Source organism: Pseudorca crassidens, chromosome 14, assembly GCF_039906515.1.
Source record: "Pseudorca crassidens isolate mPseCra1 chromosome 14, mPseCra1.hap1, whole genome shotgun sequence".
In the NCBI taxonomy this organism is placed as follows: Eukaryota; Metazoa; Chordata; class Mammalia; order Artiodactyla; family Delphinidae; genus Pseudorca; species Pseudorca crassidens.
Window position 1 is genome coordinate 33,316,892 of NC_090309.1, and position 60,688 is coordinate 33,377,579.

General features: G+C 42.1%; 1 protein-coding gene across 4 annotated transcripts; it reads right to left on the minus strand.

The window, feature by feature from the left end:
- Nucleotides 1-19,828: 19,828 nt before the first annotated feature.
- PROKR1 (prokineticin receptor 1) lies at nt 19,829-60,449 on the minus strand. 4 transcript variants are annotated; one of them, XM_067704851.1, is made up of 6 exons: nt 59,841-60,449; nt 59,289-59,491; nt 52,381-54,310; nt 43,186-45,696; nt 30,691-31,335; nt 19,829-22,384 (listed from the first exon to the last, which is right to left on the minus strand). In XM_067704851.1, the coding sequence occupies exons 5-6, from the start codon at nt 31,173-31,175 to the stop codon at nt 21,688-21,690; spliced, it is 1,182 nt and encodes a 393-aa protein (XP_067560952.1). In that variant the 5' UTR covers nt 31,176-31,335; nt 43,186-45,696; nt 52,381-54,310; nt 59,289-59,491; nt 59,841-60,449; the 3' UTR covers nt 19,829-21,687. The 4 variants fall into 4 exon arrangements, with proteins under 4 accessions (XP_067560952.1, XP_067560954.1, XP_067560955.1 ...); XM_067704853.1 differs by lacking the exons at nt 52,381-54,310; nt 59,289-59,491; nt 59,841-60,449 and adding an exon at nt 51,888-52,162; XM_067704854.1 differs by lacking the exons at nt 43,186-45,696; nt 52,381-54,310; nt 59,289-59,491; nt 59,841-60,449 and adding an exon at nt 37,104-38,365.
- Between the last annotated feature and the right edge of the window lie 239 nt (nt 60,450-60,688).

Sequence of the window (60,688 nt, forward strand, 5' to 3'; positions counted from 1 at the left end):
CATGTGGGCATCTACGCTAAGGGCAGATTTAAGTAATAGCAATTATGTCTTCCAGATCCCTGTCACCTCTGAGAAGTACATCTTTTTACTGGTTCAAACTCTTCATGCTTTGCCCCTTCTTCCCTGAGCAGCATAGCACAGCAAGCCTCTTTCAGATCACTGCACAAATTCACCAGACATACCCACTTATGTCTAAACCCCAACAATATATGTGGTTTGAATCCCACACACAAACACACACCAATCAGACTCCTTAGGCCCAAATGCAAGTAGCCATCTGTCATGTCTGCTCAGCAATTAACCAAATAGGTCTGAACTCTTCACAGCAGGCTGTGTCTCCAGTTGTAATTTCCATAATGAAAATATGTTTTTCATTAGTAAAGGTGCCTTTCCCCAAAGGAATCTAGAAAAATGCAAATCATCTTCAAATTTTCATAATACAATCAGAATTGTTGCATTTTAATGCTACCTTTTGACATTTATAGATTTTATCCTAGGGAGTGGTGAGATGGCGAAATAACATATGTGTACAGTGTCAAATTCAGAATTAAGTCAAATAATCTTAACCAAGAAATCATTTCTTAGAAGTGATTTAGTGAAACTAAGGACAGCAAAAAACATTTTATAACAAAAATATGTTCTTTTTATGTATATAATATTTTAAATGAAGGATAAAGACACACAAAGAGCATAAACTTCAGAATGTATAAACTACAAAATCTCAAGTTCTCACACTTGATGTTTTTAGGTCATTTAAAAAAGATGTAGGAGAATATATATTATTTTATATCACTGAGATTTAGGAATAGCATTTGACACCTTTTCAATTTTTTTTCATTTAATTTATACATTAATACAGAAAAATTAATTCTTGTTATCCATTTGATGCTTACTCCTTCCTCCCACATATGTTGCAAATTTTAATTAGCCCAGGCACAGATAAGCTTTCCTTCTCTCTACCTTCCTTTCCCGACCAGTATCATCTCTTCTCTTTCCCTCTTTTTCTACTTCAGTTTCCTACTACCCTTCCATATGTACTTTTGAGTAAGTCTTTTGAATAAGACATTAGTTCTTTATACCTCAGTGTGCATTTATGTCAGGGATACTTGTATTCTAAATCTTTATCTTCACTGTATACTAACGAACCTTTTAAATGAAAATCCAGTATCAGCCGTCCAAGAGATCCAGGCAAACTTAATTGAAAATCCCCAATTCCACAGCCATTTTTTATGATTTTTGTGAATTCCCAAGAGTTATTTATTCTCTTGGTGTTCTCTGTCAATGGATCCTGAGTTCATGTGTCCTGTCTCTGTCATGCATCAACTTGGACTCAAGAAGTCAGCGCATTTTTTGAGTTCAGATGGATTTGCTAAAGATTTGGAGCTACAATGGACAGCACACGTCCCTCTACCATCTCAGAAGCTCCATCCTTCCTCTTTCCTTGTTTCCTCTGAGCACACCCTGTGACCCTCAAATTCTTCCCTTCCTATCATGCAGAGCATTTCTTCTCTCCTACAGAGTCTGCTCTGAAACTTAGAGGTGGAAATTCATCAAGATAATCAACATAACTTAGAGCCTTCCATTCATCAGGAGCAACCTTCCTTAGAAGATAGTGGGGATTATAAAGAACAGGTTTTCTCCTTTTGCCTCCATATAAGGAAGTTCTGACAGTAGTTGGGAAGGCTGCTGGAAGACAATCAACTTCGGCAATTTTGGTTGAGTGAAGACTTTATTTCAAGACAACTTTGGAATGCCATCGAGAGAGGTTGTGTGAGGAGGGTCACAAGTGGTGACAGCATGGATTTGGTTCTTGGCAAGGGCTGTACCACTGCACACTCAGCAAAGTGTTGTCAGCAGCAATTAAGCATAGTGTTACTGCAGCAGTGAGAGCAACTCAAGTAGGCGATTTACCCACCTCCCAAAGAAGAGAGGCTTTGCGGCAATGAGGTGAGGTCAGCACACACTGGCACTGGCTGCACTTCTGGTTGTTAATTGGAAAAAGTGCTTCTTCTCTCTTAAAGCAGGGTTTCTGCATTTAGAGCAAAGATAGGTTCACTATGTTTTTCTTTTTTGAAGAATATGAATATAATTGTCCCCATCCCCATGGCCCAAACTTTAAACAATGCCTCCCAACTCAAAGAAAAACAGCCAGACAACTAAATAGTTATTAAAAACAATACAAAGTAATTCAAATATTTTTCCATTTCTTGAGGAACCAACTTCTTAACCCACAATCAAACATCTTAAGCATCCTGTCTCTTCAGCTCTTCCATTCTCAATAACTTCCATGTAGATAGAAGTTACTTCCTGGGAGCATTTTATCTGTCATCCTCAAGTCCCAACTTAAAATTCCACGAAAACTATCTTACTAGATATATCTAGTATTCTATCCCATTTTTAGATTTATTGGGGTTTTTTTCATTTTCAGTGTAAATTTTCTGTCTTACACTTCTCCTGTTCACTAATAAACTAGATCCTCATAATAGAAATGTCTGTTGGGGAGGTGGGTAGGCTGGGGGAAGAGAACATGGTCAAAGGCTAAGTACTAAGGCAAGAATCCTAGAATTTCCAGAATTTTCCTTATGGATAACAGGAGGGTCAGAGGTTATAAGTGTTTATGCATTATTTGCTTTCACCTGTATTGTACAAGGAAGATAGGATCTCTGGGAAAGGATCAAGGTTTTTCTTTTGTTTGATAGAGAGGAAACATCCCTCCACTACTTTTGTATCTGATAAGGGGATTTACTGAAAAAAATAAACACAAGAGTGGGATTTTCTGAGGCTAGCACTAACAGATCTACTTGGCCCCTCTTCACTACAGCCATGAGCACACCCTTTCTACCAGAAGTGGCCACAGTGATGAAAGCCTTAACCTAGACCATGAGAATCCTTGGAAATGTGAGGACTAATGTGAAATCACTGAGCAAGTGGCCCCAAAGGCCTTGAGTGGCTCAACTCTCATCCATACCAATGACCTGGGGAAGGTCTGGCCTCCCCTGTCCTTTACGGTTTGCCCCTCAGATTTCAGTAGGATGTTTATGCAAACATGATCGTCCAAAATGATCATCCCTACCAGGACAAGAATTTTCCAGGCCAGGTCCCTCTGAGAGACAAGAATGAGACTTTCCTGCTCCGGCTATTGACAGAGGCTGGCTCATTAATTTACTCCTGCTGGTTAAAGCCTAAGGGCTCACAGGCCAGGGGCAGAAAAATCATCCCAGTCAGCAGCACCTTTCTGGAAAGCTTTGTTCTCAGCTGAGCACCTAGAGACCCTCCCCAAACCCAGTGACACTGCAGACTTGCTTCACTCCCCAAATGCTCTACCCCTGGGCTCGCGGCAGTGTCTCAGTACAGTAAACAGCAGAGCCTGCTGTTTCCTGAACAGCAGAGCCCAGGCCAGGCGTGCTGGGAAACACATAGGCCCCTGCCAAACACTATCTGAGGGTGAGAGGCATGTCTTATTGACCATCTTATAATCGCCATGTGTTGGGAAGCACAACCTAAGGGCCTTTCATATAAGACGTGCTGATGTCAATTCCAGACAGACTCTGCTCCGATAACACTCCTGCAAATGAGCAAACATATGTTTGGAATTAACATGCAATATTCAGATTGTAAAACAAAAATACAAATTAAAACGTTAACTCAGATTGGTTAATAGTTGTATGGCCTTATGTCACCTTTGAAACGAATGATACGCTGTAGTGTGCTTCATAATTCTACTGCCACAATACCAGGAGCTAACAAACGTTGAATACATACAGTGTGTCAGGCACATATCATGTGATTTCATCTAATGCATGGCCTGCTGCTGCCAGTCACTTCCTTCTGCTCCCACTATGACTCTCCACTCAGAATGCGTTCAGGCCCCCAGGGAATGGACACAGCGCAGAAGGCACAAAGTAACCACAGGCTTTGTTCCAGGCCAGGTGGGAATACGCTTCTTCATTACGAGAGTGAATGCAAATGAGCACAATTTAAATGAAGCCTGGCTCAATTACTCGATAGGAAGGCAAAGCAAGAAAAATTCAAAAGCAGCCTTGCAGAGAGAAGCAGGAGAGCCACGGGGGGTAACTGGCCATCTCATTTCCGGCCAGAACTTTCGCATCACAGTGCACCACTTCTGTTTTTCTGCTTTGTCTATCAGTAAAATGAGAGCCTCATGACGATAAAGCCCCTGGCCCAGTTGGTGATTAAATGCAATATTCAAAATCAGCTTCCACAGAAATAAGCTGTCACACAGAGGCAGATGAGGAAGGTGGCCTAACGGCTCTGGTTTCAGTTCTCCTCCTGTGAAATGAGTTGCTGAACTTCATTTTCCCCTAGATCCCTTAGTATCCAGCTCCATTCCCACCTGCTTGACCTAAACCTGCGCAGGAAACTGTGATCTGTGGCAGGGGGACAGGAGATGCATAGTTTGGCTTCTGAGGAATACGGCTTCTGGAAAGCTCTGTGATTAACCTACCCTCCCCAAAGCAGACACTCTGTCCTTCCACCCCACTCCAGCCCCTGACGAAAAGCCATTCCCAGGGTTTCTCTTCTCACCTACTTGCAGTAGGGGAAAGAACAATGAACAATGAACCAAGGAAAGAACAATGAACCAAGAACAATGAACCAACAATGAACAATCTGGTTACAAAACCGGATTCTTATCCCAAATCTCAGCTAGCTGTGTGATCTTTGCCTAAGTGATTAACCTCCTGGGAGTGTTTCCTCGGCTGAAAAATGAGGGGATCGGGCCAGGTGGTCTCTAAAGATCCCTTCCAACTTTGAAACTTGAAGAAATAACACAAGCCACGTGGAATAAAGGAATTTTTATGACAAAGTTCTCAAGCTTTAGATTCAGCAGTGATGCAGAATGCAAACCAAATGGCCAGTTGGAAGGAAGCAGCTTCCAAGAAGTGGTATTGATAAGCACTTAATTTTCATACCAGACTTAGATTTCATATAAGTATTATCAAGTCCCTTACTTAGAGAGTGATGCCAATTTTAGCTACAGTTACAAGATTGATTTCAGTATAAAATTTCACATAAAATCTATTTCTTCTAATTACTGATATCTGCTCCGCCCAGTAGTTAAGAGACAATGGATATATGGTCTTTTCTCCAACAGTCCGAGGTTTATTTAAAATTAATAAACAGAAAATAATAGCTCAACAATTATCTTTGAATAAAGGAATAATATGAACAAGTGACATTTTCTAACCAACCTATTTCCTGTCATTTGTGTGGGCTCCAAATGAAAGTGGTCAAACTCATAGTTATTATGACTCCTTATAGCGTGGGAACTATATATACTAGGTTCTGAAGATTCAGAAATGAAGAGATCACAATCTAGTTTGAAAAGGGAGAAAATAGAGTAAATGGTGAAAAACAATGCAGTCATAGTCAGCTTTCCTTTAAACTGCTTCCACACCACCATCAAAAAGTCTACAAATAAATGCTGGCGAGGGTGTGGAGAAAAAGGAACCCTCCTACACTGTTGGTAGGAATGCACGTTGGTACAGCCACTATGGAGAACAGTATGGATAAAGCAGAAACTAACACACCATTGTAAAGCAATTATACTTCAATAAAAATGTTAAAACAAAACAAAACAAAACAAAAAACCAGTATGGAGGTTCCTTAGAAAGCTAAAAATAAAGTTATCATATGATCCAGCAATCCCACTCCTGGGCATATATCCAGAGAAAACTCTAATTCAGAAAGATACATGCACCCCAATGTTCATAGCAGCACTATTTACAATAGCCAAGATATGGAAGCAACTTAAATATCCATTGACAGATGGCTGGATAAAGAAGATGTGGTATACACACACACACACACACACATACACACACACACACGCACACTAGAATATTACTCGGTCATAAAAATGAATGCAATCATACCATTTGCAGCAACATGGATGGACCTAGAGATTATCATACTAAGTGAGGTAAGTCAGACAGAGAAAGACAAATATCCTATGATATCATTATATGTGGAATCAAAAAAAAATGTTATGAATGAACTTATTTATAGAACAGAAGTAGACTCAGACATAGAAAACAAACTCATGTTTACTGAAGGGGAAAGGAAGAGAGGAATAAATTAGGAGTTTGGAATTAGCAGATACAAACTACTCTATATAAAATAGATAAACAACAAGGTCTTACTCTATAGCACAGGTAACTATTTTCAATATCCTGTAATAAACTACAAAGAAAAAGAATAGAAAAGTACTCCTTAGTGCTGAGGTCCCCACTCTTACCTTCTGTAGGGTCAGGAACAAGGCAGGAGGAGCCTATGGGTGTTGAGGGATACTGTTTGTTGCTCCCTCTCAGAGGAGAGGGGGAAGGTAGGATAGTATGGGTATTCTTATTACCTGTACTGCTTTCATGGGCAATTTCTCCAGTATCACACAGCTCCCTATCAGTTTGAAAATGAATTCAACATTTTTCCACACAAAAAAAAAATTGCTGCCATAAATTTGGTTATGTTTCCCATTTTTCTAGCAAATACAAAGTAACTAAAACATTCTTTCTGGTGTGTGTGGTAGGGGTAGGAGCAGGACACCATGCACAGTTATGTGCCTAGACATGCTTGATGGCCCAGAATGGGACATTGGTTGTATTTAGGGGGGTCATTTCTATGGGAAACTGTAGAGAAGGACCAGAGAAGTCAGCATTTTGTGGGAGGGGCTGTATCATTTTACACTCCTACTAGCAATGTATGAGAGTTGCAAGGATATACAATGGAGAAAAGAAAGTCTCTTCAATAAGTGGTGCTGGGAAAACTGGACAGCTACATGTAAAAGAGTGAAATTAGAACACTCTCTAACACCATACACAAAAATAAACTCAAAATGGATTAAAGACCTAAATTTAAGACCGGCCACTATAAAACTCTTAGAGGAAAACATAGGAAGAACACTCTTTGACATAAATCACAGCAAGATCTTTTTTGATCCACCTCCTAGAGTAATGGAAATAAAAACAAAAATAAACAAATGGGACCTAATGAAACTTAAAAGCTTTTGCACAGCAAAAGAAACCATAAACAAGACGAAAAGACAACCCTCAGAATGGGAGAAAATATTTGCAAACGAATTAATGGACAAAGGATTAATCTCCAAAATATATAAACAGCTCATCGGCTCAATATTAAAGAAACAAACAACCAAATCCAAAAATGGGCAGAAGACCTAAATAGACATTTCTCCAAAGAAGACATACAGATGGCCAAGAAGCACATGAAAAGCTGCTCAACATCACTAATTATTAGAGAAATGCAAACCAAAACTACAATGAGGTATCACCTCACACTGGTCAGAATGGCCATCATCAAAAATCTACAAACAACAAATGCTGGAGAGGGTGTGGAGAAAAGGGAACCCTCTTGCATGGTTGGTGGGAATGTAAATTGATTCAGCCACTATGGAGAACAGTATGGAGGTTCCTCCAAAAACTAAAAATAGAATTACCATATGATCCAGCAATCCCACTACTGGGCACATACCCAGAGAAAACCATAATTCCAAAAGACACATGCACCCCAATATTCATTGCAGCACTATTTACTATAGCCAGGTCATGGAAGCAACGTAAATGCCCATTGACAGATGAATGGATAAAGAAGTTGTGGTACATATATACAATGGAATATTACTCAGCCATAAAAAGGAACGAAATTGAGTCATTTGTTGAGACGTGGATGGATCTAGAGACTGTCATACAGAGTGAAGTAAATCAGAAAGAGAAAAACAAATATCATATATTAACACATGTATGTGGAACCTAGAAAAATGGTGCAGATGAACCGGTTTGCAGGGCAGAAGTTGAGACACAGATGTAGAGAACAAACGTATGGACACCAAGGTGAGAAAGCTGCAGGGGGATGGGGGTGGGATGCTGAACTGGGTGATTAGGATTGACATGTATACACTGATGTGTATAAAATTGATGACTAATAAGAACCTGCTGTATAAAAAAACAAATAAAATAAAATTCAAAAATTCCAAAAAAAAGAATCCCCACACAATTGAGGAAATCATCTAATATAACAATTAGACCAAAGAAAATAGAAAAAAATAAGAGTTGAGCCTTACTGAGCACATATATGAGCTAAGCACTATTCTAGGCACTTTATATGTATTTACTCATTGAACCCTTCTAACCAGCATTTGAGTTAATACTATTGTTATCTCCATTGAAATAAAAAAAAAAAAAACATTAAGTAACTTCCCCAAGGTCACACAGGTAGTAAGTGGGGAAGCTGTTATTTCAACCAGGCAATCTGGCTTAAATCTATGCTGTTAAATCACAAAGCCAATAATAATAATAAATAAAATAAAACACACTTGTTAGTAATAAAGACAATTCAGAGAAAACAGAATTTCAAAAAGTAATAAGAATATCCTCTATAATACAAGAGAAGAAATTTTATCTAAGAAAACAAGAAAATAATGCTGTTAAATGGAATATTAAGAGAACAAAAAGAATCTTCTTAGAAATTAAAACTATGGAAACATACTCCTTAAATGGAAGTCTTCCAGAAACTAGAGCAAGTCATAGCTTTGTAGCTGGTCTCTCAGCTTCCAAACATGGCCCACTCTCTCTAGATTATTCTCAATGCAATGGGCAGAGTGCTTAATTTTAAACCCTAATTTAAAGCCACATTAATTCCTTGCTTAAAACTTACCAGCAAACTTCCATCACAGTTAGGATAAAATTCACAATTACTGTGGCCTGTGAAGTCCTGCATGATCTGGTGTATGGCCTCCTCGCCAATATCAACTCTGGCCATTTCCTCCTTACTCATTCCAGCCACACTAGCCTCTTGCTGTTCATCTCACCAAGCTTGCTCCTACCTCAGGGACTTTGCACTTGCTTGTTCCTCTGCTTGTAAAGCTCTTCTCCCAGATCTTGACAGAACTGGTTTCTTCATTTCAAGTCTCCGAGAAGCCAAGCTTTCCCTGACCTCCCAACCTAAACCACCTCCAAATCCCTTCTGCCTTATTCCCTGAATTGTCACTTGCTGTCCCTTTACCCTGCTCTACTTTCTTTTTAAATAACATTTGCTACTATCAGAAATTATATGTTTATGCATGTGCTCTTATTAGTTTGTTTGTTTGATTGGTTGATCTAGACTATAAGCTCCATGAGGGCTAGAACTTTGCCTTCTTCACTGTTGAATCTCCCACCCCTACATGGTCCTGGTACAGAGTAAGCATTAAATAGAGATTTGTTAAATAATGAATAAATGTTAGATGGTAAAAACAATGATTGCAACTGCAGTGACTGTTTTTATAGAATCCCTGGATTTTCAATCTGCAAAATAATAAAGTAAAAGTTTGTGCAAAACAAAGGAAATTGGTTTCATTTTTTTTATGCCCACAAGCCCTGGAGGAGGTAGCTGCAGACATCATATTTAGGCTGAACAGTGTGCTCTGACATTTATTCTGTCAGCCCCAGAGGTATCTCCCTTCTGGCAGAGCCTCAGTCACAAAAGGGGAGCAACCCAGCACTTCTGTTAGCTAAGTATGTAAACAAGCCAGCTGCGCCCTCTGCTTGTTACCTGCAAATAAATAAAATGCTTCCACTGGGACACACAGAGGGAGAAGCATTCTCAGTTCCAAATGAGCTAAATTCTCCAGAAAAGTGACTTTTTTTTTTAAATTGAGGTATAGTTGATGTACAATATTATACAAGTTTCAAGTGTACAACAGTGATTCACAATTTTTAAAGTTATACTCTATTTATAGTTATTATAAAATATTGGCTATATTCCCCATGTTGTAGTATATGTCCTTGTAGCTTATTTATTTTATATACAGTAGTTTGTACCTCTTAATCCCCTACCCCTATCTTGCCCCTCCCCGTTCCCTCTCCCCACTGGTAACCATTAGTTTGTCCTCTATATCTGTGAGTCTGCTTCTTTTTTGTTGTATTCACTAGTTTGTTTTATTTTTTAGATTCTACATATAAGTGATATCATACAGTATTTGTCTTTCTCTGTCTGAATTATTTTACTTAAGCATAATACCCCCTAAGTCCATCCATGTTGTTGCAAACGGCAAAATTTCATTCTTTTTATGGCTGAGTAGTATTCCATATTATATATATACCACATTTTCTTTATCCATTCATCTGTTGATAGACACTTAAGTTGCTTCCATATCTTGGCTACTGTAAATAAGGCAACTATGAACATTGGGATGGATGGATGTTTTCAAATTAGTTTTTTCACTTTTTTCGAACCCAGGAGTGGAATTGCTGGATCACATGGTAGCTCTATTTTTAGTTTTTTGAGAAACCTCCATACTGTTTTCCATAGTGGCTGTATCAATGGACATTCCCACCCACAGTGGACAAGAGTTCCCCTTTCCAGGTTCTTAACTGGCAGCTCAAGGAAAATACTTTGGAGGAAGAAGAGACCAGTTGATCTGCCTTTTCACAGCTGGGCAGGTTTCTCTCAGCTCCAAATCACAAGGAGGAGGACAGATTTTCTTTAAACCATGAAGGAGGCTTTTCTGAGAAGAGCACTTATTTAGACTGTCAACTCCTATGGAATATCTCCATTGTCATAAGGGGTAGAGAGAGGACAAGAAAGAAATTCAGTGCTAATCAGAATATCTCATTAACCACAGTAATAATCTCACTCCCCAAAAATGTCCCCCAAGGAAGGCCTCGGCAACCATCTTCAGCCTGACATGCAGGGTTGACAACTGGAGCCTACAATTCCCCAGCAGCAAAGGGAATCCAGAGTTGAGGACCTGGCATTGAGAAAGCAGCAAGACCCACACTGGAGTTCCCACAAGCTGATTCTAGAAGCAGATCTGTGGTTGTAGGCAGGGGGGAACGTGGGTAGAAAAGTGAAGTCTCCGGGCAGCAATCTTAAGGAGAGTTTTGGTATCATCTAACAGTTCTGGAGGTCAGAAATCCAAAACTCAGCTTCACTGGGCTAAAGTCATGGTGTCAGCAGGGCTGACTCTAGAGGAGAATCTATTTCCTCGAATTTTTCAGCTTCTGGTGGCCTTGGCTTGTGACCCCCTACACCAGCTCCAAAGCACGTGACTCCAATCTCAGCTTCCATGGTCACAGCACCACCTTTTCTCCCTCTGCTTCCCACTTATAAGGACACTTGTGGTTACACTTGTGGACACTTGTGGTTACACTTGTGGACACTTGTGGTTACATTAGGGCCCACCTGAATAATCCAGGATTACCGCCTTATCTCACAATCCTTGACTAAGTCACTTCTGCAAGGTCCCTTCTGCTATATAAAGTATTCACAGGCTCCAGGTACTCAGACCTGGATATCTTTGAGGCCATTATTCAGCCTATCACAATATATAAAGTAAATTAGATATACTTATTAGAGGATGGAAGGAATGAAAAGTGCCCATCAAACTGAGAAGGCAAATTGAGAGCAAAGAACGAGGAAGGCACCTCCACGTAATCAATGGATTCATTTCTTATAGAGTAACTTACACATAGGGTGGGGTTGGAATCCAGCGGACAACAGTCTGGAAGCATTTGCAGCTGCACTCTGCAACACTAAGGGGCCGTGGGGACAATATTATAGTTAACCCAGGAGATGGGGGTAGGTGCTTGGAAATAGGAAGTGTATTCCTAAATAAAAATTAGCGAATGGGTAGCTAACCTCGTGGGTGCTGGGAATATGTCAGTGAAGGTTTTCATCATTGTTTGGGCATGAACAGGGCAGAGAGGCCACCTGATCTAATGATTAAAAATATCATTCAACTACAAAGCCCTCGACCACAGGGCTGTGACTTACTGCACAGTACAGTGCTGGGTAAGAGAGCAGAAGGACAGGAGAATCTGTAAGGGCCCAAGATGGTATCAGTTCTGCTGACGGCCATGCAGCACTATATATGTATAGTATATAAAACAGCCACTCCTTGTTCATTATTCATGGAGAAGACACCATTACCTGATTGTTGATGCTTCAGACTGAGATAAATTTGGTTTTCATAATGTAATTCGATATATCATTGGTAAGACTGTGTCCTTACGACCAAAAGTGATCCTCTCCCGCAACAACAGACACACCCCAAGTGTGGACTGTGAACAATCCCTAAAACTAGGTGTTCATTTTTAGTAGAGGTGTGTGTATATTTTCCCCAAGGGTTTACTAACTGAAAATCACATTTTCAAGACCACATATAAGGGCCAACTGCTCCTTACCTCCCTCTGGATGAAAGGAATTAGGCTTCCTGGCACAAGTCACAAGGTGGACTACCGGTAACTCCCAAGCATTAAAGACTGAAAAACTCAGATTTTGAGAAATATTAATAAACTACTGGGTGAGAGATGAGAAAATTCTGCCAAAGGAAATGCATGTAGCCTTGCGTGGAGGAAATGCATGGAGGAGTGAGGACGTTCCTCTCTCTCTGATGTTGAAAGACTTCGGGAGAGGCAGACAAGCCACTGCAACATACAGGCCATCTGGAGCCCCCTTGTGCACGGGCACAGCCTACAGACTTGAGCAACTGTTGATGCAGACTGTGGACGTGAGATGCCTGGCTGAAGTGATGAGCAACAATCAAGAAGAAATTTGTGGGCTTCCCTGGTGGCGCAGTGGTTGGGAGTCCGCCTGCCGATGTAGGGGGCGCGGGTTCGTGCCCCAGTCCGGGAGGATTCCACATGCCGCGGAGCGGCTGGGCCCGTGAGCCATGGCCGCTGGGCCTGTGCGTCCGGAGCCTGTGCTCCGCAACGGGAGGGGCCGCAGCAGTGAGAGGCCCGCGTACCGCAAAAAAAAAAAAAAAAAAAGAAAGAAGAAGAAATTTGTGAGACCTAGACCTTCCTTGGGGAGCCTCAGTAATACTTAGAAAGGGAGTCACACATCAGGACTTCCCGCTGTTATGGACAGGTGACAATGTAATGACAATTACATTAAGCAAATGTGATGTCACAGCACTCTAACAACTGGGGGAGGGGTGTACCTATTTGGTTTGGCGATAGGTTGCCATGCATATACTGACTGACTCTTGAGGACATTTTATCTGAAAACCTGACTTCCCCCTTGGGGTCCAAAAGTTCTTTTACATGTCCGGAGGTACACCTAGAACGAGGTATGGCTTGCTTTACAAACTGCCATTTTAAGAGTCTGTAGACATTTTTTTCTTGGGGGAATCCAAAAATAATCACACTGAAATTAAAATACCTATTCTAATTCAAGGATTCTATAAATTTCTGTGTATGTTCAGATGAAGATGACCTTCTTTGTCCCATATTTTTTCAATGCTATTAGAAAAAAAAATGTACTCATTAGGCTGTATATTATTTATTGATGCTCAAACTGCTCTTCCTTGAAGTTCACAGAAGATTTTGGTCGGCCCACTTCCTAAATAAAAAGGTCAGAGCTAGAGGCATACATTTTATTTTTTGTTTGTTTGTTTGTTTAATTTTATTTCTTTATTTTTGGCTGCACTGGGTCTTTGTTGCTGCTCATGGGCTTTCTCTAGTTATGGTGAGTGGGGGCTACTCTTCGTTGCGGTGCGCAGGCTTCAGTAGTTGTGGCACACGGGCTCAGTAGTTGTGGCTCGTGAGCTCTAGAGCACAGTCTCAGTAGTTGTGGCACATAGGCCTAGTTGCTCTGCAGCATGTGGGATCTTCCTGGACCAGGACTCAAACCCGTGTCCCCTGCATTGGCAGGCAGATTCTTGACCACTGCATCACCAGGGAAGTCCTAGAGACATACATTTTAATGCCTCATGCTGAGAACTGTTCTAAACCTGGGTTTCTGCAAGTTTAATTTCCAATAAAAACAAATAGCTCTTAATTTTAGCTTTCTGGTATAAATAATTCAGAGAGCCCAAGTTTGAAACAGAATCATGGGTGCTCAATTCTTTTCTATCCACAGCCTCAGAGATCCCATCTTGGTGGCCAGTTTGAGATCTTTTCTAATGAGCAGTGTAGAGAAGCTGACAGCTCCATCGGACATTGGATCCACCTGCCCTGTCTGTTGTCTTTTGGCTTTAGAGTCGAGGACAAAAACTCAAAAACTTTGTGCGTTTAGATAGAATTCTCATTACAATGCAGCTAAAAGGTGGAGTCCTTGTCCTCAGACACTCCTCCATACAAAGGTAGACATAGAGGGGAAAAAAGGGAAGACCAGATAGGGTAGTGTCATCTCAATATTATTCAGAGGTATCCCTTCCAATCCTTGGCCTTGTAGTTTTAAATACAAAGGTGGAAGAGACCTTACAAGTTTACAAGATAATGCATCCTAGTGACTTCATATGCTGAAACCAAACCAGCTTGGTTTTGAACCGTAGTCTGACCACAGGACAAATGACCCTCAGCTACAATATTACCACCCATCTCATTGGGTTATGTGGGTTAAATAAAATCATGCTTGTAAAGTGCTTAATAGAGTCACAGAGACATTGATTGGCTAGAACTAATAGTATAGTATATTATTATTACTACTACTACTACTATATTCCATATCACAGTAGCCAAAAAGAACATTTAAGCAATTCTTACTCTTAAAAAGAAAAGCTTGCCTATGGTAAAGAGGATGCACCTTGAGGTCAGGTGAAAATTTTTCCTCATATGTGTGGTTCAGATTACATTAGAATTGTTCAGATTCTGTTTTTATTAAGGTACTAATACGCTGGAGAATGTTGAAATCCAGTTCATGTAGTTTGACAATGTAACCTCCATTGAGAAGACGGGCATTGGAAGACAAAATGTAATCAGAGCTAGCTGATACTGAGCCCGTCTGGAGGCAAAGTTAAGTAGGAATAGACCTCCTTAAACAGTGACTTAAATCAGAGGGCAGTTTACGTTTACCTCACTTAGGAGAAGTGTAGAGATAGTCCAGTGTCGGAATGGACACCACAGAGTTACTATGGGCCCATTACCTTTTCAGCTCTCTGGTCCACCATGCCTATAGTGCAAGCCTTACTTTCACTGCCCAAGATGGCTGCTGGAGCCATCACATCTCATTCTAAACAGTAGAATTTTGAAAGGGAAAGAGAAAGACATTTTCCCCCTTTGTAGGGAAATAAGTTCTATACTTTCATATCTTTCCTTCTAGGTTTTACTGGTCACCCACTCATCCTTAACAGTGAGGGAGTCTGGGAAATAGAGTCTTTACTCTGAAACAAAAATTTGGTTCCCTTACTAAGGAAAAAGAAGATATTGGTGAGTTGAAGGAAGCTAAAATTTCCAGTCACACTAAATTCATTCTTCTTCTCTGAATATTCTCTATCTCTCTCCCATTTCATTCCTGGTTTTTTCCTTTTTTTTTATTTCTCAACATTCATTCTACTTTTCTCTCTGTATTCTGTACTTTCAACTTCATCCATTTCAAAGACTTCAACTGCAAGTTTGTGTGAGGCTAGGAAGGTGTTAAGCCAGCTGGTCTGTGGTCCATTTCTCTCCCTGTTATCAGAAGGATGCTCCCAAGGTGCAAAGGCAGGTGGCCCAGTCTAATCTCCTTGTAAACCTGTTGATCACTGGATCTTCTGGAATCAATTAGTGATTTTATGTGAAAAGAGTCCTTATCAGTAAAATTCTCTTAGCAGGTTATCGCTGTTTCAGGATTACTTATGTTAAATAAAACTAGAGTCTGTGTATTTATGAGTCATGACCTCTAAAAAAGTCAGAAAATCCCTGTGATGATCTGTGTTAAAAAAAAAAAAAAAGAGTTATTTCAGAATTTAAATATCCCCCACCCAGTGAGGTGACCCACAAATCTCATTTAGAGACCTCATATTTTATTTGGGGGCAAAGACTAGGTCTGATATGGGAAGAAAGGACCTAGGTAGCCACCAGATTGTCCTAGAAAATCCCTCCTTTACCTAAGCCTCTGGATTTCTTGAGACTTGAGATTGTTAGTAAACCTTGATACTGAAAAAGAGCTCTAATTTGTGAGTCTAATTTGATAAACCGATCTTTTGTAATAGTTCAGTGTGAATGGTAGCCACATCTATCTAACTTCCGATTATCTCCTAAATTCCTCCCCAATATTCCTAACAGCTTGCTGGATATAGCTAAATATTTTATCAGTACCTCAAAATCAATATATCTAATTCTTGCTGGATATAGCTAAATATTTTATCAGTACCTCAGAATCAATATATCTAACTTCTTATCTGCCCCCTTAAATCAGTTCCTGCTCCTGAATTTCCAGGCACCCAACCTCAAAACATCAGTATCATCCCTTCTGGCTCCTCCTTCCTTGTCTCCAGTAACACTTTAAAACCTTCACTCCATCCATCTCTTCTTTTGTATTTTTACTCCCTTCTAATGATCTATCTTGTTCTAGTTCTTCTGAAAAAAATCCTTCCAACATATTAATCTTTCTATAGTACTCTTTGACACATAAAAGGACTTTTAGGGAAACATGGTAAAGGAGACATAGGATCATAAACCTAATGATATATATCACAACCTCATACATATATATGTATGTATATATATATGTGTGTATATACATATATATATATATATATATAGTGTATCCTTTAAAAGTGGTACCATGAACAAGGTGAGTAGATGAAATTTTGAAGAATCATACAAATATGCCCCACTGTGAAGGAAGCACATACTGGGTGTGGGAGGTAGACATCTTAGAGAAACAAACTAAAAATTCCTTTATGGGTTAAAAGCCTTTTCCCACTACTATGTATGATGACATAGCAGAAATGAGGAAAACTGCCAGGATTCACCATTTTGTTTTTCACCAACTGGGAAGAAGTCAGGAGAGGATTGAAGAATGATCACCCCAGGTTAATATATCCAAGAACAAAAAGTGACTTAGCAAAATGGAAAGAGAAAATTAAGAGTCAGACAAGAACTTGTTTTTGCCTCTTACGGGGTAGGTGATCCGTAGGAGATATGCACGATCCCCTTCTTCTACTAGAATTCATAGTGCTGTGGTTGATACTCTATCAGCTAGGGAATTATCAGGAAGAAGGGGGTTGGGGAGGGGGGCTTGTCCCTAATAAAGCACAGGCTTGTAATGGTACAGACAGGGCTAAGAAGAACCAACCAGGGGTAGTGAGCTCCCTAAGGCCAGCAGCAAAGGCAGCCAGGGTCTCCCCTAGGCCTAAAGGAAAAGGGGAGGAGCAGTACCCAAGGGGACCAACAGCTATCAAGGTGGTCCCTGACATCTGGAAAGTTGGGAGTCAACTGAATAAATCCCCATCTTCACTCTGTTTTATCCTCTGACCGTCTGTTTGTGCCTGCCATTGACAATCCAACAAGAAGCTAGGGAAAACACAGTATATGGTTTATCGATGGTATAAATCAGAGGGCAGTTTACATTCATTACTACTTCAAATTTATGGTAGTTATTAGCCTTGATCTTAATCTTATAATTTAAGGCCTGAAATAAAGGTTTTACATAAAGAAATTGAATATAAATATTCATACAATCGTACTATAAACTTTTAAAATATTTTGATAAGTGTGTGTCCATGTAATTGATTTCTTTGGCATCCCTATGTATTTTATTTAATACATTTGAAAACATTGTTTTTCATGAACATGAATTTCACTAGATGCCCATGACACTCAAAGGTTAAGGACTCTGCATCAGGGTCAACTGCTGAGGGTGAATAAAACTTCTCAGAGAAGGAAAAATAAAAGCGGGACTTGCGCCATTCTCAGGTTTTGAGAAAAATCTAATTAACTCAAGAGACGATTTATCACTTAATGACTGGACTGAAGGAGGTAGGCATTTATTTGGTTTACTAGCAAGCACGTGGAAGACCTAGGAAAATCATTGAAAGGCTGCAGCGCAGAATGATCCCAAGCTTGAGCCCTAGAGTGGAACTTCTTCAGTTCAAATCTCAGCACACTGTTCATTCCTTGCATGACTTTGAGCAGCACTCTGAGCTGAGACTCGGTTTCCTCATCTGTAAAATGAGTCGTACGAGCCCCCACCCCTCCCCCTGCCTTGGAGGGCTTTTGTAAGGACTGTGCAAGACAACCCCTGTAACCTGATCAGCTCAGCCCACTACATACTGTGGAGGCCCCTCGCTGTTGGTATTAAAGTCAGCCAAATGTGTTTTCAACAACTTCCTCCTCCGCATCTTTTTTTAAATATTTTCCCCTAATGATGAGATGCGTTCCTCACCCCATCATACAGACCAGCTTCCCAAGCCTACTTTCTGTCTCTCCTTCTCCTCCTTCCATCAGAACTCACTCTCAGATAAGGCTGCAATATTACTTGCATCTCTGAGTGTTATTCAGTGTTTGGTTACCTCTTCCAGGGATGACAATCGTATCATTGGGTGAGAAGCCTTTTCCCCCCGGCAAAAATCCATTTTGGTTTCCCGAAGCAGATAAAGGTAATATTTCTCTTCCCATGTGGAGTGCTTGCCCTCTGCTTCTCTAACCCCACTTGTCCTGTTCAAGTCTGACCTTGTTCACAAAGCTCCTCACCTCTCACCTTCACTTCTGATGCCACTGAACTCTGAACACATACGCCTGCCCTCCATCTGGACACCCAGCCAAGTCTATTTTCTTTATCTCTCTCCTCTGCTTTTCTAGGGCAGGGCATCTGTCCTCAGGGACAGGGGCCTGCTATCTTTTCTTTTATATTCCTAGGGACCCCCAACTAAGCATTTAAAGAAAGAGCAGCTGTAAACATTTTTTAGGAGTTCTTCCCTAAAACCTCCAGATCTCCATGTCTGTGCTACGAGTTCCCAGTGGTAGGATGAGTGAAACTTATCTTGCAAAGGAACCAGGACTGTTTCTGAAACTCTTTAAGGGTCTCCAGAGAAGGGTCAGACTGGAGATGAACAGTCATCTCAAGGATTCTTGGAAAGGATCCTTCTCTTTCCAAGATTAATGCTCCTGCACCCATGTATGCTGTGGTAGAAAAACTCTGGACTGAGCTTTGGGGTATAACCCTGGCTCTTACAGTGACCAGATATGTGACCTTGAACTTCTCTTCCCCTCTCTGGGCTTCAGTTTCATTACCTGTAATATGAATGATTGGAATTTGATATTCTCACACTCTAGGAAGGAGAGCTGGACTCATTCTTTCGTGGACACATTCCAACATTTATCATAGTTTTCAAGAAACAGGACGCGTGTTCATAATTTTCTGTCAGTCTCACAAATCCTTCAGCGTTCTTTTCCACAATGAGCATGGAACTTGTTTCACACTTGAGGGCTTGCTGTGGTGATTGCCATTCCCAAAATGTCTTTGATTTAAGAAATTATTTTTTAAACGTATGCTCACTCATTAGGCAAAACCTCCCAAAGCTTTATTCAAAACCTGCCCTTCTCTTTTACTTTAGTTCAGGAGATGGTTTGATTTTATAAAATAATGTTTTTATTCTTCTGTACTGGACAATGTGCATATCCCTTTGCATGCATTAGAGAACAGAAAAGAAATACATAAGCACAAGTGCCACCTTGTTGGGTTTTCCACCACTTTGGGGGGGAAGCCATTGGCTGGCCAGTCCACCGCTCAATTCAATGAATCAGCCACTAATCTGAAAGAGGCGTGGTACCCTAGGTTCATCTCCTGGCTCACTTTCCACGTGCAGACATTGAGCCTGCTCAAAGGTTTAGCTTTAGTTAATGTAACAGGCATAAAGTGGTCCTCAGATTTCCAGTCTTGGCACTCAAATGCTATGGTTTTACCAAAGCAGACTTATAGGAAGAAAATATAAATCACTTAAATCTCTTTAGGATGGAGAGAAGTTTGTAGGCAAAAAGAACATGAAATATTATTCTCAGAATTCGTATGATCATGGAATCAGCGTCTATTCAGTGCTCACTCAGAAAACCATCACACTGTAACTTGGAAAAGGATGCGGGAGAGCAGATATTACAGGAACACTATGGTCAATGATTATATAGAGAGATTGTTTTATTTCACTTGATAACAACACTTTCATTCACTGTACAATCACGAACAGACACAATATCTAGAAATATTATAGACAGGCAAACAAGTGAAAATTTGATATTTTAGGCTGAAAATCAGAAAGAGGTTTTGTTGTCACATGTAAAAAATTCCTATTTAATACAGTCAACTCATGTTTAGTATTCCTAATGGAAAAGATGAACATGACCACAAATTATATCATTTTATTATTGTTCAGTCCAAAAACTAACTTTCCTAATTTTAGAATGCAATCTGCGATTTTATTAAAAAAAAAATAAGAAGAATTACCTTCCAAAGCACGTTGGCTTTAGGCTAATATTTTAATTAGTTTTTATCCTCTGAGAGTATTCCGGTTAAACCATAGGGTAAGTCTGCTGGATGATGAATAAGAATAAATAAATAGGTTTTTGAAATGTGTCTTCCAGGGAAATACAGTAACTATTAGAAAAATAAACTTTGTTGTCAATAAAGAGTTGACTATGTTTGGAGGGGGAAACACCATACACATGTCACTTAAATAGCATTATAGATGTACTGCTCTAGAATTATTTAAGAAGTAAAGGACGAGTCTGTGCTATAGCTATACACACTCATGAAAATAAAACCAGACTATGAAACAAGTATCACATAGCCCAGATTCACACTGGCTAGGAACAGGCATGGTTGACACTTCCATGATCACAAAGATGCTCTGATTCTGAAGTTTCTAAAACCCTGAGCTCATCTCCTGCCTGGAGACCAAGCTACCATCTCCTTTTATAATTCTGCCACCAAATTTCACTACCTTGTTGTACCATCATGCTATTAGGCACATAATGCATACACAGCACTGCTGAGAGGAGCAAGGGAATATTCACACAAAGAATGATGAAAGGGGGAGATGGTGAGGTTTCTAGATACATAAGCTAAGGTGACAAGTCTTTCCTTCTCCTGGGCTCTACACACAGCTGTTAGTCCATTCTTTTGATTGATTGCATGGTTGAAAGAGTTTTCCCATATATTATCTCATTGGCTCTTCACAATCACCCCATTGGTAGCTATCACAGGTATCATCTTTGTCCCCACCAAGAGGCTTTACCCAGGCCCACACAGGTGATGGAGCCAAGGCTGGATCAGATATTCTGATCCCAAGTTTCCAAATTCAAAATTCAAAACACCAAACAAAGGAGGTGGATTAGAAAGAGGGACGAGCCCTCAGTAAGCCTGTAGAGTCACTGAATCTCATTGTTGGGTCCCCCCCACCAACCATTTGTATGTTCTTTTCTTTCCTGGGTGCCCAGGGTGAGAATCAGGACCAAGGATGAGAAGAGAAAGTTGCAGGAAGAGCCAGAAGCCTGCTTTGTATTCTTGCCCCAGCCCTGCAAATGTCAGGAGTGAACTCAAGCCTAGGAACAATCCCAGAGATGGGCTACATCAGTGTCTGATGAGTAACTTAGATGGTCCAGAGAGACCCTCACCCTACAGACACATGTACCACAGTCTTAGATGCCTACTTAGGCTCCCTTCTGGAAACCCCATTATTCCAGGCTATCTCCCAACATTTTTCTTGGTTTTATCGTTACTTCTTTTTGCCTATTAAATATCGTCAACATATATAGGTTTCACCAGTGCCTACTCTTTGCACAAACTAGATGTTCAATGAATGTCAGCCACTGGTGATGGTGTCTAATCACACCCGTTTTAGAGATTCTGAGCTCCCTGAACACAACGTTGACATATTTGTCCATTTGCTTTGCTCTATGCAACACACCAAGTGTTCTTGGTTGATAGCGTGTACCTAAGCACACTGCTCAGGGTCCCAAAGGTCCTGTCCTGGGGTTATTTCAGTATGATGCAGTCCACCTCTTCAGTGGCAGGCATCCCCGTGGTTTTGAGGTCAAGGTCCCCACTGGACTTACTCCCGCTGTAAGAAGCCTTCCAGTGGAGCAGCATGATCTTCTTTAAGTACTTGATGGTGTTGTTCTTGACGGTCACGAAGCACACGGTGTTGACCATGCTGTTGCTCATGGCGATGCACTCAACCACATAGAAGGCCGTGAGGTAGTGCTTCTCCTTCACAAACACGGTGGGGAAGAAGTCACGCACAATGGTAAAGCCGTAGAAGGGCGCCCAGCACAGCACGTAGGCGGTGAGGATGCACATGAGCACCAGGACCGTCTTCCGGCGGCAGCGCAGCCGCTTCCGGATCTGCTCAGTCTGGAAACCAGGGACAGCCTTGAACCAGAGTTCCCGGGAGATCCTGGCATAGCACAGGGTCATGGTGACCACCGGGCCCACGAACTCAATGCTGAAGATGAACAGGAAGTATGACTTGTAGTAGATCTGCTGGTCCACTGGCCAGATCTGGCCGCAGAAGATCTTCTCCTGGCTCTTGACAACGAGGAGGACCGTTTCAGTGGTGAAGTAGGCTGACGGTATGGCAATGAGGATGGACACCATCCACACCAAGGCAATCAAGCCAGTGGCTGTTTGATACTTCATGCGGGGTCTCAGCGGGTGGACAATGGCCAGATATCTAGGACAAGGACACAAATGGGATCAACCACTGTGGTAAGGAAGTGCTGGAGGATGATGTTATTTTGGCAACATTGAGTCACAAATGGTAGGTGTGGAGGGAAAGAGCAGTGTTATGTGGGCTTCCAGGAAAGGCAGACTTGAATGCCAGCTCCAGCTACACCTCTTATTAGCTGTGCAACCTCAGGCAAGTTTTTATTTATTTTTTAATTGAAGTATAGTTGATTTACAATGTTGTATTAATTTCTGCTGTACAGCAAAGTGATTCAGTTTTATATATATATGTATATATATATATTCTTTTTCATATTCTTTACATTATGGTTTATTCCAGGATATTGAATATAGCTCCCTATGGTATACAGTAGGACCTTGTTGTTTATCCATTCTATATGTAAAAGCTTCCATCTGCTAACCCCAAACTCCCAATCCATCCTTTCCACACCCCGCCACCCACCCCTTGGCAAACACAAGTCTGTTGTCTATATCAGTGAGTCTCTTCTGTTTCTGTTTCATAGATAAGCTCATTTGTGTCATATTTTAGATTCTACATATAAGTGATATCATATGGTATTTGTCTTTCTCTTACATAGTCACTTACTATGATAATCTCTAGGTCCATCCATGTTGCTGCAAATGGCATTATTTCATTTTTTTATGGCTGAGTAATATTCCATTGTGTATATATACCACATCTTCTTTATCCATTCATCTGTCAATGGACATTTAGGTTGTTTCCATGTCTTGGCTATTGTGAATAGTGCTGCTGTGAACATAGGGGTGCATGTATCTTTTTGAATTAGAGTTTTGTCTGGATATATGCCCAGAACAGGCAAGTTATGTTTAATCTCTCTGAATCTCAATTTCCTTATCTGCAAAAGTTATTGTGTTTGTTTGTTTTTAAAGATTAAATGTGCCAATATAGACACAATTTCTGGCACAGTTTAAAACATGGTATATACTCAATAAATGGTAACTATTATTATTAAATGTAGTAATAACATCTCCTATCGGTTTCTAGCCTGGCACTGTTCCCAGGTCCTTCCTGTTTTCAGGGCCATTCATCCTAATTACCCCACAGCTTAGAGCTAAAAGGACCTGATAATTCCAGAGTTGTTGGGAGGATTTGCCCTCTCTGATAGAAAAGCTTTGCCTTCATTCCACATTTTTAAAAACATTGCTCTGCATGCAAAGTTGGAGGAAAAGCATGTGACCATTTATCTTATTTTTCAGGTTGAAAAATGGAGCTTAGTGAGAGATGAGTGACTTTCTCAAGGTCAAATACCACAGGACTCTCGATAGAAAACATTTAACCCTATCTCACATGGTTGATGTGAAAATCAATTGAGAATACACACGAACTTGTTTTTTGAACCACAAAGCAACAGACAGTAAAAGATATTGCATTTGTTCTTTCCCTTAAAACCACACTGCTGTTACCACAGTTGTCCAGAAAACAAGAAAGAGCATTTTCCGGGGGATGTGAGTCATTCGTGCAGTATGAAAGCCTCCTTCCCAGAGAGAGTGCACATACTTAGACAGAGAGCTCTGGTTTCCTGGAAGACGTTCTGTGTGTGGCAGGGGGTGGAAGCAGGAGAAGGAGAAAGATGGCAAGTGAAGTGGGAGGGAATGACTAATCAATGCTGGAAATAAACACATCCTCACGTGTCCACAGCTCATCCCTGGGAAAGCCAAGGGCAACCGTGACGGAGGCCTGAAGGAAAGCCAAACAATTCTGTTCCCTTTGCAGCCGATCCCTTTGAGGTCATCTTACTTGGGATTTTGACTGGAAGAGGAGGGTCATTCTTTTTTTTTTTTTTTTTTTGTCATATTCCTGCTGTTTCTGTCCTTCCCACAACACAGACAGCCAACCCCATTGAGTGTCATATGGAGAGTTCAGTGGCACAAGACTTCTGCTGTCTTGTGGCTACCAGCTGTTAGATGAAGTTGGATGGGTTGGGTCCACCCTCTGGTCGCCCATCTGGCTGCTTTTCATGCTCCACCACCAGCAACAATCCCTGGCACTCGCCAGTCTCCCAGGGTGGATGCTGAGGGTGAAATGGGAATGTCTGCAGGGTGTTGGCAATGCTTTTGTCCGTGCACATGAAGACCACGCCACTCTTGCTGTATGGAGGGCACCAAAGCTGCTCTGAACCATAACGAAAACTAAGAGTTTAGAGCTTTTGTTCTCACCAGCTCTCTCCCTCTCTATCTACCCCACCGTGTTCTGTTAATTACTCTCTCAAAGAATATTTCTGTATTCATAACTGCTTGCTATATGAACGTTCACTCTATGATTCTGTTCCTTCTTTTCCCACTAGTAATTTCCCAAGTCTTTATGATATTTTCAAACTCAGAGTGTTTTTCCAATGAACACGTAGGGGAGAATGCTGATCTAGAAGACCAAGAATCTACTCCCAGCTTTGCCACAAACTTGCTATGCGAATTTTTCATTTCTTAGCCCTGAGGACTCAATTTCCTCATCTGTGACATGGGAATATCAAGTGCCTTACCAGGCTCACAGAGATACTGTGAAGCTCCACTGAGACACTGCACATAAACAATAGGTTATTAATGTACAAGAAGAAACTCTTAGTATCCTAAAATGTATTTTTAGAGCTATTCTGTATAGCAAGCAATTTTCTTTCACCTATTACTGGCAAATCCTGCATTTGCAAGTTCTATGCTACTTTCTATTTTATTGGACCTATTTTATTGGATTTACTAATCTTCAAATCAAAATTAATCTGTGATTGCCCATCAGATAGTTAGCTCATCCTGACATCACCCCACCTCCATCCCCAAAGTTAGCACCAGATGCTGTGCAAGAGGTCTTCCAAATACATTAACCAATAGGCAAATTGCAGAAAACGGTTTCAAGGATTGCCACCAGCCTTGGGTATGCTAGGCTCAGAACTCCATTATTAGTAATAGTTGCTTGACTTTGTAAAGCAACTTAGAATTTACAGAGCGTTTTCAAATCCACATTCTCATTAGATAACCCCAACTCATTTGAATAGGTAAGGGAGCAAAGATGCCCACCTTACAGAAGAGCAAACTGAGGTCTGAAGAAGTTAAATAACGTGTCAAAAGCCACGCAGCTAGTAATCGACAGAACCATGACGCAGACCCATCCGGATCTTGCTCCAAATCCAGTGGGCTTGCCAATACGCCAATTGTTCCTTCCTTTTCAAACCAGAGCAAGCAATATCCCTTCCTCCTGCCCTTCTGGCATCCTGGCAGCCCCTCCGTTCTTTTCATCATAGTCAGTTTCAACCTATTGACGTTCCAAAAAGGAGTCAGGCGATTGGCAACTACTTTCCTTAGGAGTATGCGCTTGGCATTGTAGCGTGTCTACCACTACAGAGGTTCAGGTCCAGATCCACTTTAAGAGTCAGCATTTCCCAGAGAACAAAGAATGAAGGCTGCTGGACAAAGAAATGTCCAGCCACTGTGTGATGTCAGTGGGCTGGGTGATTAAGCAAAGAGCATTTGAGCCCCCTCTCTGCCCCAGGACTCAGCCCCAGTTCTAATCACGGAAGTGGCGGTCACAGTAGCTACTAGGCGGCTCATGGGATGGGTAGCAAATGTACAAGCTGCTTTTTGGGCCAACCAGCCCCAACCAGTAAGCTCACCAGGAAGCATGTGGGCTTCCTAAGGCTGAGTGCTGTCCTTCATGCCTTAGCTGCCTCGTCCAGACAGTACAAGAGAGCTGGCAACAGGTAGGCAGACTGGCCAGCTTCCCCTGGATTCCTCATAAAAAAAAGGAGGGACCCCAGTGCCCCACGTGCCTGAGATCCAAAAGATATACCCCGAGGGCAGTGCAGGTGTCTCCACATCAAAGAAGAAACCCAGACCTGAGGGGACAGAGTCCTCTGAGGATCTTTTGCAGTTCCCTGCTACCCTCAGGTCTGACTCCCTGTGCCTAGATTTTGTGATGTTCTAGAACAGGACCCTATTCTTTCTGATTTCTACTCTTTTACATTCCTTGCCCTGTCCCCCGTCCCCGACCCCGCTCCCCGGACCTCACTCTCACCTCAAGCACTCTCACCTCTCGGCTTTTGCAAACACAGTTCTACCTACCCTCTTGGCAATCCTTTCTTCTCCTTGCTGATCGTCATTTGTTGAAAGCCAGTGAAAAGTCTGTCTCCTGCATGAAGCCTCCTCTGATTATTCTGTTACGCCACAATCTCCCCCTTCTCTAAATTTCATTTCAAACTGACCCTTTACTTATCCCCTAACTTTCCTGTGTTAGTTCTCACCCCTCCCCCCGCACTCTGGATGGTAAGCTTCCCAAGAGCAGGGATCATGCCTTACTTCTTTTTTTTTTTTTTTTTTTTTTGCGGTACGTGGGCCTCTCACTGCTGTGGCCTCTCCCGTTGCGGAGCACAGGCTCCGGACGCGCAGGCTCAGCAGCCATGGTTCACGGGCCCAGCCGCTCCGCAGCATGTGGGATCCTCCCAGACCGGGGCACGAACCCATGTCGCTTGCATCGGCAGGCGGACTCTCAACCACTGTGCCACCAGGGAAGCCCCATGCCTTACTTCTTTTATAACCTTTTGCTGTCTGTGAATTCTGGGCACCTAGGATCTTAGTAAAACTTCACCTTCGGCAAGTACCTAGCACTGGATGAACAGAAATGTCATAAGCCATGGTGACAGTTCTCAAAAAGATTGCAACCGTTTTTGGAACACAGGACATCAATGTGTTTACCCAGCATGAGATGGGCAGGCAGTCTGGAGCTCGATAATAAAATGGTGGAAAAGCAGATGAAAAGATTCCAGCCATATTTTGTATACAGTGGCGTCATTAGAGGTCTTTGGAGCAGGAGAGGGGGGTGTGTATGAGGCAGAAGATTAATTTGGCTGCAGTCTTGCTTTCTTCCCCTGGGCCATGGGACCCTTCTTGCTATTCCTAGAACCCTCAGGTTTGCTCCAGTCTCGAAGCCTTTGCACTTAGAATTCTCTTTGTCTGGAATGCTCTTTCCCAGTCTTTACAAGGCCAGTTTTTTTCCCCCATCATTCAGAGGTCTGTTCAAATATCTTCTCAGAGACACTTTTCCTGATTCCCACTTAGAGCGTCTCCCACCCTTGGTCACGCTCCGTGTTTGCTTGCGTGTGTGTTTGTTTTATTGAAGAAGAGTTAATTTACAATGCTGTGTTAGTTTCAGGTGTACAGCAAAGTGATTCAGTTATACATATATGTATTTGTTTTTCGGATCCTTTTCCATTATAGGTTATGTTTATTTGTTTTTGCTCAGAGTATTTCTCATGCTCTGAAATTACCTTCCTTGGTTGCTTGCCTGACTGTTCTCTCTCCATCAAGCTCCATCAGCACAAGGAGCTTTTTTGCTTATTCACCATCGTATCACCAGTGCTTGAAATAGTATTTGTAACTTTGTAGTCGCTCTATAAAAATGTATTGTGTGTTGGGGCTTCCCTGGTGGCGCAGTGGTTGAGAGTCCACCTGCCGACACAGGGGATGTGGGTTCGTGCCCTGGTCCGGGAAAATCCCACATGCCGCGGAGCGGCTGGGTCTGTGAGCCATGGCCGCTGAGCCTGCGCGTCCGGAGCCTGTGCTCCACAATGGGAGAGGCCACAGCAGTGAGAGGCCCGCGTACAGAAAAAAAAAAAAAAAAAAAAAATGCATTGTGTGAATGAATGAATGCTTAGGATGGATTGTGAGGGAGTAGGGTTGGCAGAGGGGCGGAGCTGAGAGACACTGGCCGCAAAAAGACCAAGAGGAGACTGATAATTCAGCTCTGGGTGAGCAGTGGGGAGGTTGGGCCGGGTGTGGGAGGGGATTGTCAGGGCCTGGGAATTAAGTGAATGCTGGAGAAAGGGAGAGAGCAGCCAGGACAGAGGGAACTTTTGAGCTTAGATGCCTGGGAGAACCATAGAACCAATAGTAGAAACAGAGAACGGGTGGGAAATAAATAGTTCTGTTCTACTATATCTTGAGAGCTGTGTTTCTTAGAAACTTTGTATCATTATTTCTTTAATCACATCACAAAAACAATCACTGTCATGAAAGCAAAGAGGTTAGCCAATCGGAAATAGTCATTAGTTTATCTGGTTTTGTTGTTGTTGTTCCTTTAAGGGTTAATTTAAAAGCATAACATCTGCCGTTTATTAAGTGCTTACTCTGTTTTAAGCATTGTTCTAAACAATTCCATGTATTATTTCATTTCATCCTCAAAGCAACCCAATACATTAGGTTTTCTAATTATTCCCATTTTATACATGAGAAAATTGAGGCAGAGAAGGGTCAACTAACACACACAAGGCCCTGCAGCTAATAAGTGGGGAAGTAGGAATTTAAACCCAGGCAGACTAACTGCTCACACTTTTCCTACAGAAATTTCATTAAACAAAAATAAAGATTTTTTATAACTGTGGCCATATTTTTTATATCAAGACAAAAATTAGTTGCCTAAAACTAACAAAGTCAAACCCAGTGTCTGGGGTCAAGTTTCCAATCACAGCCCCACCCTAACCATAGCCGATGCAAAGCACGTTCCTGATTAACATACCCACCGTAAGAGAAATGCCTGCAATATTTCAGACAAGCTGAGTTTCATATGAAAGGCGAATATGAGTTTGCAAGAGTTCAGTGGATGGAGGTGGATTGATTGACATAGATATTACCTCTTACATGTTCAGAATAGCCCAATGCCCTGATTTTGTCCTGGCTCCCATTCCCCTTGAAGCCATTTCTTCCTGCAGTGTTACCTCTTTCTACGAGTAGCCCCCCTCCATGGTAAAATGGGTCTCACCCAGGGAGCAGGGGCCCACCCCACAGCAGGCACCTACCTACCCCACTTTCAGTGGCTGAGAGCACCTTCTGTGAAAAACTGTCTTGCCAGAGTGAAACTTCAGGAAATAACCCCATATGTTTTGTCCTGTTCATGTGCTAAGAGGGATGGTGGCACTTTCAGAAAAGTTTAGAGACAAGGTCCTCGGAGATCTTCCTCGACAGCTGTGAAGGGAACTTGGGGGGCAGATACTCTGCTTGCCTGTCCCTCCTGTTCCTTCTACAGATTCACCCAGGGTCCGCTGCTGGGTGGACAGAACACCATGGGGGCTTCGTGACTCATGTGGAAGAGCTTGGCCAAGCCTTGCGCAGGGATGACACCTCTGGACACCTTCTATGGGTGACAAACGGAGGGCTATTTCATGTGCTAATTCCAATATCCTCCTAGGTTTCAAGGCCAGGCTCCTTTTCAACCCTCTGCCCTTGGGAGTGGTCTATGTCTAGGTATTCTACCCCTGGTCATCCCACTGATGGCTTCAGAAATCGGGCTCTATTTGCTGTGTTCCTCCCGGGAACACTGTCCTGGGGTGTCCTGATTGAGGGGGGAGGGAGCTGAACGCCACCAGAGCCCTGAGGCCATGGGACACGGAGACCATCTGTGCTTCAGGTTCTCTGGGTTAAGAGAGAGAGACGGGCTGTGCAGATCCAAGTACACAGAGGCCCGATTAGACCCTCAGGGTAACTGTCTCTGGACTGCAACAAGGTGTTTTGTAACAAGAGTCCAACTTTGGGCACAGAAGCCTGCAAAATTGTTCCAAGGGAACAAAAACTACTCTGGCCCATTAGCACAGGAGATTATACTAAATGAAAAGCCTAAAGATAACATAGGAAAGATTTGCATGGGCTGCTCTTACTGATTTTATTTTTCATCACTAGAAACAGCTCTTCTGTACTGTTGTACACTAATGTATGAAAAGCAGCCGGCTGATTACTGGAACAACCAAAACAGAGTAAGTAAGCATAGGTCTCCTTTTTGTTTTGTTTTGTTTTGTTTGTTTTTTAGAACAAATCCCTCAACGTTATTTAAAATCAACCGGTGTTAACATTGTTAATCAACTATACCCAATATAAAATAAAATTTTAAAAAATCATCATAACAATAAAAAAATCAACCGGTGTTTGTAGGGGCATCAGTAGAGGATGTCTTGATGAGATAGAAACCTCCCTCAAGATTTCCAAGTTGACTCAAGAGGTAACTGCCTGAAACTTAAACTTGTCCCTCCACACCTCCTGGGAGCCGCCTACCTCTAGACCTCTGACAGATACAACATCTAGGAGCATGTCCATAACAGAGGGATCAAAAGCCTTCCTGCTGCCCAGCTCTAGGGGGCTCCACTACCTCCTGCCTGCTTACCACTGGAAAACTAGAACTCTTTTCACTGTTCAATAAATGGGTCACCTTTGGGCCCCCATGCATCCACAGCTCTGGGGAATACAGATACCTCTCATCAATCACAACTGCCCCTTCCTTCATTGTCCCCACCCCTCACTCACCTGTCGATGGCGATGGCCAGCAGGGCGTTGGTGGAGACGTAGAGAGAGACAGTGCGCAGGTAGTTGACAGAGGCGCACAGCACGTGGCCGTGCTCCCAGGAGAGCTGGCGTACCACATAGTAGTCCATCTCGAAGGGGCAGCAGACGACGGCCACCAAGAAATCAGAGATGGCCAGGTTGGCGATGAGCAGATTGGTGAGGTTGCGCAGCTTCTTGTAGCGGGCCAGGGCCGCGATGAAGATGAAGTTGCCAATACCACAAACCAGCATGATGCCCACCAGCGCCATGCCAATGACAATTTTGGCAGCAAAGAAGGTCCGGGAATTGGTCACATCCTCATCTTCGTCCAAGGGCATATCATAGTCGCCATAGCTGAAGTTGAATGGGAAGAAAGCAGCTTGGGTTCCGTGGGGGTCAAGCAGAGAAAAATAGTTGGTTGAGGTGTTTGTGGCATTCTCATCCATGACCCCCATGTCGACCTCCATCTGGCCAGGTGAAGCCTTGAGCAACACTCCTGGGAATTCCTCTGGGGAGATGTCGTTAGGCTGAGGTCTCCCCTTTCTGCTGGTACTCAGCTTTCCCTTAATGAGTCAGATTGTCCCTGCAGGCGTCCTTGGGGTCCAGTATCCAAGCTCCATCCTAAGCCTTGGAAAGACATACAAACAATTGGCTACATATGTAAGTGAACCTGGCTAAATTTAAAACCATTCTATAAACTAAGCTGACCCATTAGCCACCTGTCCAGAGTGAACAGGTGATGGAGTGGAAATAAAGGAACCAGGGAAAGAAAACAAAGGAATCAAAACCACATACCCACTCATTCAGGGAAGGTTAGATTGCTACAGAGACAAACAAGCGCTAACTCAGTTTATTTCCGTTTCACTGAAGATTCTGAATGTTGCACTTTTTCTCAGGGACCAAAGTTAGGAGTGTGGGAGGCTCAAGAGAACCAAAGTGACCTGCTCCAAACCCCATTCCTTGTCCTGACAGCCTGAACTTTGTCCTTGTGGAATTGTCCCATTCTGTAGCTTAAAAAATTATTCTGGGGCTTCCCTGGTGGCGCAGTGGTTGAGAGTCCACCTGCCGATGCAGGGGACACGGGTTCGTGCCCCGGTCTGGGAGGATCCCACATGCCGCAGAGCGGCTGGGCCGGTGAGCCATGGCCGCAGAGCCTGCGCGTCCGGAGCCTGTGCTCCACAACGGGAGAGGCCACAACAGTGAGGGGCCCACGTACCGAAAAAAAAAAAAAAATTCTGAATTCCACTGAAGAGGCAAGACTTTGAGACAGGCCTGACTGCTCTCCAAGCCTCTTTCCTTCTGGCAAAACACTGCTTTAAAATCAGAGCCTATGTAGCAGCCACCTTCCCCTCTCCTCACTAGGTTTCCTGTTCCTACTTCCAAGTCTGATGTGAGCCTAGAAGCCAGGCACAGCATTTACCAAGGCCTGTCCCCACACAGAGGCTGCAAGAGTGAAGTCCCAGCCTAATCACTGAGTGGCTTAGAAAGGGGACTCTGGAACAAAATCCTTCCTTGGCTGGTTGTGTGTCCTGAGATAAATAGCTTGAGCTCTCAGAGTTTCAACATCCTCCAGGCAAGAGATCAGTGATGTCTGTAAAGCATGGAGGTCCCTGGAGAGGGAGGGTGTTACATCCTAGGACTGCAAGGAATTACTAGTGAGGACCCAGGCCTGCTCGGTCAGCTTCGAGGAAGAGGAGGGCACTCGTGACCCAGATGATGGGGCTGGGGTACCAGGAGGGGGTTGTCAGCTGCACCGGTGGGGATGCAGAACCAAGAGGGAGCCAGAATCCCCATGTCCCCGTCCCTCTCCCTGCAGATCCAGTCCCTCCCAGAGCCTGCAAACATCAGGCCAGGTTGCTGGGATGTAAGAAGAGGGCTGGGGTCTGGAGAGCTCCACAGAGGGCAGGAAATTCAGAGAGGCAGGGGAAGTGTGGAAGCCTGAGGTTCCTGGGAAAGGGGGACACAAGAAAGACTCCTAGGACCCTCAGGAGAGCATGCTGCCCACATCCCTTAAAGGTGACATGTCTGGAGCCTGCCTTTGGGGGTAGAACTAAAGTCCCTCTGTACAGGGAGGCCCAGCCCCAGTCCCCCATCTTTCCCCCAACACTTCCCCTCCATTTTTCGCAGATTTTTTTCCTCCTCTGAGCATCGGTCCTGCCCCTCTCAGGCCCTGCCCTTTGCTGCTATCGTGTGTGAAGCAGAACCCAAATCGGAAAGGTCAGAGAGGGCCAGGCTTGCCATCCAGGCAGGAAGGATGCAGTCCGCCGCGTGGGACAGTCCTCACCCCTCGCAGGCCCTGTGGGTCTCCGAGGCGCGCCACCTCTGGAGAGGGACCCTGCAAGCTCGCTACCTGGAAGACTCAAAGTCATGTTTTAAAAACAAAGAGCATAAAAACTTCTTGGGGAGAACGGGTGTTAGGAGATTTGGGATTTGGGGAGAAATTGTCCAGCGATCTCTTTTTCTCCTTCATTCTCACCTCCCCAGAAGGAACCCCATTGTCACCCGGTGTCCTCTGGAGCCCCTGCGTTTAGGGATTGCCCCCTGGCCAGACCTTCCCATCTCTGGAAGCATCTCTTTGCAGCCTCTGCTGATAAGCCTGCTCCCAACTTTGTCCTCGGAGCCTCAGAGGCTACGCCTAAGGACAGAAGGAGGGGACAGACCGGGTCCCCTGCAGAAATGAGCACGAGTGCGAGTCTCTTGAAAAGCCCCCTCTCCACTCAAAAGCCCCCGCGCCCTGGCGGCCGCTGCCGCGTGGAGTCCTAGGAGCATCGCCCCGGAGGGCGCGCTCCGTACCTGCGGCATCCCGGCGCCGGGCGGACAAGGTCCTGAGCTCTTCATTCCGGGTCCGGGGACACGAGCCGCTTCTCCCAGAGGCCCATAGGAAGAGCACGGGTCCCCTCTTTCCCTCCTCTGCTCGGGGATCTTTCCCGGCTGGACTCTGCGGGAGTTGCGCTCTCGCCGCCGCAGATCAGAGGACCGCGGCTCCTCGGCGTGGCCACCAACGCCCCCCCGCCCCCCTCGCTGTCCCCGCCCGGGTGACCGTGGGGCGCCCAGGGCCGGGGTGCCCGGCTCGGGGAGGCGTGCTCCGCCGGGTCCGGGAGACACGAGAGGGAGGGGCTCCGGGCTCCAGGCAGGGGCACGTCGGGTCGCCCAGGCACGCGCGCGGCTGGGGACCCCGGGAGTCCCCCCGGGGCCGGAGTGTCGGGGACGCAGAAGCGGCAGCTCGAGGCGAGGACACGCCGGAGGGAGCGCGCGTTCCCTGGGCTCAGGCTCCGGAACGACCGCCTGGGGCGGGAACGAGGGCGGTGGAGCTCGGAGCCCGGCTCAGCGCGGACTCGGCGCTCGAGGCTCCCATCCCGCAGGGCTGCGCCCACCCCGGGGCTCGGGACCGCTCGGCCGCTCACCTGGCCAGCCCCGGAGCCACCGCCAGACTGGGCGGTCGGGCCCGATGAGCTGGCGAGATTTCAGGGAACCGGGAGGAGCCTCCCCTCCTGCCCAAACCGCCCTCGCAGGAGACGCTGGGAGCGACCCAAAGGTAGTTCCCTCAGACAAGCCCAACTGGACGCCGGGGTCAGCTTCATTTCAGCCGCCTGACCTCTGTGTTAGAGGCTCTGAGAACCGCTTTCCGGAAAGCAAGGAAGCGGGGGGAGGGCAGCGGTGTGGATGCGGGAGAGAGAGGTGGCCTCCCACCCACCCAGGGATATCTGTTCAAAAGGCTAGGATGACCAGAGCTAACTTACAGAGCACAGATCTCCAAAAGTCTACAGATTTCTCAAGAACTTAAATATCAAATTAGCTTTTGATCCAGCAATTCCACTTCCCAAAAAACCCTGAAAGCCGGGACTCAGATGCTTGTACATCAATGTTCATAGCAGCATTGTTCACAACAGCCCAAAGGGGGGAAACAACCCAAATGTTCATCGACTGATAAATGGAGTTTTTAAAATGTGGTGTACGCATACATTAGAATATTTCTTATCCTTGAAAAAAGGAATGAAGTATAAAAGTGTTGACGAGGATGTGGAGAAATTGGGACCCTTCTGTGCTGTTGGTGGGAATGTAAAGTGATGCGGTCACAGCGGAAAACAATATGGCAGGTCCTCAAAAGTTAAAAAAAAAAAAAAAAGAATTACCATATGATCCAGTTATCTCACCTCTGGGTACATCCCCAAAATTATTGAAAGCAGTGTCTGAAAGAGATATTTGTACACCCATATTCATAGCAGCATTATTCACAACAGCCAAAAGGTAGAACCAACCCAAACGTCTATCAACAAATGAATGGATCAATAAAATGTAGTAGGTACATACAACGGAGTATTTTCCAGCCTTTAAAAGGATGGAAATTCTGACACATGGTGGGATACGGATGAACCTTAAGGACATTATACTAAGTGAAACAAGCCAGTCGCAAAAAGATAAATACTGCCTAATTCCACTGATATGAGGTACCTAGATGCATCAAAATCATAGAGACCAAAAGTAGAAGAGCATTTGCCAAGGGCTGAGGGGATAAGGGAAGGGGAGCTCCTATTTAATGGGTACAGAGTTTTAATTTTGCAAGATGAAAAGAGTTAGGGTGATGGAGCGTGGTGATGGTTGCACGGCAATGTGAATGGACTTAATTCACTTAACTGTACACTTAAAAATGGTTAAGATGGTAAATAGTATATGTATTTTACCACAATAGAAAAAATAGGGGGAAAAAGAAATGAAGTCTTGATACATGCTACAATACGGGTGAACCTTGAAAACATCATATTAAGTGAAAAAATTCAGACACAACAGGATAAACATACGTATGACTCCACATATATGAGGTACCTAGATCAGGCAGACTCATAGAGTCAGAAAATAGAATGAAGAAGAGGAATGGTGAGTTATTGTTTAATGGACACAGAATTTGTTTGGGTTGATGACAAAGTTCTGGAAACGGATAGTGGTAATGGTTGCACAACATTGTGAAAACACTGAATGTCACTGAAGTGTACACTTAAAATTGTTTAAAAACAAAACAAAACAAACAGAAAACATAAGCCATGGGCTTCCCTGGTGGCGCAGTGGTTAAGAATCCACCTGCCAATGCAGGGGACACGGGTTCGAGCCCTGGTCTGGGAAGATCCCACATGCTGCAGAGCAACGATGCCTGTGCGCCACAACTACTGAGCCTGTACTCTAGAGCCCGTGAGCCACAACTGCTGAAGCCTGCGTGCCTAGAGCCTGTGCTCCGCAACAAGAGAAGCCACCACAATGAGAAGCCTGCACACTACAACGCGCAGCAACGAAGACCCAATGTAGCCAAAATTAAATTAATTTATTAAAAAAAAAAAAAGCCATGATAGAGCTCAGATCTCCTTAGTAAGGCATCAAAGTTTGGCCTCCAGTTGTCCACAATGGAAATGGGGCTGCCAGGGGTCTGGACTTTTACTCCTCTTTGCCACTATCAAACTTCAGGCAAGTCACAGAACTTTTCTGAGACTCCCTTTCCTCATTCACTAAATGAATGAGTTGAGCTTGCACTAGGAAACCACTGCCATGTTCCAGCTCTTCATACAGTATCCTCCCCTGGCCCATATCCCTACGTGGACACCTTCTTCTGTTATTTCCACAAAACTCCTGTCTTTTGCAAAAATGTCCCAGCCTTTCACATTTCTGAGTCTCATGTCCCCTAGGACATGGAACACGATAGCAGTTAAAAGCATGGCAGATAGAGTCAGCTATCTCCTTTCTACCTAGTACTGCACACAGGAGCTGTGTGACCTTGGACAGTGTGCTAACCAAAGCCTAGCTTTCCCACTTGTAAAATGGGTGACAGTAGCTCCTACTGCACAGGACTGTTGTGAGGACTGGATAAGATGAGGCAGGTAAAGTGCTTGGTGCAATGCAGGCCCCTGATAAATGCCACCAGTTACTCTCACTCTGTGATTCTTTCCATATATCGCTCCCTGAGGTCCTAACCAACCCTTGAGATCTTACTCATATGTCATTTCTTCCAGGAAGCATTCCTTGATTCCCCCAAGGCTATTCAAACCTTTCCTTGACACTTGGTGCCTCTCTTTAAATGTATTTCTGTGTACCAATTTGCTTTCCATCTTGCACAGTTTCCTGAAGAAGAGGTATGTCTCATTCACTTTTGAATCCTGTTCTGTATTGTTTCTCAAACTTTCCTGATGATAAGAATCATCTGGGGTGCTAGTTAAACATATGGATTCCTTGATCCTGCCCCAAACTCAGGGAACATATAAGATAGACACATGTTGACCTGTCATTCCATATAGCATGTCTTCCTATTTACTCAGAAAACCAAAAACAAAGCACAGAGTGCATTAGTTATCTATTTCTGCATTCCAAATTACCCCAAAACTTCAGAGCTGAAAGCAACAAACATGTATTACCTCACTGAGTTTCTGAGGGTCAGGAATCTGAGAGTGGCATAGCTGGGTGGTTCCAGGTTCAAGGTCTGTCGTGAGATTGATGTCAAATTGTCATCCAGGGCTGTACTCTCATCTGAAGTCTCAGCTGGGGTGGGGTGGGGATCCACCTCCAAGTTCACTCACAAGGTTGTTGTCTAGTTTTCACTGGCTGTTGCTGGAGACTTCAGTTCCTTCTCATCATGTGGGGTTCTCTCTAGGCTGCCCGAGTGACCTCACTACGTGGCAGCTGACCTCCCCTCTTCTGCAATATGCTATTTTTCACACACTCACGCACACCCTGCCAGAGTGTGGGAGGGGACCACACAAGTGTGCGAATACCAAGAGGTGGATCATTGGGGACTGATTTGGAGGCCATCTTGGAGGCTGGGTACAATGCAAAACTTAGAATTTTCCTATTTCCCCTTCAAAAACCCAGCAATGAATGGTTCTTGAAGCTAACAATAATGCTAGCCTCAATGAAGACATTTTTGACCTTCAGAGGAGTGAGGTACTGGGTGACTTGTGGAGTTGGAGTCATGAGGGCATAATTGGAAGAATTTATTGGCCAGGACCCCCATGGGGGAAATGGAAATATTAGAAGCAGATATAGTCTGGCAGGTTCTATGCACTGCAGCTCTTGGTGGGGACTCCTTTGAAGGGCTTAGTCCCTACATGTCAGTTTCTGCCAAAGGCTTCAGGGGAGCCTCCTCCATCTGTGAAGCAGACATCTATCTGGGGCCCAATTTTAATAATTCATCTCTGTGACAGAGTTAAACCTAGGCTTATGGCAAAATCTGTAAATAAAAATTTTTTTAAAAAAAATAAGGAAAGAAGAAGGAAAGGAAATGAGTTTAAAATAATCTGGAACTCCAATGATGTAATTTCTTTTTCAAATGTGTAGCCCCAAAGACACAAATGGCCTGGAAAAGTTTTTCTGTGGTTAGAGTCTCCTGCTGCAAGGGGCACATTCCTTGCTTCATCCCACCTACAAAGCAAGTCACAGTATCGGAGAGAATTTCACCTCAGGGAGCCGTCACCCAACAAAACCAAAAGAAAGAACTCATTTGAAAAGCACTTTTTTTTAGTGCTTTTAGGTATCCCTCACCCCTAAATAACGTTCTTGAGCTAACTTGGATTTTTTTCCTTTCTTATTCCACTGGCAGGAATCATCCCAAAGGTGCTTTGAAATTTCATTTCTTCATCACATCATTCTATAATTATGTCCTTTGGTTTAGACATGAAAGTTTAACATCTTGGGGCTTTTTTCAGCCATGCAACTCCTGTGTTGCTCTAGTAAATACCACTTAGAAACCCAGCTCAAGGAGAGCCTTAGAGGTCCTTCAGTGAGCACTCTTATAGCGAGAAAAGAGCAAACAGATGCTCAAGGGGAAAGGCCTTTAGCCCAAAGGAACAGAGCAGCATGACTTCAGAGCTCAGACTGGAATCCAAGTCTCCTGAAATTTAGCTCAGCCCCGCCTCTCTGCTCAGCCACACCCACAGTGCACATTGCTACCTGTTTTCAATTTACCCTTCTTTCCAAGATCCTTGGCTCCAGGGTTCAGCCACAATTCCTCCTGTCTGACAAATTTTACTAAATCAGCTTATTTTCTGCTTTCATCAGATTTGTTCCCTGGGCACATTCTCTCATCCAGTGCCATGAAAAAAATCAAGAATTCCTGGAAGACACCCAGAGCTGGCTCAGAACTCATCCTGCCTCCTTTTTCAATGACCTCCCCTGTACTCGAGCCAGCAATGCTCGATCGGCTTCCCAAAGCCCACTCAGCAGGTTGTTTGGACTGCTCTCTGCCATTCCTCTCCAGCTCCCCAAATCCCTCTGGAGGAGATGTGAAAGGAGATTCAGCGAGGCACAGAGACATGCTGTCATTCCTGATGGAAACCCAAACATGCCAAAGATGTCAGCTCTCTTGTTAATTTCATTGGTTTGATGCCATCCTTGACAACTTCTTAATGGTCGACAATACTATTCATATATTTATCTGGAGAAATAAACAGGTCATGGCTTATAAGAATGTTTTTTTTTTGGAAAAAGAAGAGAAGAGGATATTTTACCTATGAATATCAAAATATCATGAAGGCTCAAGAAGACAGCAGGTAATGAGTTTGAGCAGAAAGTGTGCTCACTGTTAAGATCTGGATACATCCCGGCATGAAGTCTAACTGTGGAATCATCAATCTGGAATATTTTACATGGGCACTGTAACGCAGCTGACACATGGTGTCTGCCTCAGATTCCAATCTTCCTAGCTAAGTCCCAGGTGAAAGGGCTACAGGCAGCAGGACTCTGGGAGACAAGACAAAACAGGGAGGGCTGTTTGGGGGCTCCTGGTACAGAGTGGCTAAGAAAGGCCTTTTCTCCTCGTTTAAGAAACATTGCCTGGGGCTTCCCTGGTGGCACAGTGGTTGAGAGTCCGCCTGCCGATGCAGGGGACACGGGTTCGTGCCCCGGTCCGGGAAGATCCCACATGCTGCGGAGCGGCTGGGCCCGTGAGCCATGGCCGCTGAGCCTGCGCATCCTGAGCCTGTGCTCTGCAACGGGAGAGGTCACAACAGGGAGAGGCCTGTGTACCGCAGAAAAATAAAAAAAGAAAGAAACATTGCCTGGTTCTAATGCAATGAGGACCACATGGAATGCCACAGTGCCCTGGCACCTTGCAGCTCAGCTTCTGAAGATGAGATGGGTCCTTCCACTGACTTAATGAACTCTCAGAGGGAGTAGCACAGTCAGGCCCCCAAAAGTCTTTATGGAGGATGTGTTGGGACGTTGAGAGGAAGGTGCAAGGATTGTTCAAGAACTGGAATGATAACCACCACTGCCTCATGCCCCACCCCAGAGACTCCTAGAGATAAGGGGCTGGAATGTTCTGATTATGGAGGTGGTGGCAGAAGTGAGTTATATCTTTATGTGGGCCCACTGTACCCACAGGCTAGGGAATCCTGGTGAGACTGGAGTTACAGAGGAATTCATTACAAAGGAAGGAGCCCACATCACCTCTATCACCAAGTATAACACTTAGAGATAGAGTTGGTGAATCATAGCCATTGTCTTACTAAGTACTTTGTACGCACATTGTCTACTAGTATTCTTTGATTCAGATCATTCTTATAGTTTCTTTTAAGGAAAAAAATAAATATTCATAACACTATAAAATAATAAAATGTAAGAAAAACCCCAAAGTCATCAAAACTGGGTAATCAGTTTCCTAGGGCTGCCATGACAGAGTACCACAGACTAGGTGGCTTAAAGCAACAGGTATTTCTTCTCTCATAGTTCTGGAAGTTAAGTCTGAAATCAAGGTGTTGGCAGGGCCATGGTCCCTCTGAGTCTCTAAGTAGAGTCCTTCCTTGCCTCTTCCTAGCTTCTGGTGGTGGCTGTCAATCCTTGGTGCTCCTTTGCTTACAGCAGCATCACTCCCATCTCCGCCTCCATGGTCACATAGCCTTCTTCTCTGTGTGTCTCTGTCTTTATATGGCATTTTCCTCTTATACAGACACTAGTCATATTGGATTAGGACTCACCCTGATGACTTCATCTTAACTTGATTATATCTGCAAAGACCCTATTTCCAAATAAGGTTACATTCGCAGGTACTGGAAGTTAGGATTTCAACATATCTTTGGGGAGGACACAATTTAACCCATAGCAAGTATACTGTGATACATTTATGTGTGATGGAATACAATGTAGCTATCAAAAATAGGACTATGAAATCAATCTATGCTGTTAGAAGTCAGGACAGAAGGACAATGGTTACCCTTGGGGAAGAGAGATCACAGGCAAGAACCATTGGGAGGGTTTTGGGGGTGTTAGTAATATTCTTCTTCTTGATCTAGCAGCTGGTTACATGGATGTGTTCAGTTGGTAAAAATTCATCCAGCTGTACACTTATGAAATGTACACGTTTCTAAATGTACAATATATTTCAGTGAAAAGTTAATTAGGACGTAGTGCTGTAAAAGTATATTGACTGACATGGAAAGATAGTCATGATACATTACTGAATGGAAAAACATCAGGTTACAAAACCATATTGCAATATGATTCCATTTGGAGGGGAAATGTACGCATCATCTAGAAAAGAAAATGTCTGGAAGGGCAGAGGAAATTGCTAACACTCAACTCAGAGTGGAAAGAAAATACAAGTGTTTTCCCCCTCATTTCCACTATTTGTATTTTCTGATTTTTTTTATTGCAGCTATATTATTTGTATAATCCTTTAAATTTCATAAATGAGAAAAGGGTGAATTGATTACAACAAATAGGAGATTCACCTATTAGGGGAAATCATTAATTTAGATCTTTATTTTACACTATATTCCAAAATGCAATAAGGAAGGATTAAAGAGCTGAATTCAAAGAATTAAAAACTGAATGAAAACACTGATAAAAATTTATGAGATTCATGAGATCTCAGAGTGGTAAAGCCTTTACTAAGCAAAAAACAAAAAGGTAATAGATGAACCCCGAAGGCAATGGATAGATTTTTCTACATTAAAACATTTGAAAGTCAGAAAAACCATAAACAAAACTAAAAGATAAATGTCAAACTAGGAAAAATATTTATGGCAAATATTGCAGACAAAAGGTCAAGATCCTTCGTATATGAAGTACTGTTACTTTGTAATAAGGAAAAAGCTGGTACCTCGAAAGAATAATGAGCAAAATATACAAATAGGCAATTCACAGAAAGAAATGCAAATAATAATAAAATGTATTTTAAAGTGCTTACTCTCACCAGTAATCAAAGAAATTTCATCTAAATACAATGGCATAAAATTTTGCCTATCAAATTAGCCAAGATCACAAAATGCAAAAATGGAAATTGGATCAGTAGCTTAATTTAAGAATTCAAATCAACACTCTCCCTTCGGGAATGTCTTAAGCTTTCTCTGATTCTTCAGCCTTTATGCATTCTGCCCAGAGTTGCTTTGTAATAAATGTGAGTTGATTCAGTTGATTTCACACAACCATATTTCCCCCTTCTGATTTTGACCTGCCTGACATTTGCTTGAGTTTCAGCCAGGAGAACAGCCACAGGCACACGGCCAAGAAGATGATGTCATTCTACAGAAAGTCAAGTGTCAGAGTTCTGAGCTCCTTGTATGTGTAGAGAAAGGCACAGGAGAAGGTTGAACTCAAATTACATGTATAAATGTGTAATTAATCTTTTGCATGGTTTATTGAATAAGTTACAAAACTGTCTTAACATTCAGACCATTTTCAAGTTGTGTGTGTGTGTGGTGTGTGTGTGTGTAGACGGTTGTGCAGGGGCGTGGTGGGAGGTGGAAGACAAGTGATATGCACGGCAAACCCCTGGAAGCACTTTTATCACTGCCAAAAGCCAGACTATAGTGATATAACTCATCTAATGAAACTGCTCTCAATGTTAATTGACCAAAAGGCGGGGGAGGGCTGAATGGAGTGAATATTGAGACAAAGGACCAGGACTTCCTGTAATTTAGGTAAAGTAGAGCAGAAGCCATCACTTGGAAGGAAGGGTCTGAGAAGAGTTCAAGCTGCCCAGACAGAAATGCCACTTTGTATGGCAGCACTTCACCTCCTCATCAGCTTTTTACCTGTTGATGATGTCACCTCATCCATGTTCAGGTGTCTCCAGACTCCACGCTCACCTGCACCCGCTCGTGCTCTCTCTCTCCCCACATCAAATACTATTCTCAGGAATAAAGAATACATATGTGTGTGTGTGTGTGTGTGTGTGTGTGTGTAGTGTTTAATTAGGCATAGTATGTGAAGTATATATTTTCCATGTTTTTAAGTTTTGTCTGTGATCACAAAAGTAACATGTGTTGTTGTCAATAAAAACCACCTCAAACCATACTAAGTATAGAAAATGAAAATTCTCACACTTACCTTTATCCCTAATCCCATTATTAGCAGTTTGGTGTGGGTATTTTCCTAAAAACAGAGTATCTTAAAACAACCTTATATAAAATTTATTAATGTGATACTAGCATATGTCAATGTATACTTTAAATATACAAAGAGACAATCGACTATAAAGTCACAAATGTTCAAAATACCCACCTCAGGGGCTTCCCTGGTGGCGCAGTGCTTGAGAGTCTGCCTGCCGATGCAGGGGACACGGGTTCATGCCCCGGTCCGGGAAGATCCCACATGCCGCAGAGCGGCTGGGCCCGTGAGCCATGGCCGCTGAGCCTGCGCGTCCGGAGCCTGTGCAAAAAAAAAAAATCCCCACCTGAGGACCAGAGCCTGTTACTGGTGTAACAGTCTACTGGTGGATGCGGTTCTTTAGAAGACTCTCTGTGTATGTATTAAAGACACCAGGCAGAATAGTCTGTGCTTTGGTAGAATTCCAAGCTCAGACTATTTTCCGTGGGGAGATTGTCTCCTGGAACCCATGAGGAGAAGACAATAATGCAGCTACTCTGCATCTGAGTGATGCTCAGGCAGGAAATAGGTGAGCCTTGCCCTGCAAGAGGATGGAACTCCTTGGAGTAGGTGGCAGGAGGTGCGGAGAGGCCGTATGGAAGGCCCAGTGGTAGAAGCGAACTGCCCTGGTCTTAGAGAGACAAGATGGTTGTGCGGCCAGACCCTGCTTCTACTTTTCTGATTGACAATGGGGACAGCTGGGAGCAAAGGCTTGGCAGTGTGTTGCAGCCCCAGGTCCTAGGCAGCAGGCCTCAGTGCCACCTCTAGCCAGGAAAGCAACTAGAACTGGCCCTAAGCACCCAATAGAGGGGAGAGATGCATTCTGGTATCGGAGGCAACAGCGGGGAAGAGAGGCTTCTGGTTACAGTCTCTCAGTTTTGTGGTTTAAGCCGTGACAGTCACAGAACTCAGCTACACACCCTGGTGGAACCAGGTCAGGTAACGGTGTGAAGTCCTCCAGCCTCAAGGGGGCACACCTGAGTTCTGACCCCATTAGCTGGACAAGAGCACACAGAACTGGGCTATGGATACCAAAGAGTATCCAAAGCTCCCTGACTCCCTGCACTATCCTCCTACATCAAGGGCTTCCTTGTAACTTGTCCCTAATTCGCCAGGCTGCTGGACGAGTCTGTCCAGGGTGTATCCTACACAAACTACCCAGACAAGAAGGCATGCAGAGGCCGAAGCCCTGCCCACACACCTCATGCCAAGCTGATGGCCTTCCTGTGGCCTGAGTCTACCCAGAGGAAGGGGTGCCTTTAGACGAATGAAACGCTAGCAGTGGCCCAGAGTCTGTCTACTGGTCAACAATCAACACTTGGTCCTCAAAAGTCTTCACTTTATCAATTCAGCATGCCAGTTGATCGTTTGCATCCAACTTTGTATTCCTCCATTCTACATTCTGTTGGGTAAAGAGGCTCCAGGACTAGGCTGGAAGGCCAACATGCTGGGCTCAAATTTCTACCCTGCTCTTGTCTGTGTGCTGGTGTACAGCTTGCCTACCTTCTCTGGGATTCGGCTTTGCCATAATCTCTAAGAACCTCTAAGATCCCTTCAAGCTCTAAAATTACAAGATTCCTTTGGGCATCAAGTTTGAGAGATGCCCACACTGTCAAATTTGCTCCAACTAGTCAAATGATCTCCTCGGGCTTTGAGATCACGGCCCCCACCCCTGAGTGGCTGCTGGGAGAAGCTGGAAAGCTTCTTGACCTTTGTTAAGCTGACCACACTCTCACTGAAGCCAGCCACCTTCACTTCCACACCCTTCAGACCCTGGTGCATGTCCCTGAAGATGTCCTGTGGTTGCCATGAGATCCCATCCCACTCCATCTCCCAAAACTTCCAGTGGTAGCACTTAAGCTTCTTTTGTAGCTGGAAGAAGATTTGAGTAGATTTCTGGTTCTTCAAAGACCTGCTTGATGTGGGTGGCCTGCTGCTTGTCTGCACTGCTGGCAAGTTTCAACTAGTCATCAGCGTTGTCCTCTGGGATGTTTGTACAACCTCGATCTGTTATGTAAACTTCAGGGTCTTCTGGTGCAGGTGAGCGATAGCAGCCTTTGTGCGCTGAGCATCTCGTATTCCATCCATGGAATCCATTGGATGCTGCCATCAATGCGAGTGGAAGTCTGGGCAAGGCTACTTACTTCCAACTACTCCATTTATTCTTGGTTGAAATGCAGCAGCAACACAAGCTATTTCCGTCACAGTTAAGCTGCTAGAAGCATCAGTCATAGCTAGAGACTTGGGCTGGCCTGACTATAACAACTGCCATCTTCTGGCCAGATCTCCTATTCCTATTGATTTGGTGACTTCCCCTTGTGGTCTCTGGCTTGCCCCACCTACTATGAAAATTCATCTCTTCCTTTATCTTGGATGGCAGTTGGATCTGCTGTAGGACTCATTCAGAGCTGTGGGGTGGGTGGAGACACCATCAATCTTAGCACATGCGTTCTTGCTTTCCAGATCCATTTCAGGCTCGGGTCTACCTGAATTCGCCGCACATCGTGTGGAGACACAGATGACCTCCTGTGCTGGTGTTGAAAGAGATGCTTCAAGCCTTGGCCAGTCACATTATTGTTCTCCAAAGCATTATGGGTCATTTTAACAATGTGTGTTCTGATTCTGTCTGCTTTCTGGCCTCTGCATCTGCAAAGTAGTAAATGTGGCATTTTTACTTTGACAATTTCTTGATGCTATTTTTCCTTTCTCTCTCTTCCTTCACTAAGGAAGGTTTGCAGCTAAGTCACCCTTCCCTGACCTGGGACACTGTACCAATGGTCCAGCCCCTCCACCCTGCCTCCCAAAACATACCTTTTGGTTCTTTACAACACATTGTATCTTTGATGCTGACTGTCACCATGAAAGCTTTCACCTGACTCAATGAAACGACAAGTACTCTTTTGCTAATGACTTAGCTGCGTGATTGGGTGACTAGACTATACTTGGAGGCAGTAGCAGGAAATGACAAGCTACGCTAATTGCAAAATTCTTTGGATCTGTTTTTGATTCCGTGCAAGGGATGTGGTAAAGTAGCAGAAACTGAACTAAATATAGGTCCAGCTCTGGTTCTGCCACTAACAAGCTGTGTGGCCTTGAAAATGCTACTTTACCTTTCAGGTCTCAATTTCCTCACTTATTCAAAAATATCATTTGAGTATTCTTATGTGCCAGGTGCTGTGTTTATCACAGGTAAAGAGAACATGGTCCAGATCCCTTTGTTGGTGGGTAACACAAAGAAAGAAAGAAAGAAAAGTAAGAAAGATAAGAAAAGGAAGGAATGAAGAAAGAGAGGAAAAGATGGAAGAGAGGATGGGGTGCAGGGTGGAGAGATAAATTAGGAGTTTGGGACTAACATATACACACTACTATATATAAAATAGATAAACATCAAGGACCTACTGTATATCACAAGATATCCTGTACTATATATCTTGTGATAACCTATAATGGTAAAGAATCTGAAAAAGAATATATATTGTATATATTATTGTTGTGTACCTGAAACTAACACAACATTGTAAATTAACTAAACTTCAGCTTTTTTTAAAGGTCAAAAAAGGGAGCAAGTAAATAATCACAAATTATAATATAAAACTGAGTATTTTTCAGTTTTTTCTTTATCCATAGAACTATTTACTCAAAGAAAATCTACCAAGGCAGCCCATGAGCTGACCTGGTTGATCTCCACCTCTCTCACACATGGCACTCAGCCCTTGCTCAGCCCATGCCTGCCTTCTCATTCCTTCTGGATCAGGCTGAACTCTCTCCCACCTCAGGGTCTTGGCATTTGCTGCTCCTCTGCTTATAACACTGCCCCTACATTCTCAGATGGCCTGATCCTTCGTTTCCTTCATATCTTTGCCTAAATATCATGTCTGAGAAAAGACATCTCTGTTAAAACTATCTAAAATAATTCTGTGTCTTCCAGTGCCCTTCCTACCTTACCCTGCCTTGTTTTGCTTTTCTTTGTTTTTCTGGGGTTTTTTTACATTTAATTCTAGAAATTATATACTCATTCTTTGTCTCACAAATGTGAATTTCATGACAAGGAGTTTGTCTTATTAATTTCTAAGTTCTTAGCTACTAGTGCAAGGCCTGGGGCAGAGTAGGAGCTCAATTAATATTTGTTAAAAGAACATGGGGAGAAAAAATTAATGTGGAGTTGGTTTTGTTGAAACATTAGGGAAGACACTAAGTCCTACACCATCGTTTCCCTCCCGATATAGCCCATGAGGACACTTTCAGGTCTAACACTGTAGGATTTCATGAATCCATTCATCAGGAAAGAGGTCTCATGTGTTAAACTTTATTCATTATTCTTTTTTTTTAATTCCAAAATTTGTACTTTGTTCTAAGAATTATGCTAATAGTACAAATAGCATTATCTATTCTGTCTTGCAGTTCATGGTCTACCTATGAAAACAGATTAATCACAATTATGACAGATGAGCTGGGAAGACAGAGTAGCTTCATGCAGGACACCTCAAATTCCTCATCTATAAAAGGCATATTTACTTCTTGACTTCAAATTCTGTTATAAGAATGAAATGAGAAAATGGATATGAAATTGCTTGAAATACTGCATAACATCTTCAAATGTCCAGTATTGGTATGGTTAGGACTTCAGCAAAATGGTAGAGTAAGGAACTCCAAAAAGTATGTCCCTCCATGAAAGCAATGAAAAAAATGTCAAAAACTGTAAGAATCAGTTTTGACAGGAATCTGGAAATTAACCAAAGGCTTGCAATAACACAGGGAACACTTACTCAAGAAAAACAGCTAAATCTATGTTAGAATGGTTAGCTTAGTGGTGTTTTAACTTACCCTAGTCCAACCACCCACACCCCAGCTCAGTAACAGCCTTGAAAATAATGGTCCACATTCTCAATACCAGAGAGAACAGAACAAACCCCATTCACAAAGAATTGTCATTATTTGACCTACTAGTGACTCTTTGGAAGACTGCTTGAAAGGCTATCTTCATCTCACTTGACTCAAAACTCAACTAGTACTAAAGCCACTACCCAGGAACATTTGTCAAAAACAATTACAAGGACATATTTTAGCCACGGCTGCCTGAGGCAATGGATAACAGCTGGGCAAACAATAGACTAACCTGGAAGCTTGAAAAGAAAGAGTAAGGAATGAAGAACTTTGAAGAGCTCCTAAATATTTCCTGGAGTATAGAAGGCTATTTACATGCCCAGAGCTGTGTACCTGCTCGAGAAAGACCCAAGAAGCCCTACACTCTCATTACTGGCAGACCTTGAGACTCTGCATAAGGATAACATGAAGCTTAGGACAGAGCTGTAAACTTCCAGACTAGATGCTAAATGTATGCCTCAACACTCACAGAGAGACTGTTGGCAAAAGCTCTAAGAATTTTTGGTTCCAGGTGTTTAAGGAAATCTCTGTCCAAATCATTAGGTAACCAATAAATGAACGGACCAGAAACATCAGTAGCCATACATGGCAAAGAATACAAACTTTACAGAATTAGTTCAGGAAAGCCACTAAAAAACAAAGACCAAAAGTACAACAAGCAGCAACAACAACAAATCCTAGGGAGGGAGGAGAATCTGATTTCCAGAGTTGCCCACATAATATTCAAAAAGTGCAGTTTTCAACAAAATATTACAAAGGATATGAAGAAACAATACAAAGTGAAATATAAAAGCAATCAATAGAAACTATACCTGAGGAAGTCCAGATGTTGGACTTAACTAGACAAAGATTTTAAATCAGCTGTTTAAAAATATGTTCAAAGGAAACCATAGAGAAAGAACTAAAGAAACTAAGAGAGGGTCTCATCAAATAGAGAATAGTCCAGATTTGAAAAGTACAATAACTGAAATGAAAAATTCAATAGAGTAGCTCAGCAGCAGATTCAAACAGGCATGAAAAGAATCATCAGACTTGAAGAAAGTTGATTGAAGTTATCCAGTTTGAGAAAAAAAGAGGAAAAAAATGAACAGAGCCTAAGAGACCTGTGAAACACCATTAAGTATATCAACATATGTACAAATGGGACTCCCAGAGGACAGGAGTGAGAGAAAGGGAATGGAAGAACATTTAAAGAAATAATGGTAAAAATCTTCCTGAATTTGATTTTTCAAAATTAAAAAAAAATTAATCTACACATTCAAGAAGCTCAAGAAACTCCAAGTGGAATCAATTCAAAGAGATTCACACAGAGTTGCATTACAATCAAACAGTTGAAAGTCAAAGAGACAATCTTGAAAACCGCAACAGAGAAGTGACCCATGTACAAGGAATAATCAATAATATTAACAGCTGATTTACCACCAGAAAATATGTAGGGATATCACATCCAAAGTGCTGAAAGAAAAAAATGAACAAACATTAATACAACATATCCAGACTTATGGGATGCAGTAAAAGTACTGTAGAGAGGGAAATTTATAGCTATAAATACCTACTTCAAAAGTAATAAAATCAATATCCTAATTTTTCAAGTTAAGAGACTTGGAAAAAAAGAGCAAACTAACTCACAGCAACAAAAAGGAAAATATATTATAATAGAAATACACAAAATAGAGAATAGAAAAATACAGAGAATCAATGAAATGAAAAGTTGGTTATTTCAAAAGATCAGCAAAATTGAGAAAATTTTAGCTACACTAACCAAGAAAAAGAGAGAAAAGTACTAAAATCATGAATGAAATGACTAAAATTAGTAAAAGCAGGAATGTAAAGTACTAAAAACCACAATTACCAAAACTGACACAAGAAGAAATAGAAAATCTGAATAGACCTAAAAGAAGTATAGAGATTGATTTAGTCATCAATAAGTTACAACAATGAAAAGCCCAGAACCAGATGGCTTCACCTGTGAATTCTATCAGATGTTTAAAGAAGAATGAACACAAATGCTTCTCAAACTCTTATAAAAAACAGAAGAGTAGTGAAAACTTCCTAACTCATTCTATAAGAACAGTATTACTCTGATATAAAAACCAAAGGTATCTTAAGAAAGGAAAATCATAGATCAATATCCCTTATGAATATAGACATGAAAATCCTCAACAAAATACACGCAAACCAAATCCAGCAACATATAAAAAGGATTATACACCATGACCCAGTGGAATTTATCCCTGGAATACTGACACAGTATATGAAAATCAACAAATAAAATAGACCATACTAATAGAATAAAAGGCAAAAACCACATGATAATCTCAACTGATACAGAAAAAAATCTGACAAAATCCAATGCTCTTTCAACATAAAAATGTTCAACAAACTAGGAATAGAGGCAACTTCCTCCACCTTATAAAGGACATCTATGAAAAACTAACATCACACTTAATGGTAAAAGACTAAAGCTTTCACTGTAAGATAAGGAACAAGACAGAGATGTCTATTCTCACACTTCTGTTCAACATTGTACCAGAAGTTTTAGCCAGGGCAATTAGTAAAGAAAAAAAAAAAGAAAGAAAAAAAATTCCAAAATAAAATTAAGAAAACAACTGTATTTACAATAGCATCAAAAAGATAAAGTCCTTAGGAGTAAATTTAATCAAGATAGTGAAATACTTACACGTTGAAAACTACAAAACATTGTTGAAAGAAATTAAAGAACACCTAAATAAGTGGAAAGATGTCCCATGTTAATAGATTGGAAGACAATATTATTAAGATGGCAATACTCCCCAAAGGTCTACAGATTCAATGCAATCCCTATCAAATTCCAAATGCCTTATTTTAGTAATGCACCATTATTGTAGCAAAGGCTAACTCAGACAACATATACCCAAGAGAAATGAAAATATATGTTCATTCATTAACTTGTACACAAATGTTCATAGCAGCATTATTCACTGTAACCAAAAACATACAAATTTTCATTAACTGATGAAAGTATAACAAACGATGTGGTATATCCTTACAATGGAATATTATTCCGCCATAAAAGGAAATGAAATAATTTCTCTTGATGAAAGAGAAATACATGCTGCAACATGGGACATCTTAAAAACATTATGTTGAGTGAAAGAAGCCAGACACAAAAGACCACATATTCCATTTTTATGAAATATCCAAAAGAGGTATCCACAGGGACAGAAGAATGGTAGTGGGAAATGGGGAGTGACTGCTTAATGGTTACAAGAGTTTCTTTTGAGATGCTGAAAATGTTTTAGAACTTATTACAATGGGTGGTTGCACAACTGCTGTGCAACATTGTATTGTTGCTGCCCCCAGCACTATACCCACCATCTTCATAGGTCTTTAGACTCCTGTTGCTCCTGTGAAAAAGAAGGGTTTCCATCTTTAGCTATATTTTAATTCCTATTCTAGTAACTGCCTCAGAGAAGATAGGATATGACTGTACTAAGGTCCTCTGGCTATGGGCCAAATTCCATTCAATTCAGTTCAAGCGTTTAAAGTACCTCTCTCCCCAGATAAAGCAGAAATTACCAAAATGTTAAACCATTGGTTATTCTATTTTCTGTAGCCTTACTGCTAGGAAAATGAACATTTAGGTTCTATCACACATGCCAAGTCCTGAACTGAGCCCAGGGTAAGGGTCTGTCACAGGGCGTGGCCAGTAGACCAGCATTTTCATGGGGCACAAAGGCCTGCTCTGTGGAACCTTTGCAAGAAGGACTGAGACCCAGTTCGAAAGTCAGTAATTTGAGTAATCAGCAGGCAAAAGCTTCAGCAAAAGTAGTTAGTAGATCTTTTTTTTTTTATCCCTATAGTCTTTTATTCATTCAGTTTCATACTCCCTGCCCACTAGACTTTTCAGATTAAAAAATAAAAATAAATCAAAACAAACCAAAAAACAACAGCATTCACAGTCAATACTTTACCTATGCACAGTGTCTTCGCCTGAGATGCATTTCTGCAAATGGAGGAGACTAACTCCCAAGGGGAGAATCCAGGCTTTTCTACAGCATTCTTCTCTTCCCTCATGACCTGGTCACCCTTTGGGGCCAGATGCCATGCTTTCCCAAGGAAGGGAGCAAGTGTTCATTGAGCATCTATTATGTGCCAACACTGTATATACACTATTCACTTAATCCTCACAACAACTCTATGAGGTAGGTCCTATCATTAGTTCCTTTTCACACTGAAAAAGAAAAAAAAAAAAAAAGAGGCCAATGCCCTAAAGTCACACAGGCAGTAAATGGCAGATCCAGAGTTCAACCTCATGTTTCCAGAACTTGAAATTTATGTCCTTTCCATTCTTGTGAGGCAAATGAAGTACTGATTTAGAGAAGAAGAGCACTGAACATGGCCTCCCAATTCTCAGGTTTTGGGGCGGGGGGGATTAAGAGGCTTCCTGAAGTTTCATTCTGTTACCTTATTAAACATGATTTTTAATATCTGTTGTGCATCAGAATCACTAGAGGAGCATTTTCACTATACACATGCTTGGAATTCACACACTGGAAGACCTGGTTAGCAAGAGAATAAAATGTGTTTAGATTTTCTTGCAATTTTTAGAAACGATACCAAAAAAAAATAGTAAGAGAATGAATGAAGCTCAAAGGAAATGTATCAAATAAAAAAGATAGATTTTAATTAATTGGGGCTAAGTTATTGGCTCTTAAAGATATTAGAAAATTGCAGTAGGATGGCATTCTGGTTTTCTTGTTTGTAATCCTTGAATTAGACAAGGTTGTCTGGGTCTCCATCAACAGCTATATTCAAAGAGCTGTTCTTTTTCCTGTCCTCAATTCAATTCAGTCATTTTTTTTTGAATGCCTGTTCTTTGAAAGGCTACTTTTTTACAAGTCACATCAGGAAGAAAAGGTTAAATTCAACCATAAATTTAACAAGCATTTATTGACTGCTTGATGTATGCAAAGCTCCATGCCAGGCAATGCAGGTCTTGAAAGAAAGGAGAAAAGGGGAGACAGAGGTCGGGAGGGCATTTCAGGAAAATCGAACAAAGTGATGGTTTAGAGAACTTCTGCAGATTTTAATTAATACAAATATGTCTATATATATATATCTTATAAAACAAACAAACACACTTCTTCTAGGCCTTAGGGACTGTGCAGTAGACTGTATTATTTGTTAGTAATTATTTGTTCATACTTGTCTAGGTAGAGTACTTTGCTGACTCCACTAGCTACTAGCCCCACCCCTCCTCAGCTGACTTTGGGCTTGGTCTTAGGACTTGCTTTGGCCAATGGCATGTGAGTGGACATACTCAGTATATCCACTTGCGTGTTTTGACTCAACCTTCTGAACTCGTACTGTCCACCTGCAAACAACAGTGGCTGCTCCTTCAGTCTTGTCCCCAAAACGAGAAGACAGAGAGACCTGGATCTTTCCCACATGCTATCAAGTCTAGCACACCCCAGCAGCATCGAGCAGCTCCACAACCACAGACCCACAAGTGAAAAATAAGTGTTTGGAATTTAAGCTACTAAGCTTCGAGGTACTTAGTAATGCACCATTATTGCTGCAAAGGCTGACCAATACATCCTGTAACGGTTTACAAAGACGAGCAGCATGAAATGTTCTAGAGATACTCCCCTAGAGCCCATCTAGTATTCGTTTTCTACAACTCCTGTAACAAAGCACCATGAACTGAATGGCTTACAAAACAGAAATTGTCTTGCAGTTCTGGAAGCTCAAGGTCTGAGATCAAGGTGTAGTTAAAATTGGTCCCTGCTGAGAGCTGTGAGGAAGATTCTGTTCTGTGTCTCTCTCTACTTCTGGTGGTTTGCTGGCAATCTGTGACATTGTAGAAGCATCACCCCACTTTTTCTCTTCATCCTCACATGCGTTCTCTCTGTGCCCAGATGTTTTCATAAGCATGAAATCTTTTAATAAGGACACCAGTCATATTCGATTAGGGGCCCACTCTACTGCAGTATAATTTCATCTTAACTAATTGCGTCTGCAATGACCCTATTTCCAATTCTGTTGCATTCTGTGGTCCTGGGAATTAGAACTTCAACATATGAATGGGGGAAGTGGGGGTGGGCACAGTTCAATTCATAACAGTGCTTTTTTATACTTACGTTCCTTAAACCAGGGGAAGACCAGAGACCAAACATCATTATGGCTTACACTCCCCTACCTTGGGCCACTGGCCCTTATTGTAATAATTCTCACTTTGAGAGGAGTGGGTTGTTGATGACATGGTATGTGTTGAGCCTTAGGCTTACAAAGCTTGTAAGTTCTGGAACCAGGCTGAGAATCCAGGTGTCTGGATATTAGAACATCTTTCCTATTCTATTCTGCCTTTTTAGTGGTCAGTGATTCAGGGAGGCAGCTAAAGTAAACAAAATAAAGAAATTAACAGGAAAGCAAAAAACAACAATCACATACATTCAAATCACCTATAAACCTCATTTACCATTAGCACGACAAAGTTTCAAAGGCATGAAATCTCTGAAGAAAATAAACAGATCAGTGGTAGAGGATAGCTTTAGCAATCAAAAAAGGAAGTAAATATGGTTATACAGGATTTTTTAAAATATGAAAGTAACATTTTATAAACTTGATGAAATGAATCATTTTTTGGAAATTACAGAAATTGACTCGAGAGGTAGAAATCACAGTAATTATAGATAGATGAAAAAGTAGTTAAAGTCTCCTCCTATAAAAGGTAATAAAGCCAGATTTATGCAAAAAGTCTACTGAACTGTGAGGAACAAATGATGGAAATCTCCCCCAAATATTGGGTTGGCCAAAAACCCGAACAAACATTTTGGCCAACCCAAATATTTACCCATCACCCTTATGAATACACATCAAAAACTTTTAGTAAATATTAGCAAAACTGGATACAGCAGAAGAATCATGACCAGGATTTATTCCATGAATACAAGCATGGTTCAACATTAAATATCTATTATGTAATTTATTACATGAAAAGGTGAATGGTGAAGAAATATACTTACCAGAGGCTAAAGAATTTAATAAATTCAAAATAATTTTTACTTCTTAAAATTCTTTATAAGCTATGAAAAAAAGTAAACTTAACTAGAAACCTATTGTGTGAGAAAAAAAAACCAAAAAACAGACCCACTATCAATAAAACTACATGTCACATATTCTAAATGTTAACCTCTCAGCAAAGAATTACTTAATATTTGACTCCTCTGCACCAACTTTGTGATCTTTTTATAGGTCTTCAGTGTTTTACTCTCCTGGAAAAGATGCCATGGTACCTTTCCAAATACTCTCCTGGATAATTACTATGTGTGTTATCAGTGCTTTCTTTATACAGACCTTGAAGTTTCTAAATTATGACACAAGGGCCACTTTCATCTGCCTTTTTGAGTATCTTGGGTCTTATCTCCCCCACTTGATGTCATGAGACCCCCTTCTTCCTTGCTTACCATAAGGCAATTCTTGAAGAGCTGTTAGGTTATGCTTAGGTTATTAAAAAAAGACCCTGTGATTACTTTTATGTGTAAAAGACTGAATTATTGTGTTTGTTTCCCTCATTTCTTCCTCTAGACAATTATTTAGAAAGAGAACAAAAGGTTTGCTTGTAAAATTCTAACTCTATGATCTTTTTTATCTATAACGGCAGCAAGTCCCATACCTCATGGTAAAACCTTAGAAGCAATCCCATTAAAATCAGGAACAAGGTAAGGAATCTGGCTATAAGTTCCCATTATTCAACACTTAATGGAACAAGAAAAATAGGTGAAGTGCAAACACTGGAAAAGAATAAACAAAGCTAAACTAGTTCGCAGATAGTATCATTGTCTAACGAGAAAATATCTCAGAATGTGTTATAATAAATACTGAAACTATTAAGACTGTTCATTAAGTTGGTCTGATAAAAGATCAACACAGGAAACTTGGGTTGTTTTCTTATTCATAGCAATAGCCGTAACCAATTAGAAAATGCAAAGGAAAAATATACTCCATTCAGAAAGGCAAAAATAATTATGAAGTACTCAGAAATAAAAGTGGCAAGAAATACGCAAGGCATTATTTTAAAGACTGTAATACTAAAGATATAGAAGAAGAAACGAAGAGATGGAAGGGCTGGTATATTCCTGGATGAGATTGAATTTTCTAAATATGTACCCTCCAATTAAATTATAGATTTTGTGCATTCCCATTAAAAATTAGAATAGAATTTCTTTTTGAATTTGACAAACTGATTCTAAAGTTCATCTGCAAGAATAGCCATGACAGTTTTCAAAAAGAACAAGGAGGGTTGTGGTAGGCAGCTTCTAAAGTGACCCCCAATGACCCTTACTTCCTAATATTCATGACATATGTAATCCCTTCTGCTTGAGCATGGGCTAGTTCTAATGTCTCACGTCTAATAAATATAACATGGCAAAAGTGATGATGTCACTTCTGAGATTAGGTTAAAAAAGGCTGTGATTCCATATTAGGCACATTCTGTTGCTCTCTCATGTGATCTAGAGCCAGGAAGCTGCCATGTTGTGAGCTGCCCTTTGGGGTAGAGGCTCGTGGGGCAAGGAACTGATGTCTCTGGCCAATAAGCCAGTGAGGACCTAAGGCCTGCCACCCAACATGAGTGAGTTTGGAAGTGGATTCTCCCAGTTGAGCTTTGAGATAAACACAGCCCCATATGCCACTTTGATTGCAGTCTTGCGAGAGATCCTAACCCGGAGGCTCACAGCTAAGCCACGCCCAGATTTCTGACCCATAGAAATGGAGAGATAATAAGTGTTTGTTGTTTTGGGTAATTTTTATACAATAATCAATAATTAACACACCCATAAATATTCAATTCCTTTAACCACAACTGCCTCAATCTCATTCAGCTTCCATTAAAACTTAAAACAGAGAACAGATGAGTCACGGAGTTCTGCAGATTCAGGGTCCCATGAGAGTTAGGCTCCTTGGAACTCTTACTCTTACTCCCATGTTGAGGAGTTTTGTGTGGAAAAGCAGGTGCATTCACCAAAGGAATGGTCTGAAGGCCGTCATACCTTCCCAGGGCAATCTTTTTTTTAGAAACTGCAATTAATTTATTTTTTTAACATCTTTATTGGAGTATAATTGCTTTACAATGGTGTGTTAGGTTCTGCTTTATAACAAAGTGAATCAGTTATACATATACTATATCCCCATATCTCTTCCCTCTCGCATCTCACTCCCTCCCACCCTCCCTATCCCACGCCTCCAGGGGGTCACAAAGCACCAAGCTGATCTCCCTGTGCTATGCAGCTGCTTCCCACTAGCTATCTATTTTACGTTTGGTAGTGTATATATGTACATGCCACTCTCTCACTTTGTCCCAGCTTACCCTTCCCCCTCCCTGTATCCTCAAGTCCATTCTCTAGTAGGTCTGCACCTTTATTCCTGTCTTGCCCCTAGGTTCTTCATAAACATTTTTTTCTTTTTTAGATTCTATATATATGTGTTAGCATACAGTATTTGTTTTTCTCTTTCTGACTTACTTCACTCTGTATAACAGACTCTAGATCCATCCCTCTCACTACAAATAACTCAATTTCGTTTCTTCTTATGGCTGAGTAATATTCCATCGTATATATGTGCCACATCTTTATCCATTCATCTGTCGATGGACACCTAGGTTGCTTCCATGTCCTGGCTATTGTAAATAGAGCTGCAATGAACATTTTGGTACATGACTCTTTTTGAATTATGGTTTTCTCAGGGTATATGCCCAGTAGTGGGATTACTGGGTTGTATGGTAATTCTATTTTTAGCTTTTTAAAGAACCTCCATACTGTTCTCCATAGTGGCTGTATCAATTTACAACCCCACCAACAGTGCAAGAGGGTTCCCTTTTCTCCACACCTTCTCCAGCATTTGTTGTTTCTAGATTTTTTAATGATGGCCATTCTGACTGGTGTGAGATGATATCGCATTGTAGTTTTGATTTGCATTTCTCTGATGATTAATGATGTTGAGTACCCTTTCATGTGTTTGTTGGCAATCTGTGTATCTTCTTTGGAGAAATGTCTATTTAGGTCTCCTGCCCATTTTTGGATTGGGTTGCTTGTTTTTTTGATATTGAGCTGCATGAGCTGCTTGTATATTTTGGAGATTAATCCTTTGTCAGTTGCTTCATTTGAAAATATTTTCTCCCATTCTGAGGGTTGTCTTTTCGTCTTGTTTATGGTTTCCTTTGCTATGCAAAAGCTTTTACGTTTCATTAGGTCCCATTTGTTTATTTTTGTTTTTATTTCCATTTCTCTAGGAGGTGGGTCCAAAAGGATCTTGCTGTGATTTATGTCATAGAGTGTTCTGCCTATGTTTTCCTCTAAGAGTTTTATGGTATCTGGTATTACATTTAGGTCTTTAATCCATTTTGAGTTTATTTTTATGTATGGTGTTAGGGAGTGTTCTAATTTCATGCTTTTACATTTAGCTGTCCAGTTTTCCCAGCACCACTTATTGAAGAGGCTGTCTTTTCTCCACTGTATATTCTTGCCTCCTTTATCAAAGATAAGGTGACCATATATGTGTGGGTTTATCTCTGGGCTTTCTGTCCTGTTCCATTGATCTATATTTCTGTTTTTGTGCCAGTACCATACTGTCTTGATTACTGTAGCTTTGTAGTATAGTCTGAAGTCTGGGAGCCTGATTCCTCCAGCTCCGTTTTTCTTTCTCAAGATTGCTTTGGCTATTCAGGGTCTTTTGTGTTTCCATACAAATTGTGAAATTTTTTGTTCTAGTTCTGTGAAAAACGCCAGTGGTAGTTTGATAGGGATTGCATTGAATCTGTAGAGTGCTTTGGGTAGTATAGTCATTTTCACAATGTTGATTCTTCCAGTCCAAGAACATGGTACATCTCTCCCCTCCCAGGACAATCTTTAACTTCCTATGCTCACAACCACTCAGCTATGGTCCTCAACCTTGTGGGCTCAGCAATCTGATTTTGTGGCCAAACAATGTCTGATTCATCCCTTAAGAGTGGACTCGTATTAGCCAAGCATGTGAGACTGAAGAATAAAATCATTTCCATTTACAAATTTAAAAAGAAAATTCTAACTCACATGGGATCCTGAATACACTGTTCTCCATGAATCATCTCTTCTCTCTGGGTAAGTTTCTTAGGCAGCAATGGAAGATCAATAAGTTCAGGAAGTTGGTTAAAGGAATCAAATTAAACATTAATTATATTAATTATCGATTGCTACATAAAAATTACCGAAACCAAGCAGCTTAAAACAACCACTTTGAAACTTTGAAGTGCTTCAGAACCTGAAATGTTTACTGTAAGACCTGGCAGCTCTCAACAAACAGGGGTCATTATGGTCATCCATCTCCCGTGTTCTCACCAGTGCTTAGGTACAAGAGGGGCAGCATGGAGTCTTGGACAGAACATGGGCCTTGATATCAGATAAATCGAGGTCCAAGTTCCTGTGCTGCCATTTATCACCTGTACTTTCTACTTCGACTGCAGGAAAGGGAGCAGCAGTTTGCTTCTGTCAGAAGTCCTTGAGAAAGTAAGTAGATGCATACTAGAGGTATTTGAGACCATCTAGATACAACAAATAATAAATAAGCCTTAGAGATACAATGAACAATATTGTGTAACATATTGCATTATAATTACCAAACTTGCTAAGAGACTATAACTTAACTATTCCAACTCCAAAAAAGAAAGGATAATTATGTAACGTGATAAAGTTGCTCACTTTCACTACAATGGCAATCATATCACAGTATGTAAATGTATCCAATTAACATGTGACCCAAGTCAAATATGTTTCAATAATAAAAACTAAATTAAAGAAATAAAAATAAGACTAGATAACATATTGCCACAAAAAAAGAAAGCAAACAAAAAATCATCTAGAGAAATCCAAGGATTATAAACAAAAATATACCTTAACAAGGCTGAATGGCAAAAACCTTTTAGAATCAGGGGTTACAAACTCAAACGTCTGCTCAGAAGGCAATGTAAGTAGATGAAGCCTCTAGGGACAGGTAAAGCCAGGTTTGAGGGTCATCTAACTCTTTCAGGTCTTCACCAATTCTGTTCCTGCTGGCTCCTTGGGAAACCAGCCAGCTGTGCCACGGCCCATGTGGTGTGGCCTGCAAGATGCTCCAAGCTTCCCTGCCACCAGCTGTAAGGGTCCCTGGCAAACATGGGAAATGATAGGACAGGTGTGTGGGAACAGAGGCTGAGTTGTCCTGCCTTGGAGTTTACAGAGAGTAGTCAGTGCCTGTGCTACAGCAGTTTCATCATTTTTGGTATGGGGTAAATCTAGATCTATATATTTATTTTAGTGTTTGTGTGTTGTAAGGGATACCTCTATTACTTAAAATGGTTGTTTTGGTTGATCAGCCTGGTACAGACACAGAATAAAACCATAGAGAGGCACATGAAAGTGAAAGAGGTTTACTATACTCACAGGTCCCAGAAGAGGTAAACCCAGCACTACATGCAGGCGACAGCATGGGAGGAGGGCCAAGGGAGTAGACTCAACCAAGCAGGTGGGCAGCCAAGAGAGAATGAGGACCTGTGGACAAGTGCCTGTATTGGGGGTCAGAGTGAAGCACATAAGCAAAAAGTGTGAGGGGATTTCATTGGTGTGATTGAATGCCACTAGGTCAGAGGGAGGGCAAGAAGGGGAACTTGCAGTGGGGACCAGCCTTATCACACTGGTGCACCTGGTCACCTGGGCAGCGTGCTCACAGCCTATTTATGGGGATGTTCAGGAATCAGAAAAAT

Bases quoted from the DNA above. Each gene is read 5' to 3' on its own strand.
- PROKR1 (XM_067704851.1), bottom strand. From the start codon at position 31,175: ATGGAGGTCGACATGGGGGTCATGGATGAGAATGCCACAAACACCTCA. The intron at 22,385-30,690 runs GTGAGTGAGGGG...TCCTTGTCCTAG, and splicing joins CTGGCCATCGCCATCGACAG to ATATCTGGCCATTGTCCACC.